This window comes from Salmo salar, chromosome 15, assembly GCF_965601325.2.
Source record: "Salmo salar chromosome 15, fSalSal1, whole genome shotgun sequence".
In the NCBI taxonomy this organism is placed as follows: domain Eukaryota; kingdom Metazoa; phylum Chordata; class Actinopteri; order Salmoniformes; family Salmonidae; genus Salmo; species Salmo salar.
In genome coordinates this window covers 26280534-26352622 of record NC_138305.1, presented here as the reverse complement: position 1 = coordinate 26352622, position 72089 = coordinate 26280534, and the positions used below count along the sequence as shown (strand labels likewise).

General features: G+C 45.8%; 1 protein-coding gene across 1 annotated transcript; it reads right to left on the bottom strand.

Moving 5' to 3' along the window:
• Positions 1-36641: 36641 nt before the first annotated feature.
• LOC106571054 (delta-like protein 4) lies at positions 36642-56521 on the bottom strand. Its single transcript, XM_014143710.3, has 11 exons — positions 55518-56521; positions 55112-55372; positions 54606-54663; positions 53244-53510; positions 48618-48678; positions 47501-47631; positions 45353-45522; positions 44056-44275; positions 41996-42755; positions 39668-39779; positions 36642-38978 (listed from the first exon to the last, which is right to left on the bottom strand). Exons 1-11 carry the CDS (start codon positions 55569-55571, stop codon positions 38973-38975), a joined length of 2100 nt encoding a protein of 699 aa, XP_013999185.1. The 5' UTR covers positions 55572-56521; the 3' UTR covers positions 36642-38972.
• Positions 56522-72089: the final 15568 nt, after the last annotated feature.

Below are 72089 nucleotides of genomic sequence, written 5' to 3'. Positions count from 1 at the left end.
TTGTGAGGGGACTGTGAGAAGCTGTGTTTTGGGACTGTGAGAAGCTGTGTGTTGGCATTATGAGGGACTGTGAGAAGCTGTGTGTTGGCATTGTGAGGGGACTGTGAGAAGCTGTGTGTGGGCATTGTGAGGGGACTGTGAGAAGCTGTGTGTTGGCATTGTGAGGGGACTGTGAGAAGCTGTGTGTTGGCATTGTGAGGGGACTGTGAGAAGCTGCGTGTTGGCATTGTGAGGGGACTGTGAGAAGCTGTGTTTTGGCATTGTGAGGGGACTGTGAGAAGCTGTGTTTTGGCATTGTGAGGGGACTGTGAGAAGCTGTGTGTTGGCATTGTGAGGGGACTGTGAGAAGTTGTGTGTGGGCATTGTGAGGGGACTGTGATAAGCTGTGTGTTGGCATTGTGAGGGGACTGTGAGAAGCTGTGTGTTGGCATTGTGAGGAGACTGTAAGAAGCTGCATGTTGGCATTGTGAGGGGACTGTGAGAAGCTGTGTGTTGGGACTGTGAGAAGTTGTGTGTTGGCATTGTGAGGGGACTGTGAGAAGCTGTGTGTGGGCATTGTGAGGGGACTGTGAGAAGCTGTGTGTTGGCATTGTGAGGGGACTGTAAGAAGCTGTGTGTTGGCATTGTGAGGGGACTGTGAGAAGCTGTGTGTTGGCATTGTGAGGGCACTGTGAGAAGCTGTGTGTGGGCATTGTCAGGGGACTGTGAGAAGCTGTGTGTTGGCATTGTGAGGGGACCGTGAGAAGCTGTGTGTGGGCATTGTGAGGGGACTGTGAGAAGCTGTGTTTTGGGACTGTGAGAAGCTGTGTGTTGGCATTATGAGGGGACTGTGAGAAGCTGTGTGTTGGCATTGTGAGGGGACTGTGAGAAGCTGTGTGTTGGCGTTGTGAGGGGACTGTGAGAAGTTGTGTGTGGGCATTGTGAGGGGACTGTGAGAAGCTGTGTGTTGGCATTGTGAGGGGACTGTGAGAAGCTGTGTGTTGGCATTGTGAGGGGACTGTGAGAAGCTGCGTGTTGGCATTGTGAGGGGACTGTGAGAAGCTGTGTTTTGGGACTGTGAGAAGCTGCGTGTTGGCATTGTGAGGGGACTGTGAGAAGCTGTGTGTTGGCATTATGAGGGGACTGTGAGAAACTCTTGCATCTCATTCACATTTTACTGTGTATTTCTTTATGATTTGTTAGTATCCCCATTAGTCAACACCCATGGTGACAGCTAATCTTCCTGGGGTCCGACACATTTCCACATGTTTTTAAGTTATAGCCTTATTCTAAAATGTATTATATTGTTTTTTTCCCCCGTCATAAATCTACACACAATACCCCATAATGACAAAGCACTATGACATTATCGTGTGTAGGCCAGTGACACAAAATCTAAATTTAATCCATTTTGAATTCAGGCTGTAACAACAAAATGTGGAAAAATTAGGTTTAGGGGCTAGATGAGGGCTGTGGTCATCAAATCAAATGTATTTATATAGCCCTTCTTACATCAGCTGATATCTCAAAGTGCTGTACAGAAACCCAGCCTAAAACCCCAAACAGCAAGCAATGCAGGTGTAGAAGCACAGTGGCTAGGAAAAACTCCCTAGAAAGGCCAGAACCTAGGAAGAAACCTAGGGAGGAACCAGGCTATGAGGGGTAGCCAGTCCTCTTCTGGCTGTGCCGGGTGGAGATTATAACAGAACATGGCCAAGATGGTCAAATGTTCATAAATGACCAGCATGGTCAAATAATAATAATCACAGTGGTTGTCGAGGGTGCAACAGGTCAGCACCTCAGGAGTAAATGTCAGTTGGCTTTTCATAGCCGATCATTCAGAGTATCTCTACCTCTTCTGCTGTCTCTAGAGAGTTGAAAACAGCAGGTCTGGGACAGGTAGCACGTCCTGTGAACAGGTCAGGGTTCCATAGCCGCAGGCAGAACAGTTGAAACTGGAGCAGCAGCACGACCGGGTGGACTGGGGACAGTAAGGAGACATCAGGCCATACTTAAATTCGCACAGGACACCGGACAAGACAGGAGAAATACTCCAGATATAACAGACTGACACTAGCTGCACAACACAAACTATTGCAGAATAAATACTGGAGGCTGACACAGGAGGGGTCGGGAGACACTGTGGCCCCGTCTGACGATACTCCCGGACAGGGCCAAACAGGCAGGATATAACCCCACCCACTTTGTCAAAGCACAGTCCCCACACCACTAGAGGGATACCTTCAACCACCAACTTACCATCCTGAGACAAGGCCGAGTATAGTCCACGAAGATCTCCGCCACGGCACAACCCAAGGGGGGGCGCCAACCCGGACAGGAAGATCACGTCAGTGACTCAACTCACGCGCCCCTCCTAGGGACGGCATGGAAGAGCACCAGTAAGCCAGTGACTCAGCCCCCTGTAATAGGGTTAGAGGCAGAGAATCCCAGTGGAGAGATATTTATCAGCAGCACACTTACCATGTTTATACACAACTTGATCCAAACATGGGTGGAGTCCATTTTTCATTTTACAGCTAGTGCAGTGTACGGTCAGTCATTGATGTTGACATTTCATGATGGATGGTTAGTGGAACTGTATAGATACAAGTTGAACACTTCCTCGTAGTGTCTGGTCTTAGCTTATACAGTGGGGGAAAAAAGTATTTGATCCCCTGCTGATTTTGTACGTTTGCCCACTTACAAAGAAATGATCAGTCTATAATTTTAATAGTAGGTTTATTTGAACAGTGAGAGACAGAATAACAACAAAAAAATCCAGAAAAACGCATGTCAAAAATGTTATAAAATGATTTGCATTTTAATGAGGGAATGATGTCTATTTTACTACAATGATATTTCCCATTGACTGATCGTGATTTTTCAGATCCCTTAAGAATACAGTTTGCAGATCCATCTGAACCCTGATGTTATGACATAACCATTCCAGGACGTGACTCCAAAGCGAGCCACCTATGGACAGTACCAGAAACGATGTTCTATTGATTCTGTTTCCTCATGGCAGAGTCTGCACAGGGCTGACTGTTCTACTGATTCTGTTTCCTCATGGCAGAGTCTGCACAGGGCTGACTGTCCTATTGATTCTGTTTCCTCATGGCAGAGTCTGCACAGGGCTGACTGTTCTATTGATTCTGTTTCCTCGTGGCAGAGTCTGCACAGGGCTGACTGTTCTATTGATTCTGTTTCCTCATGGCAGAGTCTGCACAGGGCTGACTGTTCTATTGATTCTGTTTCCTCGTGGCAGAGTCTGCACAGGGCTGACTGTCCTATTGATTCTGTTTCCTCGTGGCAGTCTGCACAGGGCTGACTGTCCTATTGATTCTGTTTCCTCGTGGCAGTCTGCACAGGGCTGACTGTTCTATTGATTCTGTTTCCTCGTGGCAGTCTGCACAGGGCTGACTGTTCTATTGATTCTGTTTCCTCATGGCAGAGTCTGCACAGGGCTGACTGTCCTATTGATTCTGTTTCCTCGTGGCAGAGTCTGCACAGGGCTGACTGTCCTATTGATTCTGTTTCCTCGTGGCAGAGTCTGCACAGGGCTGACTGTCCTATTGATTCTCTTTCCTCATGGCAGAGTCTGCACAGGGCTGACTGTTCTATTGATTCTGTTTCCTCGTGGCAGAGTCTGCACAGGGCTGACTGTCCTATTGATTCTCTTTCCTCATGGCAGAGTCTGCACAGGGCTGACTGTGCTATTGATTCTCTTTCCTCATGGCAGAGTCTGAACAAGGCTGACTGTTCAATGCCCCATATGTTGAGCATTCATTTTACAGAAAGTATTTTATCAGCTTAAAATGAAATTGTTAATTGTTGTTTAATATGTCAGTTCACAGACCCGATACCAAAGTATTGGGACATCAAAAACCTGTTCCTAACTGACTTCATACGGTGTTGCTATCACCGGCTCCTGAGTGGCGCAGCAGTCTAAGGCACTGCGTCTCAGTGCTAGAGGCGTCACTACAGACAACCTAGTTGGAATCCAGGCTGTATCACAACCGGCCGTGATTGGGAGTCCCATTGGGTGGCGCACAATTGGCCCAGCGTCGTCTGGGTTTGATCGGTGTAGGCCGTCATTGTAAATAAGAATATGTTCTTAACTGACTTGCCTAGTTAAATAAAGGTTAAATAATAATACTTTAAAAAAAAATATATTTTGACTTTAAGTGAAACTGATGCATTTTTCAATTGGCAGACAGACTAATTCTTTAATTTCTTCTGTAAGTAATTGTCTCTTCAAAGTTTGTGGCAGAGCCGCGATGAGTTGTTCTAATTTTGTATTAATCACACATCTCAATACACTGTTGTTAATTTGCTTGTGTGACATTATTTTACCGTTCTTGTTTAAAATGTCCTTCTTGTACATTTTCTTCTAGGATTTATTTCTTTCTGTATCTGTATAATGGAGGTTAGCCATATTATTTTCTGTAATAATAGATCAGATTTTTTTTCTGGAGGATGAAATTGAAATTGTAGCCAACTCTGTATGACTTCACTTAAAAAGGAGGATACTTAAACAGAGATTCATTGTCAATCTACCGGAAATGACAAGTTTTAATCTGCAAAAAGGCAAAGAACCCACACGTAAACAGGATGGGCCTCTCTTAGTAGCTTGCTGGAAAACCAGTTTGGATTTACAGTACATAGATACAATTTCAGTACAATGGAAGCTTTGAGAGGTTTAATGCTTTAATATTTAACAGTTTTAACCCTCCAAACGCATGTTCGTTATATAAATATTCTCATTTAACTTGATCTATTTGCCATTCCAAATGAAGTTAAATCTTTTTCTCTCGCATGATTTGAAAAATAATTATCCTGGAATCGGTAGAGCCATGAATACATATGTAAACTGTGATGTCACTAGATAATTAATCAGGGTAATCGTCCCGTAAATGGATAGGTGTTTCCCTCTCCATGGTTTAAAGATTTTATATATTTTGCTAAATTTTAAATAAAAATGTACAGTTGTAAGATCGCTCAACTATTCCTGGATATCAACACTAAGCACATCGACTTCAGCATCTGCCCATTTAACCGGGAGACCACATGGCATTTTGACGTGTGTATCTTTTAGAGACCCACTCCGTAATATAGTACATTTGTCATAGTTGGGTTTTAGTCCAGAGAAACTGGAGAAATTATCCAGGTGCTTAATGAGACCCGTCAAGGTTGAAGATTTAGGGTTTAAGAGAGAACTTGAATCGTCGAGAGATTCTCCAAAGTTGAAAAAACAATACAGGAATTTATAAACACATTTTAGACGTACAGTATCAAATGCTTTCTCAAAATCTGCTATAAAAGATTATCCCTGGTTTCCCTGCATTATCATAATTTCCCATTGTTTCTAGTAGTTGTCTAATATTGTCTCCAATACAGTATATACAATGCATTCAGAAAGTATTCAGACACATTCACTTTTTCCACATTTTGTTACATTGCAGCCTTATTCTAAAATGGATTAAATAAAATAAAAAAAACTTTATCAATCTACACACAATACCCCATAATGACAAAGCGAAAACAGCTTTTCAGAAATGTTTACAAATGTTTTAAAAATAAAAAACAGAAGTACCTTAGAAGTATTCAGACCCATTTGCTATGAGACTTGAAATTGAGCTCAGGTGCATCCTGTTTCCGTTGGTCATCCTTGAGTTGTTTCTACCTGTGCTAAATTCTATTGATTGGACAGGATTGTGTCGAGGCACAGATCTGGGGAAGGGTACCAAAACATTTTTGCAGCATTCAAGGTCCCCAAGAACACAGTGGACTCCATCATTCTTAAATGGAAGATGTTTGGAACCACCAAGACTCTTCCTTGAGTTGTCCGCTCGGCCAAACTGAGCAATCGGGGGAGAAGGGCCTTGGTCAGGGAGGTGACAAAGATCCCGATGGTCACTCTGACAGAGCTCCTGAGTTCCTCTGTGGAGATGGGAGAACCTTCCAGAAAGACCTTTATGTTAGAGTGGCCAGACTGAAGCCACTCCTCAGTAAAAGGCACATAACAGCCCACTTGGAGTTTGCCAAAAGGCACCTAAAGATTTTCAGACTATGAGAAACAACATTCTCTGGTCATATGAAACCAAGATTGAACTGAATGCCAAGCGTCACATCTGGAGGAAACCTGGCACCATCGGTGACGTCACTCGCTCTGAGACCTTGAAGTAGTTGTTCCCCTTGCTCTGCAAGGGCCGCGTCTTTTGTGGCGCGATGGGTAACAATGCTTCGAGGGTGGCTGAAGCATGGGGTTGGAAGTATCATGCTGTGGGGATGTTTTTCAGCAGCAAGGACTGGGAGACTAATCAGGATTGATGGAAAGACAAATGGAGTAAAGTACACAGAGACCCTTGATTAAAACCTGCTCCAGAGGGCTCAGAACCTCTGACTGGGGCGAAGGTTCACCTTCCAACAGGACGACGACCCTAAGCACACAGCCAAGACAACGCAGTAGCTTTGGGACAAGTCTCTGAATGTCCTTGAGTGGCCCAGCCAGAGTCCGGACTTGAACTCGATCTGGAGAGATCTGAAAATAGCTGTGTAGCGTACTGTAGCTATTCAAAGATCTACTGTATCAGTGTGCTTTCTCAAAATCTGTTATAAAGATTATACCTGGTTTCCCTGGTTTATAATAGTTTTCCATTGTTTCTAGCAGTTAATGTTGTCTCCAATACAGTATATACTGTGCATTCGGAAAAGTATTCAGACCCCTTAACTTTTTCCACATTTTGATAAGTTACAGCCTTATTCTAAAATGGATTAAATAAAAACAAATCCTCATCAATCTACACCCATAACGACAATGAAAAAACAAAGGGAAAACAGGTACTGTATACAGTGAGGGAAAAAAGTATTTGATCCCCTGCTGATTTTGTACATTTGCCCACTGACAAAGAAATGATCAGTCTCTAATTTGAATGGTAGGTTTATTTGAACAGTGAGAGACAGAATAACAACAAAAAAATCCAGAAAAACGCATGTCAAAAATGTTATAAAATGATTTGCATGTTAATGAGGGAAATAAGTATTTGACCCCCTCTCAATCAGAAAGATTTCTGGCTCCCAGGTGTCTTTTATACAGGTAACGAGCTGAGATTAGAAGCACACTCTTAAAGGGAGTGCTCCTAATCTCAGCTTGTTACCTGTATAAAAGACACCTGTCCATAGAAGCAATCAATCAATCAGATTCCAAACTCTCCACCATGGCCAAGAACAAAGAGCTCTCCAAGGATGTCAGGGACAAGATTGTGGACCTACACAAGGCTGGAATGGGCTACAAGACCATCGCCAAGCAGCTTGGTGAGAAGGTGACAACAGTTGGTGTGATTATTCGCAAATGGAAGAAACACAAAAGAACTGTCAATCTCCCTCGGCCTGGGGCTCCATGCAAGCACTGACCTCGTGGAGTTGCAATGATCATGAGAACGGTGAGGAATCAGCCCAGAACTACACGGGAGGATCTTGTCAATGATCTCAAGGCAGCTGGGACCATAGTCACCAAGAAAACAATTGGTAACACACTACGCCGTGAAGGACTGAAATCCTGCAGTGCCCGCAAGGTCCCCCTGCTCAAGAAAGCACATATACATTTTACATTTACATTTACGTCATTTAGCAGACGCTCTTATCCAGAGCGACTTACAAATTGGTGCATTCACCTTATGATATCCAGTGGAACAGCCACTTCACAATAGTACATCTATATCTTTTTTTTTTTTGGGGGGGGGGGAGGTTTGCCAATGAACATCTGAAGTTTGCCAATGAACATCTGAACAACTGGGTGAAAGTGTTGTGGTCAGATGAGACCAAAATGGAGCTCTTTGGCATCAACTCAACTCGCCGTGTTTGGAGGAGGAGCAATGCTGCCTATGACCCCAAGAACACCATCCCCACCGTCAAACATGGAGGTGGAAACATTATGCTTTGGGGGTGTTTTTCTGCTAAGGGGACAGGACAACTTCACCGCATCAAAGGGACGATGGACGGGGCCATGTACTGTCAAATCTTGGGTGAGAACCTCCTTCCCTCAGCCAGGGTATTGAAAATGGGTCGTGGATGGGTATTCCAGCATGACAATGACCCAAAACACACGGCCAAGGCAACAAAGGAGTGGCTCAAGAAGAAGCACATTAAGGTCCTGGAGTGGCCTAGCCAGTCTCCAGACCTTAATCCCATAGAAAATCTGTGGAGGGAGCTGAAGGTTCAAGTTGCCAAACGTCAGCCTCGAAACCGTAATGACTTGGAGAAGATCTGCAAAGAGGAGTGGGACAAAATCCCTCCTGAGATGTGTGCAAACCTGGTGGCCAACTACAAGAAACGTCTGATCTCTGTGATTGCCAACAAGGGTTTTGCCACCAAGTACTGTCATGTTTTGCGTTTCCACTGCTCCAGAGTCTAATGGTGGCGAGCTTTACACCACTCCAGCCGAGCGATGGGTACCGATGCTTCGAGGGTGGCTGCCGTCGATGTGTGCAGAGGGTCCCTGGTTCGAGCCCAGGTAGGGGTGAGGAGAGGGACGGAAGCTATACTGTTACATGTGCTGCTGCTCGGCCATGGAAACCCATTTCAGGAAGCTCCCAAAGAACAGTTATTGTGCTGATGTTGTTTCCAGAGGCAGTTTGGAACTCGGTTGTGAGTGTAGCAACAGAGGACAGAGGATTTTTACGCGCTACGGCCTTCAGCACTCGACAGTCCCATTCTGTGAGCTTGTGTTGCCTACCAATTAGAGACTGAGCTGTTGTTGCTGCTGAGCGTTTCCACTTATCAATAACAGCTCTTACAGTTGACCGGGGCAGCTCTAGCAGGGCAGACATTTACGAAATGACTTGTTGGAAAGGTTGCATCCTATGACGGTGCCATGTTGAATGTCACTGAGTTCTTCAGTAAAGCCATTCTACTGACAATGTTTGTCTATGGAGATTGCATGGCTGTGTCCTCAATTTTATACACCTGTTTTCAACGGGTATTGCTGAAATAGCCAAATCCACTAATTTGAGTTAAATTTTTTACTTCTAGATTTTTATCATTTTAATTCAGATTTGTATGATTAACCATGTGACAATGATTTTGAGAAACAAAAAACTTTACTATTGAAATGAAACTGTTCCACAAAATATATGTGTATAAAAATACGCATTTATAAATCCTAACTGTCATGCAGATTGGTAGAAATGGTACGATCAATTATAAGTTTCCCCAACCTGGAAACTCCCACGCTGCCTACAGCATGGTCTTCATTATAACGGCCGCACACAAACGAGGTCATGTGAAAAAACATGCCCCCATATGGAAATCAAATGCCCGTCTAACTGATTCCTTCTGGCACTAGCCCTGGAGCAAATGATGTCGACAGATTTTTAGCTTTTTCGGCTCGGGTATTCGAACCAGCGAGCTTTTGGTTACTGGCCCCAACGCTCTCACAGGTAGGTAGGTAGGTAGGTAGGTAGGTAGGTAGGTAGGTAGGTAGGTAGGTAGGTAGGTAGGTAGGTAGGTAGGTAGGTAGGTAGGTAGGTAGGTAGGTAGGTAGGTAGGTAGGTAGGTAGGTAGGTAGGTAGGTAGGTAGGTAGGTAGGTAGGTAGGTAGGTGGTGGGGGGGCGAGATTGAAGATGACCTGAGACACACGGGGGGAGAGGATATTACGAATGGGTCTGAGTGTGCTTCCTCTGCGTCCCACATACTGGTTTACACCAGGGCCAGATATCCACCAGGGCAGTACTGTAACCTAGCCTACTGTATACTCAGTTCAAAGATCCACCAGGGCAGTACTGTAACCCTAGCCTACTGTATACTCAGCTCAAAGATCCACCAGGGCAGTACTGTAACCCTAGCCTACTGTATACTCAGCTCAAAGATCTACCAGGGCAGTACTGTAACCCTAGCCTACTGTATACTCAGCTCAAAGATCCACCGGGGCTCGAACCAAAGCCAACGCCACATACTATATTCTCCCTCAACCTCTCCCTCCTTTCTTTCCTCTTTCACTCAGCCATGTGCAAAAGCCATGCACACTCCAATTATATAGGTCTATGGTGCACTCTATAGTAGCCTACAGGCTAGGGACATTCTTCAAGCCTGCCTAGACCGGTAGCCTACAGGTCTACTGTAACGTGCAGTATGTGCCTTCCTTCATACCGTACCGTACTTCAATGCTGCACTTTCCTCAGTCACAGCAGCTGAGAATAACTGTCCAGACTGGCTCCAGACTAGTTCAAGATTATCTCCAGACTCGTTCCAGACTAGTTCCAGACTCGTTCCAGACTCGTTTCAGACTATCTCCAGATTATCTCCAGACTAGTTCTGTAATAGTTCCAGACTAGCTCCAGACTAGTTCCAGACTAGCCCCAGACTAGTTCCATAATAGTTCCGGACTAGTTCCAGACTAGCCCCAGACTAGTTCCATAATAGCTCCAGACTAGTTCCAGACTAGCTCCAGACTAGTTCTAGATTATCTCCAGACTAGTTCCAGTCTAGCTCCAGACTAGTTCCAGGTTATCTCCAGACTAGTTCCAGACTAGCTCCAGACTCGTTCCAGACTAGCCACAGACTCGTTCCAGACTAGTTCCATAATAGTTCCAGACTCGTTCCAGACTAGCTCAAGAATAGCTAAAGTTAACACAACAGCCACGTTAGTTACTATAGTCGATCTATGAGTTGCATCAAGCAGTAAAATCTCTTTACAAGATTATATATAAATAGCTTGGCATTAGCTTGTATGATAAGATTCAGACTCCTGTATAAGCTGTTTATTAGGGCTGCGTTCCAAAAGGCACCCTATTCCCTATGTAGTACACCTATGGGCCCTGTTCAAAAGAAGTGCACTGTAGGGAATAGAGTGCCGTTTGGGAAGCAGATTATAACTCTACTGTGTACAAGCCTTTCCTGTGGCCTCTGTGTTCTAAACCAGGTGCCCTATAAAGCTCCTATCATGCCAGGGCAAGGCCTTTCAATAAATGAGTGTGTCTGCTTTTGACCAAGGGAATAGGGTAGTATTTTGGACGCAGGCCAATGAGTGACGAGCCTTTGTTTCCATTCACTTCCTCCTCCTATCAGTGTACAGTACATTGTGACCTGGCTTTGTGTACCTGATCAACTCATCAAGGAATACACACGGCTTCAGCTTGCATGTTACATACAGTACCAGTCAAACGTTTAGACACAGCTACTCATTCAATAATTGTTTTCTTTCTCTTTTTACTATGTTCTACATTGTAGAATTATAGTGAAGACATCAAAACAATGAAATAACACATACGGAACCATGTAGAAACCCCAGAAAAGTGTTAACTTCCCTGGGCTAGGTGCTTGCGTCCCACCTAGTCAACAGCCTGTGGAATCACGTGGCGCGAAATACAAATACCTCAAAAATGCTATAACTTCAATTTCTCAAACATATGACTATTTTACACCATTTTAAAGACAAGACTCTCCTTTATCTAACCACATTGTCCGATTTCAAAAAGGCTTTACAGCGAAAGCAAAACATTAGATTATGTCAGGAGAGTACCCTGCCAAAAATAATCACACAGCCATTTTCAAAGCAAGCATATATGTCACAAAAACCAAAACCACAGCTAAATGCAGCACTAACCTTTGATGATCTTCATCAGATGACACTCCTAGGACATTATGTTATACAATACATGCATGTTTTGTTCAATCAAGTTCATATTTATATCAAAAACCAGCTTTTTACATTAGCATGTGATGTTCAGAACTAGCATACCCACAGCAAACTTCCGGTGAATTTACTAAATTACTCATGATTAACATTCACAAAATACATAACAATTATTTTAATAATTATAGATACAGAACTCCTTTATGCAATCGCTGTGTCAGATTTTAAAATAGCTTTTCGGCAAAAGCACATTTTTCAATATTCTGAGTACATAGCCCGGCCATCACGGCAAGCTAATTTGACACCCACCAAGTTTGGGGCTCACCAAACTCAGAATTACTATTAGAAAAATTGGATTACCTTTGCTGTTCTTCGTCAGAATGCACTCCCAGGACTTCTACTTCAACAACAAATGTTGCTTTGGTTCCAAATAATCCATAGTTATATCCAAATCCCTCCATTTTGTTCTTGCGTTCAGGTCACTATCCGAAGGGTGACGTGCGAGCGCATTTCGTGACAAAGAATAAAAAAATATTCCATTACCGTACTTCGAAGCATGTCAAACGCTGTTTAAAATCAATTTTTATGCTATTTTTCTCGTAAAATAGCGATAATATTCCAACCGGGCGACGTTGTATTCATTCAAAGGCTGAAAGAAAAAAATTGAGAATTCTCATGAATGCGCATCTCCAGTGTCACTGTCCCCAGGCTGACCACTCACAAATTCCCCTGCTGTTCTTCGCCCAGAGACAGCAGACACCCCATTACACTTTCTGGCGCCTTCTGAGAGCCAATGGAAGCCTTAGAAAATGTCACGTTACAGCAGAGATGCTGTATTTTCGATAGAGATGCAACTGAAGGACAACAAATTGTCAGACAGGGCACTTCCTGTATGGAATCTTCTCAGGTTTTGGCCTGCCATATGAGTTCTGTTATACTCACAGACACCATTCAATCAGTTTTAGAAACTTTAGAGAGTTTTCTATCCAAATCTACTAATTATATGCATATTCTCATTTCTGGGCAAGAGTAGTAACCAGTTTAAATCGGGTACGTTTTTTTATCCGGCCGTGCAAATACTGCCCTCTAGCCCCAACAGGTTTCAAACAAATCAAAATATATTTTAGATTTTGAGATTCTTGAAATAGCCACCGTTTGCTTTGATGAACGCTATGCACACTCTCGGTTCTGTTCAGCTTATATATGTTACCCCTTGGCAGCGTTATCAGAGAACACAACTTTACATTTCTGTTACCAGAGGATTTTCTCTCCACTGATTTAATTATTAGACTCTATTAGTGATTTAAATACTTGTATGGCTCAAAACTTCCTCCAGCTAAATCAAGACGAGACCGAGGTACTTATTGTTGGAGCTAAAGCACAGAGAGAGAATCTGGCTGCACATTTGAATTCACAGGCAATAAACACAAAACACTTGGTAAAAAAACCTAGATTTTATTTTAGATTCTGAACTCAATTTTGAATCAAACATTAGGAATGTGACCAAAATAGCTTTTTACCACCTATGGAACATTGCCAAGGTGCGTCTGTTTCTCTCTCAGGCTGATGCAGAGAGACTCATTGCTTTTATTACAAGCAGGTTGACTGCTGTAACGCTCTCCTGTCTGGTCTACCCAAGAAAGCCATTGGTCAACTGTAAAACATACAGAGTGTAGCAGCTCGGGTACTGACCAAGACCAGACAGAGAGAACACATTACACTGGTTTTAAGGTCTCTGCACTGGCTGCCTGTGAGTTTTAAAATACATTTTATGATTCTTCTGTTGGTTTTTAAATCAATCCATGATTGTGCACCCCAATACATGTCAGACATGCTTTTAAGTATTTACCCAGTAGGTTCCTCAGGTCCTCTGGGACTGGTCTTATAAGCCTCGGACTGAGCGGCATGGAGAGGCAGCCTTTAGTTATTATGCCCCCAGCCTCTGGAATAGCCTGCCAGAGAACCTGAGGGGGACCAAGAGGCATGGAGAGGCAGCCTTTAGTTATTATGCCCCCAGCCTCTGGAATAGCCTGCCAGAGAACCTGAGGGGGACCAAGAGGCATGGAGAGGCAGCCTTTAGTTACTATGCCCCCAGCCTTTAGTTACTCTGCCCCCAGCTTCTGGAATAACCTGCCAGAGAACCTGAGGGGGACCAAAACTGTGGACATATTTAAAGGAGTACTTAAAACACACCTTTTTAGCTTTGCTTTTCCTCACTGTATTTTTTAGTTGTTTAAGTTTTTAATGTTATTCTTCCGTTTTTCATCCTCTTATATGTGTGTGTAGTAAATTTTTAGTTTTTATTTTCATTGTTTTTTTGTTTAGTTTTTTCCTGTGAAGCACATTGTTATTGCATTCCATGTCTGAAATGTTCTGTATAAATAAAGCTTGATTTCATTTGATTGATTTGCAATGCAAATGTACAGTAAGCAATCTGGCTTACATATCGTGGTGACCCACTGTTATACTGGTGGTGACCCACTGTTATACTGGTGGTGACCCACTGTTATACTGGTGGTGACCCTCTGGAATACTGGTGGTGACCCACTGTAATACTGGTGGTGACCCACTGTTAAACTGGTGGTGACCCTCTGGAATACTGGTGACCCACTGTTATAATGGTGGTGACCCACTGGAATACTGGTGACCCACTGGAATACTGGTGACCCACTGTTATAATGGTGGTGACCCACTGGAATACTGGTGACCCACTGTTATAATGGTGGTGACCCACTGGAATACTGGTGGTGACCCACTGTTATACTGGTGGTGACCAACTGTTATACTGGTGGTGACCCACTGGAATACTGGTGGTGACCCTCTGGAATACTGGGGGTGACCCACTGTTAAACTGGTGGTGACCCACTGGAATACTGGTGGTGACCCACTGTAATACTGGTGGTGACCCTCTGGAATACTGGTGACCCACTGTTATAATGGTGGTGACCCACTGGAATACTGGTGACCCACTGTTATAATGGTGGTGACCCACTGGAATACTGGTGACCCACTGTTATAATGGTGGTGACCCACTGGAATACTGGTGACCCACTGGAATACTGTTGCCCCACTGTTATAATGGTGGTGACCCACTGGAATACTGGTGGTGACCCACTGTTATACTGGTGGTGACCAACTGTTATACTGGTGGTGACCCACTGGAATACTGGTGGTGACCCTCTGGAATACTGGTGGTGACCCACTGTTAAACTGGTGGTGAGCCACTGGAATACTGGTGGTGACCCACTGGAATACTGGTGGTGACCCACTGTTATACCGGTGGTGACCCACTGGGAGAACGAAGGACAACAACACCTGACCACCCCAAACCAGAAAAGGCAGCAATTGCTGTCGCCTTTAGGTGTCTGACCAGAACATTCTCCGATGGGTCAAGGTCATGGGACAGTAGGGTAGGGTGGGGATCAGTGGGTACAAGACCAAAGTTAATCAAGAATCCAGGGGAGCTCACCTCATGTGTTTACATATAATATCCCTGTTTGGTGTTTCTCAGTAATAGTCTCTTATATACAGTTGAAGTCGGAAGTTATCTTACACTTAGGTTGGATTCATTAAAACTAGTTTTTCAAACACTCCACAATTTTCTTGTTAACAAACTATAGTTTTGGCAAGTCGGTTAGGACATCTACTTTGTGCATGACACAAGTAATTTTTCCAACAATTGTTTACAGACAAATTATTTCACTTATAATTCACTATCACAATTCCAGTGGGTCAGAAGTTTACATACACTAAGTTGACTGTGCCTTTAAACAGCTTGGAAAATTCCAGAAAATGATGGCATGGCTTTAGAAGCTTCTGATAGGCTAATTGACATAATTTGGGTCAATTGGAGGTGTACCTGTGGATGTATTTCAAGGTCTACTTTCAAACTCAGTGCCTCTTTGCTTGACATCATGGGAAAATCAAAAGAAACCAGCCAAAACCTCAGAAGAAAATTGTAGACCTCCACAAGTCTGGTTCATCCTTGGAAGCAATTTCCAAATGCCTGAAGGTACCATGTGCATCTGTACAAACAATACTACGCAAGTATAAACACCATGGGAACACGCAGCCGTCATACCGCTCAGGTCTGTCTCCTAGAGAGGAACGCACTTTGGTGCAAAAAGTGCAAAAAAAGTGTAAAAATCAATCCCAGAACAACAGCAAAGGACCTTGTGAAGATGCTGGAGGAAACAGGTACAGAAGTATCTATATCCACACTCAAACGAGTCCTATATCAACCTAACCTGAAAGGCCACTCAGCAAGGAAGAAGCCACTGGTCCAAAACCGCCATAAAAAAGCCAGACTACGGTTTGCAACTGCAAACGTTTTGGAGAAATGTCCTCTGGTCTGATGAAACAAAAATAGAACTGTTTGGCCATAATGACCATCGTTATGTTCGGAGGAAAAATGGGGAGGCTTGAAAGCCGAAGAACACCATCTCAACCGTGAAGAACGGGGGTGCAAAATAGATGGCATCATGAGGCAGGAAAATTATGTGGATTTATTGAAGCAACATCTCAAGACATCAGTCAGGAAGTTAAAGCTTGGTCGCAAATTAGTCTTCCAAATGGACAATGACCCCAAGCATACTTCCAAAGTTGTGGCGAAATGGCTTAAGGACAACAAAGTCAAGGTATTGGAGTGGCCATCACAAAGCCCTGACCTCAATCCTATAGAAGATTTGTGGGCAGAATTGAAAAAGCATGTGCAAGCAAGGAGGCCTACAAACCTGACTCAGTTACACCAGCTCTGTCAGGAAGAATGGGCCAAAATTCACCCAACTTATTGTGGGAAGCTTGTGGAAGCATTCCTGAAACGTTTGACCCAAGTTAAACAATTTAAAGGCAATGCTACCAAATACTAATTGAGTGTATGTAAACTTCTGACTCACTGGGAATGCAATGAAAGAAATAAAATCTGAAATGAATCATTCTCTCTACTATTATTCTGACATTTCACATTCTTAAAATAAAGTGGTGATCCCAACTAACCTAAGACAGGGAATTTTTACTAGGATTAAATGTCAGGAATTGTGAAAAACTGAGTTTAAATGTATTTGGCTAAGGTGTATGTATTCTTCCGACTTCAACTGTATATCATATCCCTGTATGGTGTTTCTCATTAATAGCCTCATATATATATATATATATATATATAATGTCCCTGAATGGTCTTTCTCAGTAATAGCCTCCTATAGAAAATACAACTCTTGAGTGTTATCATTATTTCCTGTAGTTGCAAATACAGAACAATCAAGAGGCAACTATAATATACTTGTGTTTCTAAATGAACACAAGCATTTATTTAAAGTATTTGATTGCAAAGTCAATACTGGCATAGGTCTATAAAACACCTACTGGCATGCCCCGGAGCTTCTGCAGGGATCGGTATTAAGAGTTGCCCTATGGCCCAGGGCAAGTGACCTGAGCAGTCATGCAAATTCAGCCTGCTCTGAGTTTAAGCCATTGGGCAGGTTTTTAAAAACTTTTTTTGCTGATAACCAAAATCCAAAGAATTCCAGTAGTCTGGTCTTTCTGGTTCCTCCCCTGTGTGTAGGTGGGAAAAAAATACATTAACTTTTCTGGGCACATGATCGTAATCTTCGGGCAACCAAAAACACTCCTGACTTGCCCAGTGGGTGCCTTTCAGGTCATAATGTCCATCCCTGTACTGGATGGGGCACTGAGATTATCCCTGGCCACAGCGACTGATTGTAAAAGGAGCTGTTTACTGACACCTAGTGTTAATGAGTGAAAACTACAACCACAGACTGGGAACTGCTGCAGAAGAGAAGGCTCTGCCTGCAGAACTCAATTACAGTAAAGAATTTAAAGCTATACAGTCAAGCATTAAAAAAAACAAAAAAAAACATTCAGATTCATTTTTTTTCTTCTTCTGTTATCGAAGCTTGTTATCCACATTTTTGTTCTGTGTTGGTTGGCTATTGTTGAAAGAAATGTTGTGTAAACCATTGTCTTATTACTGTGACCGGGCCGACTAGGTGAAAACTCTGTGCATGTGCCCTTGAGCAAGGCACTTAACCCTAATTCCTCTGGATAAGAGCGTCTTCTAAATGACTCAAATGTAGATGTAGAAATGGACAGGGTTGGCTAGGGTATGTTACATTCTAAATGTAATCAGTTACTAGTTACCTGTAAACAAATGTAATCAGTAATGTAACTTTTGGAATACTCAAACGCAGTAATGTAATCTGATTACTTTTTTGACTTTTCCTCTTAACCTGTTTAGGATAGGGGGCAGAATTTTAACGGCCGGATAAAAAACGTACCCGATTTAATCTGGTTATTACTCCTGCCCAGAAACTAGAATATGCATATAATTATTTTATTTGGATAGAAAACACCCTAAAGTTTCTAAAACTGTTTGAATGGTGTCTGTGAGTATAACAGAACTCATATGGCAGGCCAAAACCTGAGAAGATTCCATACAGGAAGTGCCCTCTCTGACCATTTCTTGGCCTTCTATAGCCTCTTTATGGAAAATAGAGGATCTCTGCTGTAACGTGACATTTTCTAAGGCTCCCATAGGCTCTCAGAAGGCGCCAGAACGGGGAATGATGACTCTGCAGTCCCTGAGCGAAAAACAGTAGCGCATTTGGATAGTGGTCGATCTGAGAACAATGAAATGGGCGAGCGCGTGCACGTGAAGAGTCCATTTTACATTTTCAGTGTTTGAACGAAAATAACGTCTCCCGGTCGGAATATTATCGCTATTTTACGAGAAAAATCGCATAAAAATTGATTTTAAACAGCGCTTGACATGCTTCGAAGTACGGTAATGGAATATTTTGAATTTTTTTGTCACGATATGTGCCGGCGCGCCACCCTTCGGATAGTGTCTTGAACGCAAGAACAAAACGCTGTTATTTGGATATAACTATGGATTATTTGGAACCAAAACAACATTGGGTGTAAAGTAAAAGTCCTGGGAGTGCATTCTGACGAAGAACAGCAAAGGTAATCCAATTTTTCTTATAGTAAATCTGAGTTTGGTGAGTGCCAAACTTGGTGGGTGTCAAAATAGCTAGCCATGATGGCCGGGCTATCTACTCAGAATATTGCAAAATGTGCTTTCACCGAAAAGCTATTTTAAAATCTGACATAGCGATTGCATAAAGGAGTTCTGTATCTATAATTCTTAAAATAATTGTTATGTTTTTTGTGAACGTTTATCGTGAGTAATTTAATAAATTCACCGGAAGTTTCGGTAGGTATGCTAGTTCTGAACGTCACATGCTAATGTAAAAAGCTGGTTTTTGATATAAATATGAACTTGATTGAACAAAACATGCATGCATTGTATAACATAATGTCCTGGGGTTGTCATCTGATGAAGATCATCAAAGGTTAGTGCTGCATTAAGCTGTGGTTTTGGTTTTTGTGACATTATATGCTAGCTTGAAAAATGGGTGTATGATTATTTCTGGCTGGGTACTCTCCTGACATAATCTAATGTTTTGCTTTCGTTGTAAAGCCTTTTTGAAATCGGACAATGTGGTTAGATAAAGGAGAGTCTTGTCTTTAAAATGGTGTAAAATAGTCATATGTTTGAAAAATTGAAGTTTTTGGATTTTTGAGGAGTTTGTAATTCGCGCCACGCCCTATCATTGGATATTGGAGCGGTGTTCCGCTAGCGGAACATCTAGATGTAAGTTAAGAGGCGTTAGAAGAAGACAAAAAGGATCCATCAAATGCATTTGGTGTGTCATCATAGTGGTCTCTGATTGGTGGTCATCATTTGGTGTGTCATCATAGTGGTCTCTGATTGGTGGTCATCATTTGGTGTGTCATCATAGTGGTCTCTGATTGGTGGTCATCATTTGGTGTGTCATCATAGTGGTCTCTGATTGGTGGTCATCATTTGGTGTGTCATAATAGAGGTCTCTGATTGGTGGTCAGACTCGCTCAGGTGGAACAAACTTAAACTTGCACCTTTTTTCAATGCTGAATTGAATATCACTAAGAAAACAAACGTGTGTCATAATACTTCTTGGATTACTTAAAAGTAATCATTGAGTTTTTGTAATTTGATAGAAAATATTTTTGCTGGTAATGCAGCTGATTACGGTTAGAGTTTTTTCCTCTCTCCAGATTGCATGCAATTGATTACATGTAATCAGTTAATCTCTGACCCTGGAGATGGAGAATTCTGGAGGAAGGAGGAAATTCTGTTTCCTCCTTCCCAACCCCTAACATCAACACACAGATTTCCCTCTTTCCCTAAACAGAATAAATACAGTTGATTAGGAACGTTTGTTTCCCTCTCCTGTACTTGTTTGGCCGTTGTTTCCTGAAAAGCCCAGGCATCCACGCAATGCCAGCAGAGTACAGGGTAGATCACAGATCACAGGGTGTGCTGAAAAGCCCAGACATCCAGGCAACACCAGCAGAGTTGAGGGCAGATCACAGTGTGTGCTGAAAAGCCCAGACGTCCAGGCAACGCCAGCAGAGTACAGGGTAGATCACAGGGTGTGCTAAAAAGCCCAGACATCCAGGCAACGCCAGCAGAGTACAGGGCAGATCACAGGGTGTGCTGAAAAGCCCAGACGTCCAGGCAACGCCAGCAGAGTTCAGGGTAGATCACAGATCACAGCGTGTGCTGAAAAGCCCAGACGTCCAGGCAACGCCAGTAGAGTTCAGGGTACATCACAGATCACAGCGTGTGCTGAAAAGCCCAGACATCCAGGCAACGCCAGCAGAGTACAGAGTAGATCACAGTGTGTGCTGAAAAGCCCAGATATCCAGGCAATGCCAGCAGAGTACAGGGTAGATCACAGCGTGTGCTGAAAAGCCCAGATGTCCAGGCAACGCCAGCAGAGTACAGGGTAGATCACAGTGTGTGCTGAAAAGCCCAAATATCCAGGCAATGCCAGCAGAGTACAGGGTAGATCACAGCGTGTGCTGAAAAGCCCAGACGTCCAGGCAACGCCAGCAGAGTACAGGACAGATCACAGGGTGTGCTGAAAAGCCCAGACGTCCAGGCAACGCCAGCAGAGTACAGGGTAGATCACAGGGTGTGCTGAAAAGCCCAGACGTCCAGGCAACGCCAGCAGAGTACAGGACAGATCACAATGTGTGCTGAAAAGCCCAGACGTCCAGGCAACGCCAGCAGAGTACAGGGTAGATCACAGGGTGTGCTGAAAAGCCCAGACGTCCAGGCAACGCCAGCAGAGTACAGGGTAGATCACAGCGTGTGCTGAAAAGCCCAGACATCCAGGCAACGCCAGCAGAGTACAGGACAGATCACAGGGTGAGCTGCATCTCAAATGGAGCCCTAGCACGTAACGTTCTGAGAACCATATGTTTCTTAAAGCTTGGTGACAGGGTGGTTATGTACCTTCCCACAATGTTCTGGGAATAGTGCAGGATACAAGCTTTGCTTTGGCACGCTTAAGGAACTTGACAAAATATTGTTATTTTCTTGGTATTTCATTACTTTAACAGAACGTTTCCTAAAAGTTCAAACGTGGTTACATTTAATTTAAATGTTGGTAACATTCTAGGAACGTTTTCCAACTGGTTGGAATGTTATCAACGAGTTCAGAGACGTTAATAAGAAACAACGTTCTTCTGTGGGAATTTCAGTCCTTCAGCATAACGTTTCCTACAGGTTTCATGATTCTATTTAAAGTTATGTTCTCAAATTGTTCAGAGAACCTGACCATTGAGCAAGTTGAGGAAGCTAAACTCCTAGGTATAACATTGGATGGTCAGTTATCATGGTCAAGTCATATTGACAAAGTTGTTGTGAAGATGGGGAAGGGGTATGTATGTCTGTTGTAAAATATATTCTGTGTTTTTTTACACAAAAATCAGCTGTATTAGTTGTTCAGGCTCTGGTCTTGTCCGGTAATATGGTCAAGTGCAGCAAAAAAAAAGACCTTGCAAAGCTGCAGCTGGCTCAAAACAGAGCAGCACGTCTTGCCCGTCACTCCATATACACACACAGTTTTTCTGAGAAATATTATTGTGATGATTAAAACCACAAGAAAACTTAAACGTTTAGAGAACGTTCTAAGAATGTTATAAAAACATATACATTCCGTTCTCATAATCAACAAAACTCTCTCTATCCTATATCTTGTTAATTGTATTCAGGTGGGTTGGCCATGCCCACTAATTTGTATTTGTGTTTATTATGGATCCCCATTAGTTCCTGCCAAGGCAGCAGCTACTCTTCCTGGGGTCCAGCAAAATTAAGGCAGTTTATACAATTTTTAAAACATAACAATACATTCACAGATTTCACAACACACTGTGTCCTCAGGCCCCTACTCCACCACTACCACATATCTACAGTACAAAATCCATGTGTATGTGTGCGTATAGTGCACATGTTATCGTGTGTGTGTATGTATGTGTTTGTGTTGCCTCACAGTCCCTGCTGTTCAATAAGGTGTATTTTTATCTGTTTTTTAAATCTACTGCTTGCATCAGTTACTTGATGTGGAATAGAGTTCCATGTAGTCATGGTTCTATGTAGTACTGTGTGCCTCCCATAGTCTGTTCTGGACTTGGGGACTGTGAAGAGACGTCTTGTGGGGAATCCATGGGTGTCCGAGCTGTGCGCCAGCAGCTCAAACAGACAGCTCGATGCACTCAACATGTCAATACCTCTCATAAAAACATGTAGTGATGAAGTCGATCTCTCTTCCACTTTCAGCCAGGAGAGACATGTATATTATTAATATTAGCTCTCTGTGTACATCCAAGGGCCAGCCATGCTGCCCTGTTCTGAGCCAATTGCAATTTTCCCAAGTTCCTCTTTCTGGCACCTGACCACACGACTGAACAGTAGTCCAGGTGCGACAAAACTAGGGCCTGTAGGACCTGCCTTGTTGATAGTGCTGTTAAGAAGGTAGAAGGTATACTATTGTTTGTACAGATGAACGTGGTACCGTCAGGAGTTTAGAAATTGCTCCCAAGGATGAACCAGACTTGTGGAAGTCTACATTTTTTTTCTGAGGTCTTGGCTGATTTCTTTTGATTTTCCCATGATGTCAAGCAAAGAGGCACTGAGTTTGAAGGTAGGCCTTGAAATACATCCACAGGTACACCTCCAATTGACTCAAATGATGTCAATTAGCCTATCAGAAGCTTCTAAAGCCATGAGATCACTTTCTGGAATTTTCCAAGCTGTTTAAAGGCACAGTCAACTTAGTCTGTGTAAACTTCTGACCCACTGGAATTCTGATACAGTGAATTATAAGTGAAATAATCTGTCTGTAAACAATTGTTGGAAAAATGAATTGTGTCATTCACAAAGTAGATGTTCTAACCGACTTGCCAAAACTATAGTTTGTTAACAAGAAATTTGTGGAGTGGTTGAAAAATGAGTTTTAATGACTCCAAGCTAAGTGTATGTAAACTTCCCACTTCAACTGTATATAGTGTTGAGTCATCCTCATACATAGATAAAGAGGCTTTACTCAAAGCCAGTGGCATGTCATTAGTAAAGATTGAAAAAAAGTAATGGGCCTAGACAGCTGCCCTGGGGATTTCCTGATTCTACCTGGATTATTTTGGAGAGGCTTCCATTGAAGAACACCCTCTGTGTTCTGTTAGACAGGTAACTCTTTATCCACAATATAGCAGGGGGTGTAAAGCCATGACACATACGTTTTTCCATCAGCAGACTATGATTGATAATGTCAAAAGCCGCACTGAAGTCTAACAAAACACCCCCCACAATCTTTTTATCATAATTTCCTCTCAGCCAATCATCAGTCATTTGTGTAAGTGCTGTGCTTGTTGAATGTCCTTCCCTATAAGCATGCTGAAAGTTTGTTGTCAATTTGTTGACAGTGAAAAAGCATTGTATCTGGTCAAACACCATTTAAAAAAAAAGTTTACTAAGGGTTGGTAACAGGCTGATTGGTCGGCTATTTGAGCCAGTAAAGGGGGCTTTACCATTCTTGGGTAGCTCAATGACTTTAGCTTCCCTCCAGGCCTGAGGGCACCCGAACTCTAGTAGTCTTAAATTGAAGATGTGGCAATTTCATCCACCATTATCCTCAGTAATTTTCCATCCAAATTGTCAGACCCTGGTGGCTTGTCATTGTTGATAGACAACAATCATTTTTTCACCTCTTCCACACTCATTTTACGGAATTAAAAATGAAAATGCCTCTCTTTCATAATTTGATCAGATATACTTGGATGTGTATGTAGTGTCAGCATTTGTTGCTGGCATGTCATGCCTAAGTTTGCTAATATTGCCAAAGAAAAAAATATTAAAGTAGTTGGCAATATCAGTTGGTTTTGTGATGAATGAGCCATCTTGATTCAATGCCTTTTTTCCCAAAATGTAATTGAAGGTGCTACAAAACTTTTAACTATCATTCTTTGTCATTTATATTTGTTTCATAGTGTAGTTTCTTCTTCTTTTTGTTCAGTTTAGTCACATTATTTCTCAATTTGTAATACGTTTGCCAATCGGTTGTGCAGCCAGACTTATTTGCCATTCCTTTTGCCTCATTCCTCTCAACCATACAATTTTTCAATTCCTCATCAATCCACGGGGATTTAACAGTTTTTACAGTCATTTTCTTAATGGGTGCATGTTTATTAGTAACTGGAATAAGCAATTGGCCACACCTGATCTTAATTTACGAGTGCATGTTTCCTGTGAAATGGAGTCCGTTTTGCATAGACTAAAATGAAGAGCTTTGTATGAGTAAAACACCTGGCATGCTAACTCCTTCCTGGTGGTGCAGTGGACTTAATTCCATGGATAGAGAACACAAGATTATAGGTTTGAATCTCACTGATGCCGTGTCACAATAAAAAATAAATGTGTTTGCATGATTCATTTCCTAAGGAAATGTCCATGTGTCCTGTCTGTGCTTGGAGTTCAAAAAAGTTAGGCCAAAATAAGCTAACAGTGTTATTAAAAGTATTATTGAAACATTCAGTGAAAGTTTTAAGGAAGTTATTCAAAAACCTCTAAATAATCTAGCATTTCCATTTTCAGAGCATTAATAAAACCTCCCAGGAAAACTTTCAAGGAACCAGAGTAAAACGTCTCTCAGAACCTCCCTGGAACCAGAGTAAAACGTTCTCAGAACCTCCCTGGATCCAGAATAAAACGTTCTCAGAACCTCCCTGGATCCAGAATAAAACATTCTCAGAACCTTCCTGGAACCATAGTAAAATGTTCTCAGAACCTCCCTGGAACCATAGTAAAACGTTCTCAGAACCCCCCTGGAACCAGAGTAAAACATTCTCAGAACCTCCCTGCAACCTAAAAATAGACATTCCCAGAACGTATCTCTTCGTTCCCTCAATGTGAAACCAAACACATATGTTCCCACAACTTCCAAGGAACCCAATGTACTAGCTGGGATATTCCCTATATAGTTCACCACTGTTGACCAGTGTATAGGCCCTGAATTCCCTGGTTGAAAGTAGTGGACTATAAAAGGAGTAGAGTGCCATTTGTGACTCAGATCTGCGATCTCAGGGAGAGATGCGTGAGAAAAGCAGTGGGCCTCCTCCGGCATGTTCTGCGTTTTTTTTTTATCAGACAGGAAGTAGGAAGTGATGTCGCTAGTTCACAAACAGGATGCTGTGATTATAATACAATGAGAATGCTTGGCCATGCTATGGAGACCCAGAGGCCGGAGGCCGGGCCCTTTTAGTACAGTGTGTGTGTGTGTGTGCGTGCGTGCTTGCAACTGAGTGAGCGTGCAATTGTACCTGTGCTTGTGTGTGTGCTGCCACAGTCTTCAAGCATGCGTGAGAAAGATAAAAAAGATGTGTGTGTGAGTAAGTCTGTGTATGAGAGGAGAGAGGGTTCCAGCGTCCCCTCATTCCCATCGGGCAGGGCAGTGAGCAGGGTAACAGGTAGAAAGCTGTGTTTGTGTGTGTGTGTGTGTAGCAGTGGAGGGTTTTACCAGATGACTAATGGCTGTGATAACAAGTGTTTTTCCTCTCGTCCAGTCCGGAACATCCCTCTTTAAACCTCCTAATGCATCCTCTTCTCACACAGACACACACATCAACAGGATGGCTACCTCCCAAATGGCACCCTATTCCCTTTACAGTGCACTACTTTTGACCGGAGCCCCTAGGAGAAAGGGTGTAATTTGGGATGTATCCAACAGACAGATCAACAGGATGTGTGTGAGAGAGGAAGAGGTGGGGTGTTGATGGCTGCTGATTGGCTGCTGACTGCGGTGGGGATTCTGTTAATTGGATGAGAGGAGACTGTTTTACACGCATTCCAACTCTTAACCTATACACAGGAGAATAACAAAGAGAAGAAGACATTATTGAGAGAAAACCAAAAAAGTTAAAAGTCCACTGTTTGCTACTCTCAGTAAATAATGTTGAGCGTGATCATTGAATCATTTCTAGAGAGCAGTAAACAGCCAGAAGACATGACTTCATCTTTGTTCTATTAACTGAAGGTTTCTATGACAACTGCATCAGAATCACTTTGTACGATTGTTCCGTTGCGATCCATTCAATGTTCCCCGGGCGCCGAAGACGTGGATGTCGATTTAAGGCAGCCCCCCCATGCTGCACCTCTCTGATTCAGAGGGGTTGGGTTAAATTATTATTTTATTTTTTACCTTTAACCAGGTAGGCAAGTTGAGAACAAGTTCTCGTTTACAACTGCGACCTGGCCAAGATGAAGCAAAGCAGTTCGACACATACAACAACACAGAGTTACACATGGAGTAAAACAAACATACAGTCAATAATACAGTAGAAAAATAAGTCTATATACAATGTGAACCGGAAGACACATTTCAGTTGAAGTTGTACAACTGACTAGGCGTCCCCCTTTCCTTATCCATTCAGTTGTGCCGTTGCTATCCATTCAGGGCCAAATCTAAACTCTCTTGAGATTTGTTCGTCGGAACGTTTCCTTTCTACAAATCTCCCATTGACATCAGATGGTGATTTATAATGAGAGTGCATGATATACCTGAACACGGATCTTTAAAAGGAGACTCCAAAGGATGATGTTGGCCAGCTGAATGAGCTCTGTCAGTAGAAGATGAGGTCAACTTCACCCTCCCTGTTCCCAACATTCGACTCCCAACCCTGGACTCTTTACTCAACGCTTGAGCTATGGGAGATGAGGTCAACTTCACCCTCCCAACTTCACGACCCTGGACTATCACGGTCCACGGCTTGAGAGAATATTTGATTACCTTTTCATAGGTTGAAGGATTTTAATCTCTTCTCTCTCCATCCACCTCAGGATAACATTAAGATTACATCCCAAATGACACCCTATTTCATAAATAGTGCCCTAATTTTGACCAGACAGTAGAGACCAATGGGTCCTGGTTAAAAGCAGTGCTCTATATAGGGAATAGGGTGCCATTTGGGACACAGCTTAGCTACTAGCGAGCTATAGCCTGTTACCCCTGTCTGGGATCACCCTGAGCCTCTGACCCCTGACCTATAAGTGGTGACCTCTGGGCTTCTCCTGATGCTCCTCCACAGGGCCTGTGTGTGTGCTGGGTGTTTGGGGTGTGTGTGTGTCCTGCAACGAGGTATGAGCCCCAGTGAGGCGCCAGATTGTGCACTCTGACAGGTCCATAAAGTTTTTTGACGTAGTGCCCAAGCCAGGGGGATTTTATTTTTTTATGATATCTTTCTTTACAGCGAACCTAACCTACTGCCTTCCATCTGGGCTGTTCCTACTCCCTAAAAACATTCACAGCCCCAATGCCAAGCATCCTCCACACAGGGCTTTGTTAGGATGTGCGTGTGTGTGTGTGTGTGTGTGTGTGTGTGTGTGTGTGTGTGTGTGTGTGTGTGTGTGTGTAGAGGGGGTGTGAGATCGTGGTATGCACCATGAGGTGGATAGGTTGCCCTTAACCCTGAAGGGGAGTCGGTGGCCTATGGCTGCTGTGTGTTTTAATGGGTTCTGTGGTCTAGTCAGCTCAGTGTGAAAGTGTGTGTGTTTTTAATGGGTTCTGTGGTCTAGGCAGCTCAGTGTGAAAGTGTGTGCTGTGTGTGTGTCTACGTGTGTGTCTATGTGTCTGTGTGTGTGTGTGTGGGCTGTGTATGTGTGCTATCTGTGTATGTGTGTGTGTCTATGTGTGTTACGTATTGCATGCAGTGCGAGAGGCTTGGCATATGCCACTGTTTTTATGGCAGAGCAGGGTCTCACCCCCCTCCCCCTCCCCTCCCGTGGCATCTGCTTGGCTCTGGGATCTCTCTGTTAGGGAGAGAGGGAGGGTGTGTATGTGTGCGGGGGTCTCCTTAGCCCCTCGCCTGTTTTTGTTTCACCATTTCCAGCTCGGGAGGGGAGTTGGGGGTGGTAACCGTGGAAACGGATTTGAAATGCAAGCCAATTTAGGAGGACCAGAGAGAGGAGAGTGGGGTGTGTGTGAGTGTGTTGGTGTTGGTGTAGGTGTGCATGGTGGGGGGGGTTGGTGTGTATGGTGGGGGGGTTGGTGTGTATGGTGGGGGGGTTGGTGTGTACGGTGGGGGGGTTAGTGTGTATGGTGGGGGGTTGGTGTGTATGGTGGGGGGGTTGGTGTGTATGGTGGGGGGGTTGGTGTGTATGGTGGGGGGGTTGTGTGTATGGTGGGGGGTTGGTGTGTATGGTGGGGGGTTGGTGTGTATGGTGGGGGGGTTGGTGTGTATGGTGGGTGGGTTGGTGTGTATGGTGGGGGGGTTGGTGTGAATGGTGGGGGGGTTGGTGTGTATGGTGGGGGGGATTGGTGTGTATGGTGGGGGGTTGGTGTGTATGGTGGGGGGGTTGGTGTGTATGGTGGGGGAGTGGGGGGGTTGGTGTGTATGGTGGGGGGGTTGGTGTGTACGGTGGGGGGTTGGTGTGTACGGTGGGGGGTTGGTGTGTACGGTGGGGGGGTTGGTGTGGACGGTGGGGGGGTTGGTGTGGACGGTGGGGGGGTTGGTGTGGACGGTGGGGGGGTTGGTGTGGACGGTGGGGGGGTTGGTGTGTATGGTGGGGGGTTGGTGTGTATGGTGGGGGGGTTGGTGTGTATGGTGGGGGGGGTTGGTGTGTATGGTGGGGGGGTTGGTGTGTATGGTGGGGGGTTGGTGTGTATGGTGGGGGGGGTTGGTGTGTATGGTGGGGGGTTGGTGTGTATGGTGGGGGGTTGGTGTGTATGGTGGGGGGGTTGGTGTGTATGGTGGGGGAGTGGGGGGGTTGGTGTGTATGGTGGGGGGGTTGGTGTGTACGGTGGGGGCTTGGTGTGTATGGTGGGGGGAATGGTGTGTACGGTGGGGGGGTTGGTGTGTACGGTGGGGGGGTTGGTGTGTACGGTGGGCGGGTTGGTGTGGACAGTGGGGGGGTTGGTGTGTATGGTGGGGGGGTTGGTGTGTATGGTGGGGGGGTTGGTGTGTATGGTGGGGTGGTTGGTGTGTATGGTGGGGGGTTGGTGTGCACGGTGGGGGGGTTGGTGTGTACGGTGGGGGGGGTTGGTGTGTACGGTGGGGGGGTTGGTGTGTACGGTGGGGGGGTTGGTGTGTATGGTGGGGGGGTGGGGGGGTTGGTGTGTCTGGTGGGGGGAAGGTTGTGTATGGTGGGGGGGTTGGTGTGTATGGTGGGGGGTTGGTGTGTACGGTGGGGGGGTTGGTGTGTATGGTGGGGGGGTTGGTGTGTACGGTGGGGGGGTTGGTGTGTATGGTGGAGGGGTTGTGTGTATGGTGGGGGGGTTGGTGTGTATGGTGGGGGGATAGTGTGTATGGTGGGGGGGATAGTGTGTATGGTGGGGGGGTTAGTGTGTATGGTGGGGGGGTTAGTGTGTATGGTGGGGGTTGGTGTGTATGGTGGGGGGTTAGTGTGTATGGTGGGGGGTTGGTGTGTACAGTGGGGGGATTAGTGTGTATGGTGGGGGGGTTGGTGTGTATGGTGGGGGTTGGTGTGTATGGTGGGGGGTTAGTGTGTATGGTGGGGGGTTGGTGTGTACAGTGGGGGGATTAGTGTGTATGGTGGGGGGGTTGGTGTGTATGGTGGGGGGTTAGTGTGCATGGTGGGGGGTTAGTGTGTATGGTGGGGGGTTGGTGTGTACGGTGGGGGGGTTGGTGTGGGGGGATTAGTGTGCACGGTGGGGGGGGGTTGGTGTGTACGGTGGGGGGGGTTGGTGTGTATGGTGGGGGGTTGGTGTGTATGGTGGGGGTTTAGTGTGTATGGTGGGGGGTTAGTGTGTATGGTGGGGGGTTAGTGTGTATGGTGGGGGGGTTGGTGTGTACGGTGGGGGGGTTGGTGTTTATGGTGGGGGGTTAGTGTGTATGGTGGGGGGGTTGGTCTGTATGGTGGGGGGGTTGGTGTGTAAGGTGGGGGGGTTAGTGTGTATGGTCGGGGGTTAGTGTGTATGGTGGGGGGTTAGTGTGCATGGTGGGGGGGTTAGTGTGCATGGTGGGGGTTGGTGTGTATGGTGGGGGGTTGGTGTGTATGGTGGGGGGGTTGGTGTGTATGGTGGGGGGGTTAGTGTGTATGGTGGGGGGTTAGTGTGCATGGTGGGGGGTTGGTGTGGGGGGGGTTAGTGTGTATGGTGGATGGTTGGTGTGTACGGTGGGGGGATTAGTGTGTATGGTGGGGGGGTTGGTGTGTATGGTGGGGGATTAGTGTGTATGGTGGGGGGGTTGGTGTGTATGGTGGGGGGTTAGTGTGTATGGTGGGGGGTTGGTGTGGGGGGGGTTAGTGTGTATGGTGGTGGGGTTAGTGTGTATGGTGGGGGGGTTGGTGTGTATGGTGGGGGTTGGTGTGTATGGTGGGGGGTTAGTGTGTATGGTGGGGGGTTGGTGTGTACGGTGGGGGGATTAGTGTGTATGGTGGGGGGGTTGGTGTGTATGGTGGGGGGTTAGTGTGCATGGTGGGGGGTTGGTGTGTATGGTGGGGGGTTGGTGTGTACGGTGGGGGGGTTGGTGTGGGGGGGTTAGTGTGTACGGTGGGGGGGTTGGTGTGTATGGTGGGGGGTTGGTGTGTATGGTGGGGGGTTTAGTGTGTATGGTGGGGGGTTAGTGTGTATGGTGGGGGGTTAGTGTGTATGGTGGGGGGTTGGTGTGTACGTGGGGGGATTAGTGTGTATGGTGGGGGGGTTGGTGTGTATGGTGGGGGGTTAGTGTGCATGGTGGGGGGTTGGTGTGTATGGTGGGGGGTTGGTGTGTACGGTGGGGGGGTTGGTGTGGGGGGGTTAGTGTGCACGGTGGGGGGGTTGGTGTGTACGGTGGGGGGGTTGGTGTGTATGGTGGGGGGTTGGTGTGTATGGTGGGGGGTTAGTGTGTATGGTGGGGGGGGTTGGTGTGTATGGTGGGGGGGTTGGTGTGTAAGGTGGGGGGGTTAGTGTGTATGGTGGGGGGTTAGTGTGTATGGTGGGGGGTTAGTGTGCATGGTGGGGGGGTTGGTGTGCATGGTGGGGGTTGGTGTGTATGGTGGGGGGTTGGTGTGTATGGTGGGGGGGTTGGTGTGCATGGTGGAGGGGTTGGTGTGTATGGTGGGGGGTTGGTGTGTATGGTGGGGGGGTTGGTGTGTATGGTGGGGGGTTGGTGTGTACGGTGGGGGGGTTGGTGTGTATGGTGGGGGGGTTGGTGTGTATGGTGGGGGGTTAGTGTGCATGGTGGGGGGTTGGTGTGTATGGTGGGGGGTTGATGTGTACGGTGGGGGGGTTGGTGTGGGGGGGTTAGTGTGCACGGTGGGGGGGTTGGTGTGTACGGTGGGGGGGTTGGTGTGTATGGTGGGGGGTTGGTGTGTATGGTGGGGGGTTAGTGTGTATGGTGGGGGGTTAGTGTGTATGGTGGGGGGTTAGTGTGTATGGTGGGGGGGGTTGGTGTGTATGGTGGGGGGGTTGGTGTGTAAGGTGGGGGGGTTAGTGTGTATGGTGGGGGGTTAGTGTGCATGGTGGGGGGTTAGTGTGCATGGTGGGGGGGTTAGTGTGCATGGTGGGGGTTGGTGTGTATGGTGGGGGGTTGGTGTGTATGGTGGGGGGGTTGGTGTGCATGGTGGAGGGGTTAGTGTGTATGGTGGGGGGTTGGTGTGTATGGTGGGGGGTTAGTGTGTATGGTGGGGGGTTAGTGTGTATGGTGGGGGGTTAGTGTGTATGGTGGGGGGGTTGGTGTGTACGGTGGGGGGGTTGGTGTGTATGGTGGGGGGGTTGGTGTGTAAGGTGGGGGGGTTAGTGTGTATGGTGGGGGGTTAGTGTGTATGGTGGGGGGTTAGTGTGCATGGTGGGGGGGTTAGTGTGCATGGTGGGGGTTGGTGTGTATGGTGGGGGGTTGGTGTGTATGGTGGGGGGGTTGGTGTGCATGGTGGAGGGGTTAGTGTGTATGGTGGAGGGGTTAGTGTGTATGGTGGGGGGTTAGTGTGTATGGTAGGGGGGTTAGTGTTGGTGTGTATGGTGGGGGGTTAGTGTGTATGGTGGGGGGTTAGTGTGTATGGTGGGGGGTTAGTGTGTATGGTGGGGGGTTAGTGTACATGGTGGGGTGTTAGTGTGCATGGTGGGGGGTTTAGTGTGTATGGTGGGGGGTTAGTGTGTATGGTGGGGGGTTAGTGTGCATGGTGGGGGGTTAGTGTGCATGGTGGGGGGGTTGGTGTGTATGATGGGGGGTTGGTGTGTACGGTTGGTGTGTATGGTGAGGGGGTTGGTGTGCATGGTGGGGGGGTTATGTGTGTATGGCGGGGGGTTAGTGTGTATGGTGGGGTGTTAGTGTGCATGGTGGGGGGTTTAGTGTGTATGGTGGGGGGTTAGTGTGTATGGTGGGGGGTTAGTGTGCATGGTGGGGGGTTGGTGTGTACAGTGGGGGGATTAGTGTGTATGGTGGGGGGGTTGGTGTGTATGGTGGGGGGTTAGTGTGCATGGTGGGGGGTTAGTGTGTATGGTGGGGGGTTGGTGTGTACGGTGGGGGGGTTGGTGTGGGGGGATTAGTGTGCACGGTGGGGGGGGGGTTGGTGTGTACGGTGGGGGGGTTGGTGTGTATGGTGGGGGGTTGGTGTGTATGGTGGGGGGTTTAGTGTGTATGGTGGGGGGTTAGTGTGTATGGTGGGGGGTTAGTGTGTATGGTGGGGGGGTTGGTGTGTACGGTGGGGGGGTTGGTGTTTATGGTGGGGGGTTAGTGTGTATGGTGGGGGGGTTGGTCTGTATGGTGGGGGGGTTGGTGTGTAAGGTGGGGGGGTTAGTGTGTATGGTCGGGGGTTAGTGTGTATGGTGGGGGGTTAGTGTGCATGGTGGGGGGGTTAGTGTGCATGGTGGGGGTTGGTGTGTATGGTGGGGGGTTGGTGTGTATGGTGGGGGGGTTGGTGTGTATGGTGGGGGGGTTGGTGTGTATGGTGGGGGGGTTAGTGTGTATGGTGGGGGGTTAGTGTGCATGGTGGGGGGTTGGTGTGGGGGGGTTAGTGTGTATGGTGGGGGGTTGGTGTGTATGGTGGGGGGTTGGTGTGTATGGTGGGGGTTGGTGTGTATGGTGGGGGGTTAGTGTGTATGGTGGATGGTTGGTGTGTACGGTGGGGGGATTAGTGTGTATGGTGGGGGGGTTGGTGTGTATGGTGGGGGATTAGTGTGTATGGTGGGGGGGTTGGTGTGTATGGTGGGGGGTTAGTGTGTATGGTGGGGGGTTGGTGTGGGGGGGTTAGTGTGTATGGTGGTGGGGTTAGTGTGTATGGTGGGGGGGTTGGTGTGTATGGTGGGGGTTGGTGTGTATGGTGGGGGGTTAGTGTGTATGGTGGGGGGTTGGTGTGTACGGTGGGGGGATTAGTGTGTATGGTGGGGGGGTTGGTGTGTATGGTGGGGGGTTAGTGTGCATGGTGGGGGGTTGGTGTGTATGGTGGGGGGTTGGTGTGTACGGTGGGGGGGTTGGTGTGGGGGGGTTAGTGTGCACGGTGGGGGGGTTGGTGTGTATGGTGGGGGGTTGGTGTGTATGGTGGGGGGTTTACTGTGTATGGTGGGGGGTTAGTGTGTATGGTGGGGGGTTAGTGTGTATGGTGGGGGGTTGGTGTGTACGTTGGGGGGATTAGTGTGTATGGTGGGGGGGTTGGTGTGTATGGTGGGGGGTTAGTGTGCATGGTGGGGGGTTGGTGTGTATGGTGGGGGGTTGATGTGTACGGTGGGGGGGTTGGTGTGGGGGGGTTAGTGTGCACGGTGGGGGGGTTGGTGTGTACGGTGGGGGGGTTGGTGTGTATGGTGGGGGGTTGGTGTGTATGGTGGGGGGTTTAGTGTGTATGGTGGGGGGTTAGTGTGTATGGTGGGGGGTTAGTGTGTATGGTGGGGGGGGTTGGTGTGTATGGTGGGGGGGTTGGTGTGTAAGGTGGGGGGGTTAGTGTGTATGGTGGGGGGTTAGTGTGTATGGTGGGGGGTTAGTGTGCATGGTGGGGGGGTTAGTGTGCATGGTGGGGGTTGGTGTGTATGGTGGGGGGTTGGTGTGTATGGTGGGGGGGTTGGTGTGCATGGTGGAGGGGTTAGTGTGTATGGTGGGGGGTTGGTGTGTATGGTGGGGGGTTTAGTGTGTATGGTGGGGGGTTAGTGTGTACGTTGGAGGGAATAGTGTGTATGGTGGGGGGGTTGGTGTGTATGGTGGGGGGTTAGTGTGCATGGTGGGGGGTTGGTGTGTATGGTGGGGGGTTGATGTGTACGGTGGGGGGGTTGGTGTGGGGGGGTTAGTGTGCACGGTGGGGGGGGTTGGTGTGTACGGTGGGGGGGTTGGTGTGTATGGTGGGGGGTTGGTGTGTATGGTGGGGGGTTTAGTGTGTATGGTGGGGGGTTAGTGTGTATGGTGGGGGGTTAGTGTGTATGGTGGGGGGGTTGGTGTGTATGGTGGGGGGGTTGGTGTGTAAGGTGGGGGGGTTAGTGTGTATGGTGGGGGGTTAGTGTGTATGGTGGGGGGTTAGTGTGCATGGTGGGGGGGTTAGTGTGCATGGTGGGGGTTGGTGTGTATGGTGGGGGGTTGGTGTGTATGGTGGGGGGGTTGGTGTGCATGGTGGAGGGGTTAGTGTGTATGGTGGGGGGTTGGTGTCTATGGTGGGGGGTTTAGTGTGTATGGTGGGGGGTTAGTGTGTATGGTGGGGGGTTAGTGTGTATTGTGGGGGGGTTGGTGTGTACGGTGGGGGGGTTGGTGTGTATGGTGGGGGGGTTGGTGTGTAAGGTGGGGGGGTTAGTGTGTATGGTGGGGGGTTAGTGTGTATGGTGGGGGGTTAGTGTGCATGGTGGGGGGGTTAGTGTGCATGGTGGGGGTTGGTGTGTATGGTGGGGGGTTGGTGTGTATGGTGGGGGGGTTGGTGTGCATGGTGGAGGGGTTAGTGTGTATGGTGGAGGGGTTAGTGTGTATGGTGGGGGGTTAGTGTGTATGGTAGGGGGGTTAGTGTTGGTGTGTATGGTGGGGGGTTAGTGTGTATGGTGGGGGGTTAGTGTGTATGGTGGGGGGTTAGTGTGTATGGTGGGGGGTTAGTGTACATGGTGGGGTGTTAGTGTGCATGGTGGGGGGTTTAGTGTGTATGGTGGGGGGTTAGTGTGTATGGTGGGGGGTTAGTGTGCATGGTGGGGGGTTAGTGTGCATGGTGGGGGGGTTGGTGTGTATGATGGGGGGTTGGTGTGTACGGTTGGTGTGTATGGTGAGGGGGTTGGTGTGCATGGTGGGGGGGTTATGTGTGTATGGCGGGGGGTTAGTGTGTATGGTGGGGTGTTAGTGTGCATGGTGGGGGGTTTAGTGTGTATGGTGGGGGGTTAGTGTGTATGGTGGGGGGTTAGTGTGCATGGTGGGGGGTTAGTGTGCATGGTGGGGGGGTTGGTGTGTATGGTGGGGGGTTGGTGTGGGGGGGTTGGTGTGTATGGTGGGGGGTTGGTGTGTACGGTTGGTGTGTATGGTGAGGGGGTTGGTGTGCATGGTGGGGGGGTTAGTGTGTATGGCGGGGGGTTAGTGTGTATGGTGGGGGGGTTAGTGTGTATGGTGGGGGGTTAGTGTGTATGGTGGGGGGTTAGTGTGCATGTTGGGGGGTTTAGTGTGTATGGTGGGGGGTTAGTGTGCATGGTGGGGGGTTAGTGTGCATGGTGGGGGGGTTGGTGTGTATGGTGGGGGGTTGGTGTGGGGGGGTTGGTGTGTATGGTGGGGGGTTGGTGTGTACGGTTGGTGTGTATGGTGAGGGGGTTGGTGTGCATGGTGGGGGGGTTAGTGTGTATGGCGGGGGGTTAGTGTGTATGGTGGGGGGGTTAGTGTGTATGGTGGGGGGGGGTTAGTGTGTATGGTGGGGGGTTAGTGTGCATGGTGGGGGGTTAGTGTGCATGGTGGGGGGGTTGGTGTGTACGGTGGGGGGGTAATTTAATAGCATTTCTGTGGTCATATCAGTCCCTTTATAATTGATTTTATATTTTATTTAACTAGGCAAGTCATTTAAAAACAAACTCTTATTTTCAATGACGGCCTAGGAACAGTGGGTTAACTGCCTTGTTCAGGGGCAGAACGACAGATTTTTACCTTGTCAGCTCAGGGATTCGATCTAGCAACCTTTTGGTTACTAGTCCAACGCTCTAACCACTAGGCTACCTGCTCTAACCACTAGGCTACCTGCTCTAACCACCAGGCTACCTGCTCTAACCACTAGGCTACCTGCCTCTAACCACTAGGCTACCTGCTCTAACCACTAGGCTACCTGCTCTAACCACTAGGCTACCTGCTCTAACCACTAGGCTACCTGTCTCTAACCACTAGGCTACCTGTCTCTAACCACTAGGCTACCTGTCTCTAACCACTAGGCTACCTGTCTCTAACCACTAGGCTACCTGTCTCTAAACACTAGGCTACCTGTCTCTAACCACTAGGCTACCTGTCTCTAACCACTAGGCTACCTGTCTCTAACCACTAGGCTACCTGTCTCTAACCACTAGGCTACCTGTCTCTAAACACTAGGCTACCTGTCTCTAACCACTAGGCTACCTGCTCTAACCACTAGGCTACCTGCTCTAACCACTAACCTACCTGTCTCACTTAGAGAAAAACACTAAGCATCAGTTATAGTTCTTCATTATTAAAAAACACCAAACTAATTTCACTTTTCATTCACCGGCATCAAAATGAACAACAGTTTTATTGAAGGAAATAAGTATTTTATTCTTCAGAAGTTTTGTCCTTATAAATATCAATTTATATACAAAATAATATTATAAAACATATAAAGAGCAGTTGTGTCAATCAATATTTAAATTAAACTCTGGAAATAATCATAAACAAAACTTTAAAAAAAATGACATTGGTTCTGTCATTTCACCAAGAAATGATAGGCAGGCAGTGGTATGACAGTGTCTTTCTATTCGCCTTCATGTCAGGGCTGTTTGGCTACCTCCCAAATTACATCCTATTCCCTAAATAGTGCACGACTTTACATTTTTTATTTTTTTATTCTTATTGTTTTTATTTAACTAGGCAAATCAGTTTTAGAACAAATTCTTGTTTTACAATGACGGCCTACGCCCGGCCAAACCTTAACCCGGACGACGCTGGGACAATTGTGCGCCTCCATATGGGACTCCCAATCACGGTCGGTTAGTGATACAGCCTGGAATCGAACCAGGGTCTGTAGTGACGACTCTAGCACTGAAATGCAGTGCCATTGGACCGCTGCGCCACTCAGGAGGCCATAGGGTTCTGGTCTATAGTAGTGCACAATATAAGGAATATTCTCTGGTCTATAGTAGTGCACTATATAGGGAATAGGGCTCTGGTCTATAGTAGTGCACTATATAGGGAATAGGGCTCTGGTCTATAGTAGTGCACTATATAGGGAATAGGGCTCTGGTCTATAGTAGTGCACTATATAGGGAATAGGGCTCTGGTCTAAAGTAGTGCACTATATAGGGAATAGGGCTCTGGTCTATAGTAGTGCACTATGTAGGGAATAGGGCTCTGGCCTATAGTAGTGCACTGTATAGGGAATAGGGCTCTGGTCTATAGTAGTGCACTATATAGGGAATAGGGCTCTGGTCTATAGTAGTGCACTATGTAGGGAATAGGGCTCTGGTCTATAATAGTGCACTATATAGGGAATAGGGCACTGGTCTATAGTAGTGCACTATATAGGGAATAGGGCTCTGGTCTAAAGTAGTGCACTATATAGGGAATAGGGCTCTGGTCTATAGTAGTGCACTATGTAGGGAATAGGGCTCTGGTCTATAGTAGTGCACTATGTAGGGAATAGGGCTCTGGTCTATAGTAGTGCACTATGTAGGGAATAGGGCTCTGGTCTATAGTAGTGCACTATATAGGGAATAGGGCTCTGGTCTATAGTAGTGCACTATATAGGGAATAGGGCTCTGGTCTATAGTAGTGCACTATGTAGGGAATAGGGCTCTGGTCTATAGTAGTGCACTATGTAGGGAATAGGGCTCTGGTCTATAGTAGTGCACTATATATAGGGAATAGGGCTCCATTTAGAATGTATCCTCCTCCAAATTCCTGTTGATGGAAAAAATTGTATTTTCCCACCTGTGTTTTTCTTTTTGGTGTTCAAGTGCTCCATGAAGAGACAAGTGTTTAGTTTTAGCATTGAAACTCTTGTTTGGGCTTCTAGTAATTTTGGCCTGTATCTTTTCACCATTTGCATGGAATGAAAACGTCTGGAAAAGTTCGACCAGGCGTTTTGTTTGGAGTGATTGACAGTTGAGACGTTAGTTTGTTTGTTCAATCAGACATTCATCGTTCTCAGTGTTTTGTTGTGGTTAGTCTGTGGTTTTCAACAACTAGTCGGTCGGTTGTTTGCGGTTGGTTGGTCAGTTTCAGCGAATTGGCTCCACCCTGGACCTTGGGTCTTGCATAGCTGGTGAATTATGCCGGCTAGGGGGTTAAAGATCAGTTGAATTTCAGTCAACTCCATTTTGATTACTTGGCTGTCGAAGTCCCCATGATTAGGTCGGGCAGGGGTCAACTGAGAGGTCAGGGGTCAACTATTTGTTCTGTTTCACCTACTCTCTCCTCCATTGCTGCCAAGGACACATGAGTTCAGTTCAAATTTGTTGTTTTGCTTGCTGACATTCTACCAGTTCCCTCCACACTCTGTGCAGTTCAGTCAGTCTTTTAACCGTTTAACAGTTGATTTAACCATTTGTTTAACCGTTCCCAGAAGTCAAAAGTTTCATGACTGCTACTGTACACGTTTTGTATACAAACACTCGGTCGATGTTAAAGTTCAATAAAGTTTTCAGGCTAGTGTTCATTAGTTTGTTTACAGAGAAGAGGAGAGGTTCGTCCATCTCTCTCTCTCTTATCGTCTCTCTCTCTCTCTCCATTTCTCAAGTGTTCCAGAGCAGCAGTGACATCAGAAACAGTCTCTTCTCAGATTTTTGTAAACAATCCAGAAAAATAAAAAATTCTGCCTCGATTGTGTTTCTCCTCTTTCGCTTCCTTGCTTCTTCATACCCCTCACAGCTTATACCTGGGGAGGAAGAGAGGAAAAAGACTTAGAGGCAAGCAGTGGGAACTGGGGAAACAGTGTGGGAACATTCCCTTGTTATCTATGAACAGGGAAACTGTTCTGTTGTCTATTCTTACGGCTTTGCTATATGTTTTTGCTTGGCTCATCCTGCTTTCAATTACACTCAGCGCTTCTATGTTAAAACATAGGGCTTGTGAGAGAAAGTAAAGCTTTAAACGTATCAAAACCATATGCATAGGCTTGTGTTCAAGCACGAGACTATGTAATGCTAAAGCTTTCAACGTATCTGAAGCATGTGCAGAGAGAGCAGTCCAGGGGATCCAACTCTGTTTCAGGCTCACCATATCCCCTTTCCAGGCCATCAAATTGTCAGTTTGATGTACAGTGATTTGATACATTTTTATAGTTTAGTGAGATCATTTCCATATAAGATTATTTCACCATATTGACTTGGCATACATGATTACACCATATAGGCTCACAGGATATTTCCCTGGCTTATGTTTAAGTAAAATAATATGTAGTACTTACACAATGTGTATCTATAAAAAAACAACATCACCAAGAATAAATGTACAGCATTTGTAATTGCCCATAAGTGTGACATGAAATGCTGTAGAGGGGAAACCGCAAAATAAGGACTGATGAAAAAGTATATATTTTTTATGTTGGTATGTATTTATCCTTACCTCTGTTGCTATGACGCACGTCCTCCGCTCATCTCCTATAACAAAGACGGACTGGTAGATCTGAGAGTCTCGAGGGGAACATATCGTTGATATCCTACACTCCGACTTTTCACTGCAACACCATAAATCAACACACACACTCAGTCAGTCCACCTTAAAAGTAGAAGCATATGGTCAAACTAGGCTATGCATCGGGTAGTCTACTGATGGGGGTGGAAACGAATGTACAGGGAGACGGAGGTATAGAGAGGGAAAACATATCAATGGGTGATTCTACAGAAGTGGTGTAGAATGGCCGTCCCACCCCAAAAATAACTCAAAAATCTAGGACAATTATTTACATCGTGATATGTTCTAATTCAATCCAAGACAAGAACAAACATATTGTTACAATAATATAGTACAAAGTCATTGTTTACACACAGGTGGCTGTCTACCTTACTGTACTCTACTGTACCCTACTATACTGTAGTGTACTGAACCCTACTGTACCCTACCTTACTGTACTGTACTGAACCCTACTCTCCTGAACCCTACTCTACTGTAGTGTACTGAACCTTACTCTCCTGAACCCTACTATACTGTACTGTACTGAACCCTACTGTGCCCTACTCTACTGTACCCTACTCTACTGTACCCTACTCTCCTGAACCCTACTGTACTGTACTGTACTGTACTGAACCCTACTGTACCCTACTCTACTGTACCCTACTCTACTGTAGTGTACTGAACCCTACTGTACCCTACTCTACTGTACCCTACTCTACTGTACCCTACTGTACCCTACTATACTGTACCCTACTCTACTGTACCCTACTCTACTGTAGTGTACTGAACCCTACTGTACCCTACTCTACTGTACCCTACTCTACTGTAGTGTACTGAACCCTACTGTACCCTACTCTACTGTAGTGTACTGAACCCTACTGTACCCTACTCTACTGTACCCTACTGTCCTGAACCCTACTGTACCCTACTATACTGTACCCTACTCTACTGTACCCTACTCTACTGTACCCTACTATACTGTAGTGTACTGAACCCTACTCTACTGTACCCTACTCTACTCTACTGTACCCTACCCTACTGTACCCTACTACTGTACCCTACCCTACTGTACCCTACCCTACTGTACCCTACTCTACTGTACCCTACCCTACTCTACCCTACTCTGCTGTACCCTACTCTACTGTAATCTACTATACTGTAGTGTACTGAACCCTACTCTACTGTACCCTACTCTACTCTACTGTACCCTACCCTACTGTACCCTACCATACTCTACTCTACTGTACCCTACTCCACTCTACTCTACTGTACCCTACTCTACTGTACCCCTACTCCACTCTACCCTACTGTACTGTACTCAAGCGTACTCTACTTTACTTTCTTACTATTGAAGCAACGGCCTATAGAGTCTGGATCAGTGGTCTTGTTCTGGAAACCTCATACATTTGGTCTTTAACTTGTTATGGTGTCAACTCACTGGGTTGGATCTTGGGACCAATGTCCTGGTATAAATCTTGGCTCTGGGATATGACCTTATTTTTTGGTTTACAAGCCATAGGCAATCCAACTCTCTGATCATTGGCTGACCACTTCCAACAAGTTGGCTACTTTAAAATGGTGGCAGCCCCATAAACTCAACATCTATAGTAAAATGAGTTATATCCATATAGAGTCCTCTATGTATCTCTATGATCGACAGTTATCACCGAAATGCCTGTTATTTTGCACAAAATAAAAGTAGGTGAAGAATTTGAAAAATGTGAACATCGAAACAACATCATTAATAGAATGCATAATTCAATCAATCAACAAGTTTCAGATTCATACAATCAACATTGAACATTTTGGGTGAGTGGGTGGGTGGGTGTATCAGAAAAGATGTAGAGCCCATAGAATGGCCTTTACCTTTCACACACATATTGAATTACGGCTGTAAGTATAGAGCTGTAAGTATAGAGCTGTTTTCAAGAGCTGTACTGAAACAGTTTCCTAGAGCTGTAAGTATAGAGCTGTAAGTATAGAGCTGTACTGAAACAGTTTCCTAGAGCTGTAAGTAAAGAGCTGTAAGTATAGAGCTGTAAGTAAAGAGCTGTACTGAAACAGTTTCCTAGAGCTGTAAGTAAAGAGCTGTACTGAAACAGTTTCCTAGAGCTGTAAGTATAGCCCGTAAGTATAGAGCTGTAAGTGGCCTATGTCTCAATGTGTCATTGCAGAAGCAGTTGGCTAGATCTTCATGTTTGCAGATGTGGTCTAACATTTCAGAATCAAGATAAAACTCATCGAAAAGCTTAATTTAGACAAAAAATTTGTTTTTCTTACCTGTACATTCTACTCAGCGGTATTTTCTCTTCTAAACACTTGTCATAGATCACATGACTTTTGCTTTTATCCTCTTGCGACGTATCATCCTTCAACTCCTTTGACTTTGCGTTACTATACAAGTCCAATTGATAGTTCTTATGGATGAAGTTTGACTTCTCTGATTCGCAGTCCACTTCCAGTCCCACCTTCTGATTGGTGTTCTTCAGCTGGGAAGCCGGGATTAGGTTATCCCTCTGTACATTTGATAGGTTGTTCATGGTCTCCCCATCTCCCGTGTCCCTGCCGGTCTGCCTGTGGATGTGCCGTAGAGCCAGCCCAACCATGCATAGCAGCACCAGCAATGCAACCAGCCCTACAGCCAAGGAAACTGCCGCCCACTGGAAGCCATCTTGGCCCTCTCCATTGATCCTCTCCCCACCCACCGGCAGGGTCACAGCAAAGAACTGGCAGCGTGTTCCGCTAAAGCCAGCGGGACAGATACAGGTGGCAGGGGGTTTCCCTGGCCCTCCTCCCCCGGTGCAGAGCCCTCCGTTAAGACAGGGGCGGATGGAGCACTCGTCCAGGCTGCGGTCGCAGTTTCGTCCGGCGTACCCCGGGGGGCAGGCACAGGTGTAGTCGTTGATGCGGTCCAGGCAGGTCCCTCCGTTGGTGCAGGGGTTCCCGGCACACTCGTTGATGTTGATCTCACAGCGCTGGCCAGTGAAACCGGAGCGACAGCTACATAGACGCACGCCACCGTGGATCAAACACAGACCGCCTGGAGAGAGACACACAGGGGGTCAGGGTCTTGGGGGAGAGAACACGCATGCAGACATACACAATAGGCCCTGTTCAGAAACAATCACTACTTCCCACTACATCACTACGTCACTACACACTACGTCACACTACGTCACTACACACTACGTCACACTACGTCACTACACAATACACCACTACGTCACTACACCACTACGTCACTAGTTCACACTACGTCACTACACACTGCACCACTTTATCACTACACACTACTTCTCACTACGTCACTACACATTACACCACTACGTCACTACGTCACTACTTCACACTACGTCACTACACACTGCACCACTTCATCACTACACACTACTTCTCACTACGTCACTACACATTACATCACTGCGTCACTACACCACTACGTCACTACACCATTACGTCACTACTTCACACTACGTCACTACGTCACTACACCACTACGTCACTACACCACTACGTCACTACTTCACACTACATCACTACTTCCCACTATGTCACTACGTCATACTATGTCACACTACTTCCCACTACGTCACTATTTCACTACATCACTGTGGTTAGAGCGTTAGGCCAGTAACCGGAAGGTTGCCGGATCGAATCCCCGAGCTGACAAGGTGAAAATCTGTCGTTCTGCCTCTGAGCAAGGCAGTTAACCCACTGTTCCCCGGGCACTGAAGACGTGGATGTTAATTGAAGGCAGCCCCCCCCCCCCCTCTGATTCAGAGGGGTTGGGCTAAATGCAGAAGACACATTTCAGTTGAATACATTCAGTTGTACACCTGACTAGGTATCCACCTTTCCAGTACTTCACACTACACATCTTGAGGTCTCAGTAACCATCAGATGTGAAGTCTCCAGTCTGAATTATTCTGGCTTTCCCTTCATCACTAAATCCATGCACCACAACAAGCACGATTGCGTCCCTAAAAAGGTCACCGTGAACCAAGCCCATGTGGATTTGATATTTATCACATTATTTGTCCATTATTAACAGTATTGGGTGACATTCCTTGAAGCCGACTGGAAGCCATCACATGTTTACATCCAGCACAATAGACACACAGTTCCCACAGATTCCTGTTGTTCAATAACACTTCCAGATGATTGCCGGCCCAAAAGGAATTCAGAGGAAGGGGAGGAGGGGGGAGAGAGAAGAGGGGGGAGAGAGACAGTAGTTCCATCACACACTTCCAACCTGCCTGAGGAATTCAGGGGAAGAGAAAGGGGGGGTGCTGGAGCGGAGAGATAGCGGAAAGAAGAGGTGGAAAGCGGCCGTAGCATACCGTTGGCACAGGGAAGAGATGTGCACTTGTCCACTCTCTTCTCACAGTTGAGTCCTGTGTATCCGGGAGGACACTCGCAGATGTAGCTGCGACCGTTGTCCTTCTGATGGCACTGCCCGCCGTGGAAGCAGGGGGAGTCAGCACAGGTCAGCAGGCTGTGTTCACAGTGAGAACCCTCGAAGCCCTGAGGACACGAACACCTGTAGCCAACATCCAGGTTCTATAAAGGGAAAGAGTTAAGATCTAAGGTCAAGACAGATTGGATTACAGTCGTTTCTAAAAATGCAATCCTTCCCCCTTCCTCTCATATCAGTTCTGACAATAACTCCGCTATTGTCCCTTTTAGGCTGGGTATTAAGTGGGCCACCTAGGTCCAGGCAGCGAAGTTCTAACCCATTACCTTTAAATACATAACATGACCAAAAGTATGTGGACACCTGCTTGTCTTAACATCTCATACCAAATTATTGAGCATTAATATGGTGTTGGTCCCCCCCCTTTGCTTCTATAACAGCCTCCACTCTTCTGGGAAGGCTTTCCACTAGATGTTGGAATATTGCAGCGGGGACCTGTTTCCATTCAGCCAGAAGAGCATTAGTGAGGTCGAGCACTGATGTTGGACAATTAGGCCTGGCTCGCAGTCGGCGTTCCAATTCATCCCAAAGGTGTTGGATGGGGTTGAGGTCAGGGCTCTGTGCAGACCAGTCAAATTCATCCACACAGATCTCAACAAACCATTTCTGTATGGATCTCGCTTCGTGCACGGGGGCATTGTCATGCTGAAACAGGAAAGGGCCTTCCCCAAACTGTTGCCACAAAGTTGGAAGCACAGAATCGTATAGAATGTCATTGTATACTGTGACGGTGCCACGTTGAAAATCACTGACCTCTTCAGTAAGGCCATTCCAGTGACGATGTTTGTCTATGGAGATTGCAAGGCTGTGTGATCGAATGAAATAGCTGAATCCAGTCATTTGAAGGGGTGTCCACATACTTTTGTATATATAGTGTACCCATCTGCTCATCAGTTCTGACAATATTGCCACTTTTGTCGCTTCTAGCCTGGGCATTGAGTGACTTGTAGGGGACCATCTAGCACGTAGTACTTAACGGGCGTTCCTGCAGGCATTGTCCCATCTAACGCGGTCATCTAGTGCTTACTAACCCACAGTGCATAGTCCTCCGTTCCTACAGGGGCTGTCCCTTCTAACATGTCTATCTAACCACTTCCTCCACAGTGCTGTCCCTTCCTCCACGGTGCTGTCCCTTCTAACATATCTATCTAACCACTGCTTACCGTGCAGAGTCCTCCGTTCCTGCAGGGGTCGCTGTCACACTCCTGCAGCTCCAGCTCACAGTTGACCCCAGTGAACCCAGGGGGACAGGTACAGGTATAGCTGCCTTGACCCGTGTTCATACAGGTCGCCCCGTTCACACACGGCCGGTGGTGCGTGCAGAAGTTCAGGTCTGAGAGGGGAGGGAGCAGAGAGGTCAAATAGGTCAAATAAAGGTCAAATATAAGGTCATATACTGTACATGTATCGTGGGGTTAAATCATTTGACACCCTTGATAAAGATGAGCAATAATGACTGTATAAAAATAAATCAATCAAATGTTGAGTTATATTGTATGCACCAAATTTTTTAGGGGGGGGCAATTATATTATTTTACATACCCACAAGACATGCTAACCTCTCACCATTACAATAACAGGGGAGGTTAGCATTTTATATCATACCACCAAGACATGCTAACCTTTCACCATTACCAATAACAGGGGAGGTTAGCATTTTATATCATACCACCAAGACATGCTAACCTCTCACCATTACAATAACAGGGGAGGTTAGCATTTTATATCATACCACCAAGACATGCTAACCCCTCACCATTACCAACAACAGGGGAGGTTAGCATTTTATATCATACCACCAAGACATGCTAACCTCTCACCATTACAATAACAGGGGAGGTTAGCATGTCTTGGGGGTATGATCTTTGACCCTCTGTAACTTTCTCACTCATCATTATTCTGCAATCATGGTAGCATCCACATGAATGTAGAAGTGTTTACAAAAATACTATGTTGTTATTTACAATAAAAGTGACTCAAAAATTACACAATATAATATTTACCATTCATTTGTATTGGGCACAAGAAAATTTGAAACACAACCAAAACAAACTGCAAATGCATCCAACAAGCTTGTAGAGTCACAAGCTTGATGAAGTCATTGCATGCTGGGAATAGAGGACTAAATACTTCACTTCTGACTACTTTGTTTTACTTTAGAGGTCTCAATAATTTTGATCTCTAACTTTTGAGAAAAAATGTTGAGAAAACATTTCCCCCCAAAAATGTGTATGTAAGGTCAACATAACTTCCTGAATGTAAGGTCAACATAACTTCCTGAATGTAAGGTCAACTTAATTTCCTGTATGTAAGGTCAACATACTATCCTGTATGTTAAACAAAATCTCTTTCTCTGAGCAATTGTATTATTATAAAACAATATAATTTCCCCCCAAAAATGTGTATGTAAGGTCAACATAACTTCCTGTACGTAAGGTCAACATAACTTCCTGAATGTAAGGTCAACTTAATTTCCTGTATGTAAGGTCAACATAACTTCCTGTATGTAAGGTCAACATAACTTCCCTGTATGTAAGGTCAACATAACTTCCTGTATGTAAGGTCAACATAACTTCCCTGTATGTAAGGTCAACATAACTTCCTGTATGTAAGGTCAACATAACTTCCCTGTATGTAAGGTCAACATAACTTCCTGTATGTAAGGTCAACATAACGTCCTGTATGTAAGGTCAACATAAGGTCAACATAACGTCCTGTATGTAAGGTCAACATAACTTCCTGTATGTGAGGTCAACATAAAGTCCTGTATGTAAGGTGAACATAACTTCCTGTATGTAAGGTCAACATAACGTCCTGTATGCAAGGTCAACATAAGGTCAACATAACGTCCTGTATGTAAGGTCAACATAACTTCCTGTATGTAAGGTCAACATAAAGTCCTGTATGTAAGGTCAACATAACTTTCTGTATGTAAGGTCAACATAACTTCCTGTATGTAAGGTCAACATAACGTCCTGTATGTAAGGTCAACATAACGTCCTGTATGTAAGGTCAACATAACGTCCTGTATGTAAGGTCAACATAACTTCCTGTATGTAAGGTCAACATACTGTCCTGTACTGTAAGGTCAACATACTGTCCTGTACTGGATTGGACTGTACTGGATTAACATAATAACAGCTGATAGATCATGTTGATGTACAGATTCATGTCAAGGTCTTCTCTATTTTTGGGGATTCTTTTAGGGTCAGTATTTGAATCAAAAACATAATTTATTGCAAATGTTCTGATATGTTTCAGTCTGATTTCTCTGTGCAACTACGATGGTGATGATGAAGATGTGTTCTTGCCTTGGTCACAGAAGAGCCCTCCCCAGCCCTCCTTACAGTTACACTGCCATGGCTGTTGGCAGGTGCCATGCTTACAAGCTGGGTACTTCTTACACTCATCACAGAACGGACCCTGCCAACCTTCTCTGCACCTTGAGACACAGGAGATGTAATGTACCATTAAAAACTCTGCAATTCAGGTAAATGTTCCTTCATGAATACCATACATTTATCCATACATTATTTATTGACTGACTGATTGGTTAATTTAATTGATAGATGTATTTGATAATTGGTTGATTAAACATAACAGTGCACTTCAACCAACCATGTTGTAACATGCAAGAACAACCAATCATCTACAGTATCCCTCTAAGACAGAGTGCAGAACACTTGACTATAGTTATGACTACAAGGACTAATTTTATGCATGTTCCCTTACTGCAGAAACCCCTCTATACAAATGTTCATATGGAGTCAATTATTCTAATCTAGACTTTATGTGAACTGCATACTTATAGTTCTGACCAAAATCTTGAGAAAGAGAGATAAGAGAGAAAGAAAGAGCGAGAAAGAGAGAAAGAAAGTAAGAGAGAAAGAGAAAGAAAGAGAGAGCGAGAAAGTGAGAAAGAAAGAGAGAACGAAAGAAAGAGAGAGCGAGAAAGAGAGAAAGAAAGAAAGAGAAAGAGCAAGAAAGAGAGAATGAAAGAAAGAAAGAGAGAAAGAGAGAAAGAAAGAGAGAGCAAGAAAGAGAGAATGAAAGAAAGAAAGAAAGAAAGAAAGAAAGAAAGAAAGAAAGAAAGAAAGAAAGAAAGAGAAAGAGAGAAAGAGCAAGAGAGAGAAAGAAAGAAAAAGAGAAAGAGAGAGCGCAAGAAAGAGAGAATGAAAGAAAGATAGAGAGGAGAAAGAGAGAGGGAGAGAGAGAGGAGAATTAAAGAAAGAGAGAAAGAGAGAGAGGGAGAAAGAGAGAAAGAAAGAGTAGGCTGCTTGATCTTCAGCTTTGAAAAATAGATTGCTTCCTGCTGAACAGTTGACGTCACATGGAATATAAATATTGGACCAGTTTAGAGAAATAGTAGCATTAAATACTGTCTCCTTCACATGCACACACACATTTTATAATTTCTATATTACTTACACACACTCGCCAGGTCTGGAGCAGTTTCCGTTTCCTTCACTGCATCCCTCGAGGCAGATGGCTGTAACACACGCACCAATAGATATCCAGGGGTTATCTATAGTGTTTCAAACGTTATTCATACAGTGGACCTTGGACGTAAATCAATCTGACTACGCTATGTGCATCTAAGCCACAGTCACGATAGGCAAAGCTATCATTACAGTAACTCGTGTACATTAAAAGAGCGGGCAATTTCAAGGATATTATAGCCTACTGATGCCTTCATCATAAAACACACAAAAGATGTGCTTGCATGTGTATAGGCTATAATAAAACTAAGCTATAATAGGCATTATGCATTCTCAAAGCTTCATTATAACCTGGGTGGTTCGAGCCCTGAACGCTGATTGGTTGGACAGCCATAGTATATCAGACCGTATGACAAAACGTGTATTTTTACTGCTCTAATTACGTTGGTAATCAGTTTTATAATATCAATAAGGCACTTCAAGGGGGTTTGTGGTATATGCCCAATATACCACCTCTAAGGGCTGTGTCCAGGCACTCCGTTTAGCAGTGGTATATTGGCCATATATCACACCTCAGGCTACTTAAGCATTAAGGCCATCATAAAATCTATTCATTTCAAAGGGCAGACAGACACAAGCTCCAACTGAACCTGTCACGCCACCAAACTGCTACAGCGGGACCATGAGGAAGCTGGGTAATTTACGGCTTGTATGTATTGTGTTCTAGATGGCCCCTATATCTCTCTCTCTCTCTCTCTCTCTCTCTCTGTGTGACACCGATTCCGGTTGGATAGGCTGGCGACCGCCGGTAAACGTCCGGGTTAGTCCTAAACAGATGCCCGTGCTCAATAGCGGACAGCTGCCACCATTGTTGTTCCTTGTCTGCGCAAACCGTACTTGCAGCTGCTATGCGGCCCGCGAGCCCCCAACAATAGGGAGACTACGACTTCGGTGACGCGTGGCGCATAATAACGTTGCGATTAACCCAGGCGCGTGCTGCTGCAGCCCGTGTTCCGCCAGTGACGTTCAAACTGCCCGGGATTAAATGACCAGGAACGCGCTCTACTTTCAGGTAGTAGTAGTAGTAGTGAAATACAAGCTCCTCTCTCACAGCCAGGGAGTGCGACGGAGGGGTGGAGAGAGAGAGAGAGATCCATCTCCTTCATCTCTCGTGCATTGTTTCTATACTACGAACGGTAGCTGGGTATGTAATTGCTCTGGTTCAAGGATTTTTGCGCCACGGTCAAAATGCAACCATAACACATGTAAAATTTCTCCTTCACCCGCCAAGTGACGCCGATGACAGATCCCTTGTCACACTGCGGTTCAAACTGACTCAAACAGTTTGGTAACGATTTATGTTTTAAGATGTTTCCCTGAAACGTTTTCTTTGATGAATTTGTTTTGGTAAAAGAGGCATACACATCAACCTCTAGTAACTGGTGCTAACCCTGCCTCCCAACTGGCCCTAACCCTGCCTCCCAACTGGCCCTAACCCTGCCTCCCAACTGGCACTAACCCTGCCTCCCAACTGGCCCTAACCCTGCCTCCCAACTGGCACTAACCCTGCCTCCCAACTGGCACATACCCTGCCTCCCAACTGCCCCTAACCCTGCCTCCCAACTTGTACTAACCCTGCCTCCCAACTGGCCCGAACCCTGCCTCCCAACTGGCCCTAACCCTGCCTCCCAACTGGCCCTAACCCTGCCTCCCAACTGGCCCTAACCCTGCCTCCCAACTGGCCCTAACCCTGCCTCCCAACTGGCACTAATAACCCTGCCTCCCAACTGGCACTAATAACCCTGCCTCCCAACTGGCACTAACCCTGCCTCCCAACTGGCACTAACCCTGCCTCCCAACTGGCACTAATAACCCTCCCTCCCAACTGGCCCTAACCCTGCCTCCCAACTGGCACTAACCCTGCCTCCCAACTGGCCCTAACCCTGCCTCCCAACTGGCCCTAACCCTGCCTCCCAACTGGCCCTAACCCTGCCTCCCAACTGGCACTAACCCTGCCTCCCAACTGGCACTAACCCTGCCTCCCAACTGGCACTAATAACCCTGCCTCCCAACTGGCACTAATAACCCTGCCTCCCAACTGGCACTAATAACCCTGCCTCCCAACTGGCACTAATAACCCTGCCTCCCAACTGGCACTAATAACCCTGCCTCCCAACTGGCACTAATAACCCTGCCTCCCAACTGGCCCTAACCCTGCCTCCCAACTGGCCCTAACCCTGCCTCCCAACTGGCACTAACCCTGCCTCCCAACTGGCCCTAACCCTGCCTCCCAACTGGCCCTAACCCTGCCTCCCAACTGGCCCTAACCCTGCCTCCCAACTGGCACTAACCCTGCCTCCCAACTGGCACTAACCCTGCCTCCCAACTGGCACTAACCCTGCCTCCCAACTGGACCTAACCCTGTCTCCCAACTGGACCTAACCCTGCCTCCCAACTGGCACTAACCCTGCCTCCCAACTGGCACTAACCCTGCCTCCCAACTGGCCCTAACCCTGCCTCCCAACTGGCCCTAACCCTGCCTCCCAACTGGCACTAATAACCCTGCCTCCCAACTGGCACTAATAACACTGCCTCCCAACTGGCACTAATAACCCTGCCTCCCAACTGGCACTAATAACACTGCCTCACAACTGGCACTAATAACACTGCCTCCCAACTGGCCCTAACCCTGCCTCCCAACTGGCCCTAACCCTGCCTCCCAACTGGCACTAACCCTGCCTCCCAACTGGCACTAACCCTGCCTCCCAACTGGCACTAACCCTGCCTCCCAACTGGCCCTAACCCTGCCTCCCAACTGGCCCTAACCCTGCCTCCCAACTGGCCCTAACCCTGCCTCCCAACTGGCACTAACCCTGCCTCCCAACTGGCACTAACCCTGCCTCCCAACTGGCACTAACCCTGCCTCCCAACTGGCCCTAACCCTGCCTCCCAACTGGCCCTAACCCTGCCTCCCAACTGGCCCTAACCCTGCCTCCCAACTGGCCCTAACCCTGCCTCCCAACTGGCACTAACCCTGCCTCCCAACTGGCCCTAACCCTGCCTCCCAACTGGGCCTAACCCTGCCTCCCAACTGGCCTTAACCCTGCCTCCCAACTGGCCCTAACCCTGCCTCCTAACTGGCCCTAACCCTGCCTCCCAACTGGCCCTAACCCTGTCTCCCAACTGGCACTAACCCTGCCTCCCAACTGGCCCTAACCCTGCCTCCCAACTGTCCCTAACCCTGCCTCCCAACGGGCACTAACCCTGCCTCCCAACTGGGCCTAACCCTGCCTCCCAACTGGCTCTAACCCTGTCTCCCAACTGGGCCTAACCCTGCCTCCCAACTGGCTCTAACCCTGTCTCCCAACTGTCCCTAACCCTGCCTCCCAACTGGGCCTAACCCTGCCTCCCAACTGGCACATACCCTGCCTCCCAACTGGCACTAACCCTGCCCCTAACCCTGCCTCCCAACTGGCCCTAACCCTGCCTCCCAACTGGCCCTAACCCTGCCTCCCAACTGACCCTAACCCGGCCTCCCAACTGGCCCTAACCTTGCCTCCCAACTGGCACTAACCCTGCCCCTAACCCTGCCTCCCAACTGGCACTAACCCTGCCTCCCAACTGGCACTAACCCTGCCTCCCAACTGGCCCTAACCCTGCCTCCCAACTGGCTGTTCTCCCTGTGATAGTATGACTTCATTCAGTTTCTGTTCTGTCCAAAACATAGAGAAGAGAACCAGCTTTTGTTTTTGTGCTCATTTATAGTGCACTAGTACCTATGTCTTAAGCATATTGTGAGTTTTTTACAACTATGTTGCTTGTCCTCATATTCAGCAAGCATCTCCTCTCTTACAGCATAGGGCCTACACACAAGGCTGACTCCTTCTCATACATTTACTATACATGCTGTGGTCCTCAGAGATGACCTCTTAGACCAATGTAGCATGGCAAAAATGTCCTTATATTCACACTGTTATTTCTGTGGCCCTTTTTACGTGCATAAAGAAAATAAAAACTTCCTGCGCCATAAAGGTCAAGGCCTCTTAGCAGAGTACAGTAGGTTAACATACGGGGGGGGGGGCAACACTATTCTCATTCCATCTATTTATCTCTCTATCGCTCACAGGACCAGTGCATCAAGCACATCCCGCCGCTGCCACCAATGTAGCGATTGAGGAAAACCAAATCAAATCAGCCTTGAACCAGTGACCCTACAGCTGTTACGAGTACCAACTGCTGTGTCATTTAACAACCAAACCTCTCGGCAGAGGCCACAGACTACCTGTATACAAGTAAACCACAGCCACTGTACACCTTTCACTCGCTCTCTGAAAACGATGTACCAATAAGCTCGGGAAAAACTAAAAGCACAGCGAAACTATACTCATGGAAGAAACAGTACAGCCAAAGTGCATCAAAAACGATGACCAAGCTTGCTAGAAGGAAAAAAAACACTGGCCTATAGTAAAGGCCTATAATCATTGAAGAAATGGTGATTGTATATCCAACATATTGTTCAAAGACAAGTGTGACATGGACTCTGATAGGCCAGAGGGGGAATGAGTTGTGTTTTTTTGTTGGTTCGATAACGGTTGGTTTCTCTCGGGTTGCTTACATTCTTCGCAGTATTCCCCCTTCCAGCCGGGCAGACAGGATAACTGCCCGTCGTCGAGGTCGCAGGTGTAGTGGCCAAAACGGTCGTCCCTTGGCGTGCATATTTTGGAACAACTTTCTCCGTAGTAATTGTCATTGCAGATGAAGCGGTAAGAATACCTTAACTCTGTCTGTCGGGCGCTCTGAACATCCAGAGACCAGGCGGTCCCTACGCCCAACTGTCTCTGGATGGAAAAGAAACTAATCAACATCTCTGGGTTGCTGGTGTCTGGAAGGGAGAGGGAGAGGAGAGGAGAGGAGAGGAGAGGAGAGGAGAGGAGAGGAGAGGAGAGGAGAGGAGAGGAGAGGAGAGGAGAGGAGAGGAGAGGAGAGGAGAGGAGAGGAGAGGAGAGGAGAGGAGAGGGAGAGAGAAAATGCATTAGTAAACATCTTGTCATGTACACTTTATCAGCCCAGCACCACATTGTTGAAGGATGTTTTGTAGAGAACATGCATTAGTTACATCAATCAATAAATTACTTTTTAGTTGTCACAAAGTGCTTTTTACAGTAACAGAGCCTAGACGCCAAAGTGAGATCCAAAAGGAAGCAGTCTGTTTTCTTACAGCCATGTTGGAAAAGTAGTCCACATGTTCCACATGCATAGTCTAACTGGGTCTAATGACGTCTGTTACAGTAATCACTATAATTCATTGTTCTCCTATCATTCAAAATATTCTATCTCGTGCCATATCTCATATCATACGATTGAAATATCCTAGACCTATTTCGATGTGAAATATCATGCATGCTCCGTTCACTGGGCTTGGTTTGAATGTGTAACCCGAGGCCCTACAGCGTGCCCTTACACAGATCAGATGGCTTCTTATCAAATCTCATAAGAACAAAACCATAATGGTTTTAGATGGACAATAAACTGAGATTAAAATGTCCTCTTCCTTTCTGTCAGCAAAAAAAAAAAAAAAAAACCTTCCCAGGCTGCTTCCAATGGGCGGGACAGAGCAAGGTGTTAAATACAGGAAGACGTAGTCACATAATCTTGGCAACCTCTGTGTGTTCTCACCAAAGCCCTCAACTCGTTCCCACGCCAGAAATACACCGCAGGAAGTCACATTGTGTTGGAGCATAAGAATGAAAAAGGTGTTTTTGAAGCTGAGCAACAAAGGGCTACCTAAAGGAGTAAAACATTTGAAAAAAAAAATAATAGGTAACAATTAACAATAAGGGGAAAGGATCAATGATAGTGAGAAGATACTCATTATGGATAAAAGTTTGACATTTAAAAGGTGCATTAGTTATAGAGGGCCTATTTGTTAAATGTGTAGAAATGTCGCCCTCTTGTGGCGTTGAATAGATCGACTTACCAACAGGTAGATCTGTTGAAGGTGAATACCAGGCTTCAATTATCAAAGAAAACGATCCCTAAGGACAGAACGCATTCAGTCATTAGAAAATATCATTCAAAATCCAGTTCGTACCGGCAATATAATACATTTGACAATATCACACTTTATCACAGCTAAAAATTGAGCGCAATTCAAAAACGAACTGTCTGTTTATGCATGGCTGTACAATTTAGGATTGTAAATTGCATCGAGGAAAACAGGTTATAGTAGGTCATACCGCTGTGTTGTGCATTTAGAAATAAACAACGCCGTGTGTTGTGTGTCAATCCTCTGTGTGTGTGTGTGTGTTTGGTTATACACACAACATTACCTAATGATGGATTATCTCATTACTCACCAATAACTAGCTTTCTTTCTCTCCAAACCAATCACAACCCGCCTGTTTCACAACACAACAACACTGACCTTGGCATGGTATACATTCAACTAATAATATGGGACCACATCCAGACTGTCTGTCTTACCGGCCATCCAAAGTTGAACGGTAGTCGGATGGGTCTACTGAAAGCTCCCCCGTCCATGGCGCTAAAGGAGTTGGTCCCTAGCACCGGTGTCAAGGCATTTCCGAAGATACAGTCACCTGGCGACACTACTGCCTGGTAGTTTTTAAGACAAACACGAAAGAAAGTTCTACAGTTGAGTCTGCACGAGTTGCCATTCTGCAGCAATCCTTTGCTGTTTTTAAATTCATGTAGATCGATCTCAAAAACACCCGATCCAAATACCTAAAAAAAAAAAAAAGAAGAGAAGATATGATTTTTGAAAACACCGTTACGCACACGCTAAAATAGAGCCTTTCCTTGGAATAGGCTACGTTGAGTGATCATTCGTTGAGAGCACCTGTAGGGTATCTGGCGGATTCCTCCTTACCTGTGTCAGTACAGTGGTGCTGAATGCGATGGTAAAAGTGAACCAAGCTGCCATCCTTCTCGCTTATCCAGGGCAGGCACGTCACCCGCCAATATATCCCCTATATTCCAAAGCCCACTATTCCAAAGTGTTGGGGGGGGGGGGGGGGGGGGAATACAAAATAAAAAAGCAGAAAGAAAGAATAAAATAGAAATCCTTCTTCTCGTTCCACTTCGTTGTTTTTCCGTAATTAGAATCTTTGTTGGATGTTCCAACCTGCCAAAATAATGTTTTAGAATTCCCAGGTTATCCAAAAGAGGTGAAGGTTTAACGAAAGATCAATATCCATTATCTGAGCCCTGTCCCCCTCTGGTCGCGCTGTTCTCCTCTTCACTTCCACAGTAGTACAGTACAGTACTGCACAATGCTTACGTCGGTGTGTGTGCGTGCAGGACGATGCCACACCACTGTCTTGTTTTGATACTTAACTTGGCGCATCAGTGTTGCGCTGCGCTCCGTGGACGTCTGTTCAACGTGCGTCTTATTACTAGTGAATGAACACTTGGGAGTGACGTCTCCCACAATTTATAGACTCGTGCTGCGCTGCTCATTAGATAAACTGTCAATCGAGACGTAACGCCGCCCACTTTATATATTCTCTCTCCCTCCCTCCTTCCTCCTCTCTCCAAAAACAGTGATATCCACATTCGAATACCCACCAGTACTGCGCTATGCTGACTGGCTGGCTGGCTGGCTGGCTGACTGACTGGCCGACTGGCTAGCTGACTGACTGGCTGGCTGACGACCAACAAAAGAGCCTCGATTATTCACAAGCTATAGCACCTGTTGACGTATTTACAACGCGCACGAGAGAATGAAGAGAGGTTTCACGCTGCACTTTTATTCCCCAACTGTTATCTTGACAGGAAAGATGAAACTTTAGAATGAAAAGCAGAAAGTAAATGACTGTCCCTAATCTCCATGCACCCGTTCTTCAGTTCCCCCTTCGGTTCGGTTCCACTTCGTTGCACGGTTAATTGTGTTCCCCCTCATTGACAGCGTGCATGCACCGAAGGGCCATTTCCTGACCTTTGGGCTGGGCTCGAGGGGTAATGCTCGCAAGGCAATAAGGAACTAAATTATTTTGTTATTAAATGTTCTTGAATTGTTTGTTTATAATAAACGATGTTGTTAAGGTCTTTAACTTTATTTTGGTAAGCATAACTTCTACGTTTCCAAAGGTCAATTTTTATTACGGCCTAGCCTATATGTTCCATGCACCAAATCAAATGTATGTTAAAAATCATGAGATTACAGGCCTAACACCACATCGCACATAAACCTATAGGCCTATCAGACTGTTCCTTTTAACGCACATTAAAATGGTGTATATTTAGGCCTTTAGTTTTAGGCCTATATATAATTCAAAATTAAGAATTTAAGTAAATATATTTTATATTACGCTTTTGATTTCTCAGTGGCGCGCACGTGCTGCCCGGGCCCGCCCCATGTCTTATAAAGTTCAATGGCAGTACGCCTCCTATTGTTGGGACGCGTGTCCCTCTCTCTAGCTGGCTCATGAGGGTTTAATGTGCAGGGAGACATAACTATTTAGCTGTATGCTAATGTACTTCCCTCCTCACTCTCTCTCTCTCTCCCTCTCTCTCTCGCTCTCTCTCTCTCTTTCTCCCCCCCTCTCTCCCTCTCTCTCTCTCGCTCGCTCGCTCCTCAGCACCCGTAAAATTGGTTTATTCCTCGATGCCCTTTCACAACCGACGACTTTCCCACGGTAGGCTAAAGGACTAAATCATGGATTAATACCTCACGGCGTTAATGTGATGGCCTAAATCAGTAGGGTGACACCGAAAACATTCAGATAAATTCATCGACAGTGTCCCATTTCCTAATTGCCATGGCATCATTACACTTAACACACATCCCAAAATGTAGGCTAAGTAATTGTTTATATGTATTACACATGATTCTTGCAGTTATTGAAATAGCCTATTTTATCATCGGCAAGAAGCCTATAAATTCTAGCATGTGAACATCTGTTATTATTTTCCAATTCCATATTCTTGTAAATTCTTCCAATTCAATAATCAAGACAAAACTATATATTTGATGTTAGTAAATGCCTCATGTTTTATTACATAAAGAAGTGTGTTTGTTTGTTTGTGCACACGGAGGATGCTGAGAAGTGTATCTAGTCTAGAGGCTGTTTTTGAACACTTGTCCTATTAATTAATAACGATTCATTTTAGTTGATGTTTTGCCAATAATCCCGAGGTGTGTTTGTACCTCTGATTGGTCGGTGCGCTCACCGCTTTCCCCAATAACCATCTGGCGGGAAATGGAGACACACTGACTGGCACGCGCGACGTTTCCATGGTCACCATTGGGGCTAGGCTACCTAACCTGTTCACTTGGCACCATTGGTAAAATGATGTTTTAAGAAATATAGGCGCTATCTAAACTTTAATTGCGTTGCTTATTCTGTGTTTTGATGAATAATTATTACAACCAAAGCTCTGTGGTACAAGCACTCGAACACACACACACACACACACACACACACACACACACACACACACACACACACACACACACACACACACACACACACACACACACACACACACACACACACACACACACACACACACACACACACACACCCGAGGTGCAATGCTATTTCAACCCTTTGAGAAATCTGTGGTTGGCCATACCGTGTGTAGCTTATTGTAAGTCTTGGCCCCAGGTCTCTCTCTTCCCCAGGTCTCTCTCTTCCCCAGGTCTCTCTCTTCCCCAGGTCTCTCTCTTCCCCAGGTCTCTCTCTTCCCCAGGTCTCTCTCTTCCCCAGGTCTCTCTCTTCCCCAGGTCTCTCTCTTCCTCAGGTCTCTCTCTTCCTCAGGTCTCTCTCTTCCTCAGGTCTCTCTCTTCCCCAGGTCTCTCTCTTCCCCAGGTCTCTCTCTTCCTCAGGTCTCTCTCTTCCTCAGGTCTCTCTCTTCCCCAGGTCTCTCTCTTCCTCAGGTCTCTCTCTTCCTCAGGTCTCTCTCTTCCCCAGGTCTCTCTCTTCCCCAGGTCTCTCTCTTCCCCAGGTCTCTCTCTTCCTCAGGTCTCTCTCTTCCTCAGGTCTCTCTCTTCCCCAGGTCTCTCTCTTCCCCAGGTCTCTCTCTTCCCTAGGTCTCTTCCTCAGGTCTCTCTCTTCCTCAGGTCTCTCTCTTCCCCAGGTCTCTCTCTTCCCCAGGTCTCTCTCTTCCCCAGGTCTCTCTCTTCCCCAGGTCTCTCTCTTCCCCAGGTCTCTCTCTTCCCCAGGTCTCTCTCTTCCCCAGGTCTCTCTCTTCCTCAGGTCTCTCTCTTCCTCAGGTCTCTCTCTTCCCCAGGTCTCTCTCTTCCCCAGGTCTCTCTCTTCCCTAGGTCTCTTCCTCAGGTCTCTCTCTTCCCCAGGTCTCTCTCTTCCCTAGGTCTCTTCCTCAGGTCTCTCTCTTCCTCAGGTCTCTCTCTTCCCCAGGTCTCTCTCTTCCCCAGGTCTCTCTCTCTTCCCCAGGTCTCTCTCTTCCCCAGGTCCCTCTCTTCCCCAGGTCTCTCTCTTCCCTAGGTCTCTCTCTTCTTCTCTATACCATACTCACAGAACACATTCGTTTTCTAATTGAAAAAACAACACAACCCTTCTCTACCTTGACAGCTATTGAAACTCAGAGAAACAAGCCCATCATCTCAGTTTCCTATTATATCCAAAAGGGAGAAAGAAAGACAGCTGCTGTTGTTCCTGATTTGACATTCATCATCTATTATTCTCTAACAGTTGTTTTTCTAACAGGTTTAAAGTGTAAAATGTGGTTTAAGAGTCAAATGTTCTGTGGAAATGACTAGCTGACGGTGGCATTTTCAACAGTAAACCTCTAACAGAAACCAGACAAGCTTTTCAGAGCCTCCCTTTAGACCAGGACTGCTCAACCCTCTTCCTGGAGATCTACCTCTTACTGGAGATCTACCCTCTTCCTGGAGATCTACCCTCTTCCTGGAGATCTACCCTCTTCCTGGAGATCTACCCTCTTCCTGGAGATCTACTGTCCTGTAGGTTTTCAGCTCAACCCTCTTCCTGGAGATCTACCGTCCTGTAGGTTTTCAGTCCAACCCTCTTCCTGGAGATCTACCATCCTGTGGGTTTTCAGTCCAACCCTCTTCCTGGAGATCTACTGTCCTGTGGATTTTCAGTCCAACCCTAATTTAACACACCTGATTCTACAGCTGCTCAACAAGACCTTAACTAGCTGAATCAGATATGTTAAATTAGGGTTGGACTGAAAACCTACAGGACAGCAGATCTCCAGGAAGAGGGTTGGACTGAAAACCTACAGGACGGTAGATCTCCAGGAAGAGGGTTGGACTGAAAACCTACTGGATGGTAGATCTCCAGGAAGAGGGTTGGACTGAAAACCTACAGGACGGTAGATCTCTAGGAAGAGGGTTGGACTGAAAACCTACAGGACGGTAGATCTCTAGGAAGAGGGTTGGACTGAAAACCTACAGGACGGTAGATCTCCAGGAAGAGGGTTGGGCTGTAAACCTACAGGACAGTAGATCTCCAGGAAGAGGGTTGGACTGAAAACCTACAGGACAGTAGATCTCCAAGAAGAGGGTTAGGCTGTAAACCTACAGGACGGTAGATCTCCAGGAAGAGGGTTGAGCTGAACACCCACAGGACGGTAGATCTCCAGGATGAGGGTTGGACTGAAAACCCACAGGACGGTAGATCTCCAGGAAGAGGGTTGAGCTGAAAACCCACAGGACGGTAGATCTCCAGGAAGAGGGTTGGACTGAAAACCCACAGGACGGTAGATCTCCAGGAAGAGGGTTGAGCTGAAAACCCACAGGACGGTAGATCTCCAGGAAGAGGGTTGGACTGAAAACCCACAGGACGGTAGATCTCCAGGAAGAGGGTTGGACTGAAAACCTACAGGACGGTAGATCTCCAGGAAGAGGGTTGGGCTGTAAACCTACAGGACAGTAGATCTCCAGGAAGAGGGTTGGACTGAAAACCTACAGGACAGTAGATCTCCAAGAAGAGGGTTAGGCTGTAAACCTACAGGACGGTAGATCTCCAGGAAGAGGGTTGAGCTGAACACCCACAGGACGGTAGATCTCCAGGATGAGGGTTGGACTGAAAACCCACAGGACGGTAGATCTCCAGGAAGAGGGTTGAGCTGAAAACCCACAGGACGGTAGATCTCCAGGAAGAGGGTTGGACTGAAAACCCACAGGACGGTAGATCTCCAGGAAGAGGGTTGAGCTGAAAACCCACAGGACGGTAGATCTCCAGGAAGAGGGTTGGACTGAAAACCCACAGGACGGTAGATCTCCAGGAAGAGGGCTGGACTGAAAACCCACAGGACGGTAGATCTCCAGGAAGAGGGTTGGACTGTAAACCTACAGGACGGTAGATCTCCAGGAAGAGGGTTGGACTGAAAACCTACAGGACGCTAGATCTCCAGGAAGAGGGTTGGACTGTAAACCTACAGGACGGTAGATCTCCAGGAAGAGGGTTGGACTGTAAACCTACAGGACGGTAGATCTCCAGGAAGAGGGTTGGGCTGAGTAAAGTTTTTTTTTTTTTTTTTTTTGAATATAAATTAGAAAAAATGTGTAAAAACCTGTTTTGGATTTGTCATTATGTGTTATTGTGTGTATATTGATGAGGGGAAAAAACATTGAATCCATTTTAGATTAAGGTTGTAAAGTAAAAAAATGTGGAAAAATTCAAGGGGTCTGAATAGTTTCCAAAGGCACTTTATATATTGGTACTGTTTCATATATTAGTATTTTTTCATAGGTATTAGTATTGTTTTATCGATATTAGTTGCCTATTTATATTGAATTTACTGTCAGTACGTGTTTTAGTAGTTAAAATAATGTAAAAACAAGTCAGACAATTACTTCTATCAGAGCTGAAAGCGATGCAAGATTTCCTTTATAGATCCCAGATACTTCCTAGGAAATGCCTGTATGTCCACACTAACAAGATCAATGGGGAGATTTCGATTAGCATGTATTCTGTGGTTATTCCAATGCATTCTGTTTGTAATTACATGAACAGACACAGTATTCTATTATTACAGTGTTAGAAAGAAACTCTGACCACAATAAACCCAATGTTAGATCTGAACCTTTAAACCACCTCACCATAGACTATCATAGATTATCTAGAGAGAGAGAGAGAGACAGAGAGAGGGAGAGAGACAGAGGGGGAGAGAGAGAGAGACAGAGGGATGGGGGAGAGAGACAGAGAGAGGGAGAGAGACAGAGGGGGAAGAGAGAGAGACAGAGGGAGGGGGGAAGAGAGAGAGAGGGAGAGAGGGGGGGAGAGAGAGATAGAGCGAGAGGGATGGGGGAGAGACAGAGAGAGGGAGAGAGACAGAGGGGGGGAGAGAGAGAGACAGAGGGAGGGGGGAGAGAGACAGAGGGAGAGAGACAGAGGGGAGAGAGGGAGATAGACAGGGAGAGAGAGGGGGGAGAGAGAGAAATAAAGAGAGAGAGATTGAGAGAAAGTCAGAGAGAGGGAGAGAGAGAAAGTCAGAGGGAGAAAGAGAGGGAGAAAGAGATAGAGAGAGAGTAGCTTTATATTGTGCCTAGAAGGATTGAGACATCGGAACAAATCTCTCGTCTTCCTATCAACACAGCAGGGTCTCTCGCTCTAACCAGACCTCAACTATAAGCACAGACAGAGACACAGACCCACACACGCACACACGCAGACACACACACACCACGTCATCACAGCAGGTTCTCTTTCTCTAACCAGACCTTTAGTTCCTGGTGTACTTCCTCTGGTCTTGGTGGAGGGAGAACGGAGGTTGACTGGGGGATATAGCACCTAGCATCGACCCCTCAGTGTCTGTTCCCCTTCCCTTTGTCCCTCTTTCGCCTCCTCTCACCTCCTGTCTCAGTAGTCTTTAGAGAAGAAGAAGAAGAACCAAAACCGTATCAAGAAGAAGAAAACAAGGGGTCGGACCAGGATCGGGTCAGAAATGTTCTCTGGTTGTAGATTTCAGACCATTGCCCGTTCCCAACATTCTGCCTGTTCTCACTGTGAATAAACTGTTGCCCTCTGATTCAGGCAGTGGTGTGGCCCGTGTGGCTCAGTTGGTAGAGCATGGTGTTTGCAACGCCAGGGTTGTGGGTTCGAGTCCCACGGGGACCAGTACGGAAAAAAACAAAACAATTATGAAATGTATGCATTCACTACTGTAAGTCGCTCTGGATAAGAGTGTCTGCTAAATGACTAAAATGTAAATGGAATGTAAAATGTGTGAGAGTGTAAACAGATATTTGTTCAGAGATTTGACAGTAGAATATCTATTGTTGTCAGAGCTATGCCTGGAATGCTGCAGAATTAAACAATATGCTAGGCTACATGACGTTGCTTGCCTCGCTTATCATCAGACACTTGTTTTCTTGCGTGAACGGAAAGTAGTCTATCTTATATACTAAACATGATTGTGGTGAGAATAATTTTTGTTGTCTTACATATTTAGGTATCATCTATAATTGTAGATAGAAAAAACATGAGCTGGCGCACACCCAGAAAATAGTTTGTGTGGAGGTGCTGACTAACGGTGAACAAACTATAAACGATCAAAATAAAGAAAGTCACACACTGCATGTATAATCTCCCAACAATTTAACGGGTATTCACCAGCGTTTCGGCATCACTGTGCCTTCCTCAGGGTCTGAGATTATACATGCAGTGTGTGACTTTCTTTATTTTGATAGTTTATCATCTATAATTGTAAAAAAGGCTGTCCTGCTCCTCTCCTCTCTACCTTAACTTCCCCTCATGTTCCCTTCAGTTTCCCGTAGGCCCCGTTAGTTTGGCTGCTCAGACTACCTTAACTTCCCCTCATGTTCCCTTCAGGTTCCCGTAGGTCCCGTTAGTTTGGCTGCTCAGACGACCTTAGTTATCCCTCATGTTCCCTTCAGTTTCCCGTAGGTCCCGTTTGATTGGCTGCTCAGACTACCTTAGTTATCCTTCACCCATTGGCATTCCCAACCAATCAGAGCGCTTGGAAATGCGCATCTGGATGCTGCACCTGCACACTCAGGTCAGAGTGTTATCGATGACTTTTTATTGTTGACACTAACACAAATGTCTGAATGTTGTTGCATGCATCCAAATAACAACAACAAGATTCCAAGTCATTCAGATGACCAAAATCATATAAACATCCTCAAATGGAAACAGCTGTAGTGGTAGTGGTGACTATCAAGAGTACAGTGATGGGTCTCAACACCATGTTGTAACCGGACAGCATTATAGAGGACACAACCAAACCAATCATTTATAAGTATATAGTGGGTGAGGTTCATACCAGCTAACCGTTTTTACGTGGTCCTCTAGCTGGATTTAGTGACCAACAGTTTTTTACGTAGTCCATCATTTCTCCGGATTTAACAACCAATAGTTTTTTACAATCGTGTACACAGTAGTTTCATAACAACAGCAAACCCAACCGCCCTATCCAGTGGGCTGTAATAACCCTTAATAACTTACACTGCATTGCCTTTTGTGTTATTACATATGTCATGTGACAATGTATTGGTTTCACACCTCTGAAGCCTTACATGTGATCTCTAGACTAAAATCTGTTTCAGACAGTCGATCATTGTCTTCCCCTTGACATTAGACTGGGTCAGGCTCTAGCTGTGGTTGACCCGGTACATTGATGAGGCCGTATTGGCTGTCTGCAGGCTGTTGCTGCTCGATGGAGTCTGTGTTTGATGTTCAGATGGGCTCGGTCGTAAAAGTATAGTAAATCTTTATTTAAACGAGGGTAGGCAAATATGTTGGCGATCGTAGAAGATTGACACTGATGCTGGAGGTACAAGACTAAGAGCAAGGATTGGGTTTGGAGTTTACGATGTGGCTGCTCTCAGACACACAGGTTCAAACCCAGACCCAGTCTCGGAGAGGTTTAACACCCCCGAGCTCTGGTTTCAAACCCAGAACCAGTCTCAGAGAGGTTTAATATCCTCGAGCATTGCTTTCAAACCCAGACCCAGTCTCGGAGAGGTTTAACACCCCCGAGCTCTGGTTTCAAACCCAGAACCAGTCTCAGAGAGGTTTAATATCCCCGAGCTTTGCTTTCAAACCCAGACCCAGAGAGGTTTAACACCTCCGAGCTCTGGTTTCAAACCCAGACCCAGAGAGGTTTAACACCCCCGAGCTCTGGTTTCAAACCCAGACCCAGTCTCAGAGAGGTTTAATACCCCCGAGCATTGCTTTCAAACCCAGACCCAGTCTCGGAGAGGTTTAACACCCCCGAGCTCTGGTTTCAAACCCAGACCCAGTCTCAGAGAGGTTTAATATCCCTGAGCTTCGCTTTCAAACCCAAACCCAGAGAGGTTTAACACCCCCAAGCTCTGGTTTCAAACCCAGACCCAGAGAGGTTTAACACCGCCGAGCTTTGGTTTCAAACCCAGACCCAGTCTCAGAGAGGTTTAATACCCCCGAGCATTGCTTTCAAACCCAGACCCAGTCTCGGAGAGGTTTAATACCCCCGAGCTCTGGTTTCAAACCCAGACCCAGTCTCAGGCAAGTTTAAAACCCCCCAGTTCTGGTTTCAAACCCAGACCCGTCTCAGGAAAGTTTAATCACGTGACCCTTGAACGAGATGACCGCATGAACTGAGAGCTCCACTTCAAGTTAAACCCCATTTGTTTAAGTTAAAAAAAGTATTGGTGGCTACAAAAGGCAACATTACATGTGGCATTTTTACCCGGACTCGAGCAATAGCCGTGGAAAAAGCCTCCAAGAAATAGCTACCTTCAGAAAAAGCTAGCACCATTAGCCAGAAGCATGAGGACCCATCCCTTTCCAAGTTCCAACAACTGCCAACCTCGTCCTCTGTCGAAGACATCCTTACACCAGGACCTGTCAGCTGGAATACGTCGAAAGCGCCGAGAGTTTGACGAGGTGAAGAAACATTTAATTAACCGAGGCATCTTCAGGGGATTCAGATACCCAAACGAGTTCAGGATTATTCACAAAGGAACCCATGCAACACTTCAAAACTCCTGAGGAAGCAAGCAGGTTTTTGAATGTCAATCCTGGCCACTGAGAAATGGACCGATGACTAAAAGCGATTACTGTTTTTATTTGTTTTATTTTGGCTGCGAGAGGGATAGGCCCTATACCCTAACCTAGGTCTGCTAACGTTTTAGCTGAGAGAGGGATATGTCCTATAGTCTAACCTAGGCCTACTGACGTTTTAGCTGAGAGAGGGATAGGTCCTATAGTCTTACCTAGGTCTGCTAACGTTTTAGCTGAGAGAGGGATAGGTCCTATAGTCTAACCTAGGTCTACTGACGTTTTAGCTGAGAGAGGGATAGGTCCTATAGTCTAACCTAGGCCTACTGACGTTTTAGCTGAGAGAGGGATAGGTCCTATAGTCTAACCTAGGTCTACTGATGTTTTAGCTGAGAGAGGGATAGGTCCTATAGTCTAACCTAGGTCTATTGACGTTTTAGGCTACTTTTATTTCCCATTTCATGTCAAGTGAGAACATGAACCATTTACAGCCTGTTAGCCTGTATGTTCTACAGACAAGATGACAGGCTGTAAATGGTTCATTTTCTCACTTGACATAAATGGGGAAATAAAAGTAGCCTAAAACAATAATTGGCAGACAAAGTGATCAGATACTGTCAATTTTATATTAGGCCTATAGTCTACTTTTTATTTGTACTTATAATTTTCACATAGGCCTTCACCATTGATAGTCTGTCGATTGCGACACATCTACAGACCTAACGAGAGGCTTAGTGTCAATTTTATGCCTATTGTTATCCTATCGATATTTCATTTTAATAATAACAAACTTATCCTATAGATCCCTCTTAGGAATTTGCTCCCTCATTTCTGTTTTATTTAGTCCAAATGATTAGGCCTATGTCCTGTTGGGGGATGTATTTGTAGGCTGGGCTATTGACTTGATTTACTTCATTCCTCCCTCTCTTTTTTAGATTTTCTTTCTTTCTGTGGCCTGGATGGGGGGCAACGTTGTGAGGAGAAGATTAGGCTTTTTTTTCACGGAAGATGTTTTTCAGAACACAGAATTGTGACTGAGCGTGTGGTTAACAGATCCAACACGTAGAGTTGTTTGTGGGGCGTTCAGAGATTGTTATTTTATGTACACCGTTTATTTTCATTTCAAGTGATCGCACGCAGCTTTAACTATTATCCACCTATACTCAAAGACGACTTGCACTAGAGTTCGATTACTGTTCGATGACGTTGACTAGTATCTTAAATCTGCTGACATGGAACTGCCATCGGCAAGAAACCTGAAAGAGATAATATGTGTAGTCCAAGATGGCTGCCGTCTTATCGGCTCTTAACCAACCGCACTATTTTGTTTGTCTTTTTGAGTTGTTCCTAACTTGTTTTGTATGCAATGTTGCTGCTACCGTCTCTTAAGACCGAAAAGAGCATCTGTACACCAGAACTGGGATTACTCACCTCAAATTGGACGAGGAGTTATTCTTCAATGAGTTGGATGTACTTCAATGAGGGATATACTACGGACGCCCGACCAGGCCCAGGTCCCCGTGATTCGCTGGAAAAGGAGACGTACACTACCGTTCAAAAGGGGGTCACTTAGAAATGTCCTTGTTTTTGAAAGAAAAGCATTTTTTTTGGTCCGTTAAAATAACATCAAATTGATCAGAAATACAGTGTAGACATTGTTAATATTGTAAATGACTATTGTAGCTGGAAACGGCTGATTTTGTTAATGGAATATCTACAGAGGCCCATTATCAGCAACCATCAATCCTGTGTTCCAATGGCAAGTTGTGTTAGCTAATCCAAGTTCATCATTTTAAAAGGCTAATTGTTCAGTAGAAACCCTTTTGCAATTATGTTAGCACAGCTGAAAACTGTTGTTCTGATTAAAGAAGCAATAAAACTGGCCTTTAGACTAGTTGAGTATCTGGAGCATCAGCATTTGTGGGTTCGATTACAGGCTCAAAATGGCCAGAAACAAAGAACTTTCTTCTGAATCTCGTCACTCTATTCTTGTTCTGAGAAATGAAGGCTATTCCATGCAAGAAATTGCCAAGAAACTGAAGATCTCGTACAACGCTGTGATCTACTCCCTTCACAGAACAGTGCAAACTGGCTCTAACCAGAATAGAAAGAGGAGTGGGAAGCCCCAGTGTACAACTGAGCAAGAGGAAAAGTACATTAGAGTGTCTAGTTTGAGAAACAGACGCCTCACAAGTCCTCAACTGTCAGCTTCACCCGCAAAACACCAGTCTCAATGTCAACAGTGAAGAGGCGACTCCAGGATGCTGGCCTTTGAGGCAGAGTTCCTCTGTCCAGTGTCTGTGTTCTTTTGCCCATCTTAATCTTTTCTTTTTATTGGCCAGTCTGAGATATGGCTTTTTCTGTGCAACTCCAGCAGCATCCAGGAGTTGCCTCTTCACTCTCCCTCAACGTGATAAAGACAAAGGAGATGATTGTGGACTACAGGAAAAGGAGGACCGAGCACGCCCCCATTCTCATCGACGGGGCTGTAGTGGAGCAGGTTGAGAGCTTCAAGTTCCTTGGCGTCCACATCCCCAACAAACTAACATGGTCAAATTACGACAAGACAGTCATGAAGAGGGCATGACAAAACCTATTCCCCCTCAGGATACTGAAAAGATTTGGCATGGGTCCTCAGATCCTCAAAAGGTTTTACAGCTGCACCATCGAGAGCATCCTGACGGGTTGCATCACTGTCTGGTATTTCAACTGCTCGGCCTCCGACCGCAAGGCACTACAGAGGGTAGTACGGCTCAGTACATTGCTGGGGCCAAGCTTCCTGCCATCCAGGACCTCTATACCAGGCGGTGTCAAAGGAAGGCCCTAAAAATTGTCAAAGACTCCAGCCACCCTAGTCATAGACTGTTCTCTCTGCTACCGCATGACAAGCGGTACCGGAGCGCCAAGTCTAGGTCCAAGAGGCTTCTAAACAGCTTCTACCCCGCAAGCCATAAGACTCCTGAACAGCTAATCAAATGGCTACCCATACTATTTGCATTGTCCCCCCCCTCTTCTACGCTGCTGCTACTCTCTGTTATTATCTCTGCATAGCCACTTCAATAACTCTACCTACATGTACATAATTACCTCAATTACCTCAACTCCGGTGTCCCCGCACGTTGACACATTGACTCTGTACCAGTACCCCCTGTATATTGCCCTGCTATTGTTATTTACTCTCATACTTTTTTTGTATTTTCTTAAAACTGCATTGTTGGTTAAGGGTTTTTAATTTCTTAGTGATCCCTTCGTGCGCCAATCCCGTTAACGGGATTGATTTGACAACACCCAGTGAAATAGCAGCGCGCCAAATTCAAAAACAGAAATACTAATAATAATAATTCATAAATCATACAAGTGTTATACATCGGTTTAAAGATGAACTTCTTGTTAATCCAGCCACAGTGTCAGATTTCAAAAAGGCTTTACGGCGAAAGCAAACCATGCAATTATCTGAGGACAGCACCCCATCAAACATACACATGAAAATCATAATTCAACTCTCCAGGCGCGACACAAAAGTCAGAAATAACTATATAATTCATGCCTTACCTTTGAAGATCTTCTTCTGTTGGCACTCCAATATGTCCATTAAACATCACAAATGGTCCTTTTGTTCGATAAATTCTGTCATTATATCACCAAAATGTCAATTTATTTGGCGCGTTTGATTCAGAAAATACACCGGTTCCAACTCGCGCAACATGACTACAAAGTATCTAATAAGTTACCTGTAAACTTGATCCAAACATTTCAAACAACTTTCCTAATCCAACCTTAGGTACTTTTAAATGTAAATAATCAATAAAACCTAAGACGGAATAAACTGTGTTCAATACCGGATGAAAACAAAGTGGAGCGAGCTTTCAGGTCATGCGCCCCAACCACAACAGTACCCTCTCGCTATCCACCCAGATAGGAAAATGTCTACTTCTTCATTTCTCAAAGGAAAAGCATCAACCAATTTCTAAACACTGTTGACATCTAGTGGAAGTGATAGGAACTGCAAGCAAGTGCCTTAGAAATCTAGATCCATATAGAAACCCATTGAAAAGAGAGTGACCTCAATTTCTTTCCCCCTGGATGGTTTGTCCTCGGCGTTTCGCCTGCCAAATAAGTTCTGTTATACTTACAGACATAATTTTAACAGTTTTAGAAACTTTAGAGTGTTTTCCATCCGAACATACCAATTATATGCATATCCTATCTTCTGGGCCTGAGTAGCAGGCAGTTTACTTTGGGCACACTTTTCATCCGGACGTGAAAATAGTGCCCCCTAGCCTTAAGAAGTTTTTAAGTAAGCATTTCACTGTATTCGGCACATGTGACAAATACAATTTGATTTGATTTGTGCTCTCAAAAAGGACAAAGCAGACGTTGCGCTCTTACAAGAGACACACGTCTGTCATGCCGAACATGCTAAACTCCGCAGAGCTTGGGGGAGACAGGTGTATTTCTCATCTTTCAAATGTAGAGGTACAGCCATACTAACAGTAGAGGTACAGCCATACTAACAGTAGAGGGACAGCCATACTAACAGTAGAGGTACAGCCATACTAACAGTAGAGGTACAGCCATACTTATCCATATGCTTGTTCCATTCATAATTGACAAAAACATATCTGATCCGGAGGGGAGATTTATTCTGATAACTGGGTCACTGTATGGACGACCAATTACAATCTTAAACATAAACGCCCCTAACACAGATACTCCTGCTTTCATGTCGAAAAATGATAACCCTGTTCAATGAGCATTGTGTTTTCTTTGGAGTGCTGGCTGGAGATTTTAATTGTACCCTCAACTCAACTCTGGACAAATCATTTCAACTCCCCATCACAAATCCTAGATCGGCAAAGATGTTGAACTCTCTTATTATTAAAGAGATGGGACTGATATATATCTGGAGAGAGACTAATAGCTAACCTATGGACTATACACACTTCTCCAATGTCCATAACACCTACTCTCGTATAGATTACATTTTTTTCCCAAAGACTTTCAGAGACCAAGAAGATCTCAACTCCCCCTTCACTCCTTGGCAATTACCTCCATGCCACCTAACAAGTCCCCAGGCCCAGAAGGATTTCCCAGAGAGTTCTACGAAGATTTTTGGCCTCAGCTTAGCCCTATTTTCATGCCAATGCTGGATGATTTTTGCGAAATTGGAGCTCTCCCAGACTCTATGTACAAAGCCCTCATTACAGTGTTGGTAAAACGGAGCTCTCCCAGATTCTATCTACACAGCCCGCATTACAGTGTTGCTAAAAAAAAGATAAGGAGCCTCTATCCTGCTCAACCCTTACGGCCCATAATCTTGTTGGATTTCGACTATAAAATAATTACCAAATTGCTTGCCAAAAGACTAAACACTCTTCTTCCCAAAATAATGAAGGCGGACCAAGCTGTATTTATTAGAGACAGGTAACATTCGCCGTCTTTTTGATATTAGAGCCGGACCAAGCTGGGTTTGGCTGGGGTAGGCCGTCATTGTAAATACAATTTTTGCTTAGTTAAATAAAGGTACCATTTTTTTTAAATTGCAAAAAAATTAGAGACAGGTAACATTCGCTGTCTTTTTGATATTAAAGCGGACCAAGCTGGATTTATTAGAGACAGGTAAAATTCGCCATCCTTTTGATGATATAGATCAAGTAAATGCACAGAACACCCCTGTCCTGCTGGCGTCACTGGAGGCTGAGAAGGTGTTCCACACTCCTGTCCTGCTGGCTTCACTGGAGGCTGAGAAGGTGTTCCACACTCCTGTCCTCCTGGCTTCACTGGAGGCTGAGAAGGTGTTCCACACTCCTGTCCTCCTGGCTTCACTGGAGGCTGAGAAGGTGTTCAACGCTCCTGTCCTCCTGGCTTCACTGGAGGCTGAGAAGGTGTTCCACACTCCTGTCCTTCTGGCTTCACTGGAGGCTGAGAAGGTGTTCAACGCTCCTGTCCTCCTGGCTTCACTGGAGGCTGAGAAGGTGTTCAACGCTCCTGTCCTCCTGGCTTCACTGGAGGCTGAGAAGGTGTTCAACGTTCCTGTCCTCCTGTCTTCACTGGAGGCTGTGTTCGACAGGATGGAGTGGAGCTTTCTGTTCTCAGTCTTAGAAAAGTTCAATACGTGCCCAAACTTTACTAAATGGATTAAGTCTCCATATTCTCATCCAAATGCCATGTTGTCTACTAATGGTCTGAACTCTGACAGATTCCCTTCGGAATGTGGCAAGGATGTTTGTTGTTCCCCTGCTCTACTTGTTGGGGGTGGAGCCTTTAGCAGAGTTCATAAGGAGCAATCCAAGTATAATGGGTGTTTCTGCAGGCGGCTTTCAGAACAACATTTCGCTCTACGCGGATGATGTCTTGCTCTACATATCCAACCCTGAGAAATCCTTCACATTTTAGACATTATTGCTCAGTAGGGCAAGTTGTCAGGATATAAGATACATTTTAACAAGTCCATTGTTTTCCCTCTACATCTTACACTCACCAGCTCTATGAAGACACTCTGT

Coding starts and splice junctions, on each gene's coding strand:
- LOC106571054 (XM_014143710.3), bottom strand. CDS start 55,571: ATGGCAGCTTGGTTCACTTTTACCATCGCATTCAGCACCACTGTACTG. Junction 55,373..55,517: donor GCACCACTGTACTGACACAG/GTAAGGAGGAAT, acceptor TTTTTTTTTTAG/GTATTTGGATCGGGTGTTTT. Junction 39,780..41,995: donor CCGCTGAGTAGAATGTACAG/GTAAGAAAAACA, acceptor ATGGTGTTGCAG/TGAAAAGTCGGAGTGTAGGA.